Source organism: Notamacropus eugenii, chromosome 1 (assembly GCF_028372415.1).
Source record: "Notamacropus eugenii isolate mMacEug1 chromosome 1, mMacEug1.pri_v2, whole genome shotgun sequence".
NCBI classification, from domain to species: Eukaryota; Metazoa; Chordata; class Mammalia; order Diprotodontia; family Macropodidae; genus Notamacropus; species Notamacropus eugenii.
Window position 1 is genome coordinate 254510430 of NC_092872.1, and position 65949 is coordinate 254576378.

At 38.8% G+C, this 65949-nt stretch overlaps 2 pseudogenes; one reads left to right on the forward strand and one right to left on the reverse strand.

The window, feature by feature from the left end:
• Positions 1-13234: 13234 nt before the first annotated feature.
• On the reverse strand, positions 13235-37827 carry LOC140517388 (cytochrome P450 2C23-like; annotated as a pseudogene).
• A 6773-nt stretch (positions 37828-44600) lies between these two features.
• Positions 44601-45255, forward strand: LOC140516057 (charged multivesicular body protein 2b pseudogene; annotated as a pseudogene).
• The last annotated feature ends 20694 nt before the right edge of the window (positions 45256-65949 follow it).

A 65949-nucleotide genomic window follows, 5' to 3' on the forward strand; every position in this document is an offset into this window, starting at 1 on the left:
CAGCAAAGAGAAATCATAAGGGACTTACTAAAGTTGAATTGTTTACATTCCTACATGGAAAGACAATATTTGTAACACTTGAAGCTTTTTTCAGTATCTGGGTAGTTGGTGGGGTTACACACACACACATACACACAGAGAGACAGAGAGTACAGGGTGAGTTGAATAGGATGGGATCATATCTTTAAAAAATGAAATTAAGGGGTGAGAGAGAAATATGTTGGGAAGAGAAAGGGAGAAATGGAATGGGGCAAATTATCTCTCATAAAAGAGGCAAGCAAAAGACTTTTCAGTGGAAGGAAAAAGGGGGGAGGTGAGAGAAAAAAATATGAAGCTTACTCTCATCACATTCGACTAAAGGAAGGAATAAAATGCACACTCATATTGGTATGAAAACCTATCTTACAATACAGGAAAGTGAGGGAGAAGGGGATAAGCAGGGTGGGGGAGATGATGGAAGGGAGGGCAGTGGGAGGAGGGAGCAATTAGAAGTCAACACTCTTGGGGATAGATAGGGTCAAAAGAGAGAACAGAAGCAATGGGGGGCAGGATAGGATAAAGGGAAATATAGTTAGTCTTGCACAGCACGACTATTATGGAAGTCATTTGCAAAACTACACAGATATGGCTTATATTGAATTGCTTGCCTTCCCAATGGAGATAGGTGGGGAGGGAGGGAGGAAGAAAAGTTGGGACTCAAAGTTTTAGGAACAACTTTTGAGTATTGATCTTGCATACATCTAGGAAATAAGAAATACAGGTAATGGGGTATAGAAAGTTATCTTGTCCTACAGGACAAAAGAGAAAATGGGGATAAGGGAAGGGAGGGATGTTAGAAGGGAGGGCAGTGGTGATAGGGGTAATTAGAATGCTAATGGGGGTGGGGAGGGGAGAAATGGGGAGAAAATTTGGAATTCAAAATTTTGTGAAAATGAATGTTGAAAACTTAAATTAATTAATTAATTTTAAAAAAGATATTTAAAAAAAAAAAAGAAATCCCTCTCTTCCTTTATGAGACAGCTTACACATTACGTTCTGCATGAATGTTTTTCTGATTCCCTCAGTTCTAGTGCCCTTGATCTCACACTTCCTTATATTCATTTTCTATTTATTGTGTATATGCACACACACACTCACAAACACATACATGCACACACACACACACACACACACACACACACACACACACACACTCACCATTCAATAAATTTCAGTGCCTGCGTATGACCTGTAGGATCAAATACGGAATATTTTGTTTAGCATTCAAAGTCCATCACACCATTGCCCCCTGCTGTTCTAATCTTCCTACACCTTCAATGACACTGGACTACTGGAAGTTTCACAAACATGACACTCTGCCTCTTAGCTCCAGGCATTTCCTCTGGCTGTCCTCTATTGCTGGAATGTTCTCCTTCCTCACCTCCATCAATTAGGTTTTTTGTTTGTTTGTTTCCTTTAGGTCTGAGATAAAATCCTTTCTTATACAGGAAACTATTCCAAACTTCTTTTCATTCTAGTGCCTTCCCTCTGATCATTCCTTTGTATTTATTCTATATATAGAGCATGGGGGTGGGGGGAAAGAAAAGGGGGAGTGTGAATGTGTGTGCGTGTGAGTTTGTGTATGTATATGTATGTGAGTGTGAGTGTGTGTGTGTGTGTGTGTGTGTGAAAGCTCTTCCAGGAAAGGGAAAGACTGTTTTTATCACCGTTTGTATCTTCAGTACTTAGCACAGAGCCTGGCACATAGTATGTGCTTAAGAAATATTTTTTGACTGATTTACCAAGTGTATAGAGAAGAGGGAAATATGAAAAAACTGGAAATGTAGGAAAGGGTTAGGTATCAACGGACATTAAAAGTCAGAGTATTTTATTTATTTTATCCTGGGGGTAATAGGAAATGACTGGGGTTTCCTTATACACATAGTCAGACTCGTGAATTAGGAAATCTATTTGGCAGTTGAATTTGGCAACATGGAATGAAGTAGGGAGAAATGTAAGTCAGAGAGACCTATCAGAAGGCTACTGCATAATTTCAGACGTAAGCTGATTAGGCCTAAACCAGAGTGGTATCATTGTTAGTGAAGAGGAGGGTATGTATATAATAGATGTTATGAAGGTAGAAACAATATGACTCAGCAAGAGATTGACTATTGGGGATAAGTAGGAGAGAGAAGTAGAGGATGACACTGAGATGGCAAGCCTGGGTAACTAGAAGAATAGTGGTGCCCTTCACATTAATAGGGGAGGTCAGAAAAAAGGGAGGTTTGGGGAGAAAGATACTTTTGCTATGGACATGATGAGCTTGAGATGTCTATGGGACAACAAGGTTGAAATACGTCCCACAGGGAGTTGGTATTGTGAAATTGTCCACAAACAAGTCCACAGACACCCTGAAGTCTATCCTTAGACCTTGGGTCTCAGGTTAAGAACCTCTAGTACAGAGAGAGAATAGAGGAGGGTTTAAAACAGAGTTTGAGGGGCACCCATGGTTGATAGAGATGACCTGGATGGAGATCGGCAAAGGAAACTAAGGAGTACTCAGGCAGGTAAGAGAAGGCAGGAGGCAACATAATATAGTGGACACATCCAGACTGGGAGTCAGGGGGACCAGTATTTATGGCCTGTCTATGTCAACTTACCTCTTAGCACCCCAAGAAACGTGATCTAAAACTATAAGATACAGACCATATGTCAATGTTTAGGAACATTTTGATAGCTTTTTTATTGCTCTCCACATTTTTAAAAGAGCTAACATTTCATTCTCATCTTTTATCCTGTGACTTTAAATATTTAGATCATGGGTCCTTTGAAACTTGTAGTGTCTGATGCAATGTTCTAGTTATTTACACCGGGGAGGAGAGGCATGTCGCTATTCAGTGTTCTCTGCAATTATGTTCCTGAACATAATAGGGGCTTTTTTAAAAGGGGGGTGAATTGAATTGAACATTAAGCAAGCTAGATTTTGAAAAAAGGTATATCTTCAGTTTCCAAACAATCACTAATCATGTCCTGGCCATCATGTGGAGATGGTCACAGCTGTAGAGATTGCTTCTTAAGAGGGAGTGAGATAGGTTTAGTGAAGACTTCTCAGATTGTAATTCTTCCCCCAGGGGTGAGGTAAGACTGAGAGGCTCAAGGTTACAATATTTTTAGAGTGGAATAATTCCATATAAGGATATAAAACTGTGTAGTACATTAGGGTCTCAATGATTGGATAAAGTTTACCTAATTCTTCAATGTCTTCATTTCAAAAGGGATTGGTTAGATTTCGTGTCTAGAATGTAAGATCATATTCTCAGCTAATGAGAATAATGGTCAGTGGGGGGGAGGGACTTGCATTAGAGTCTATATAAATCACTGTCTTTTCTTTGTCTTCAGCTTTCCTACTCCAGATGAACTGGTGTAGGACTGTCCAGATTCTCAAGAATCTAGTAAATCAACTTTCTGTCATCACTTTGAGAGGCCTCTGAGTAATTGGTTTATGTAGGGACCTGAGCCATCCCACACAATTTGGGGGCACTCGTACTGGGATCTGGGGCTTTTCAGAAAGACAGCTGGCAACTCAATTCAAAGACTGGGCGCCTGTGGGGAGATTCCCCCATGGTCTTTGAAATGGGGTCTCTGGGCCTCCCTTTCTGCAAAGTAACAACCCGAAGCAGAGGAACTCAGTGAGGACAGAAAGAATAGAGATAAGGACTCCAAAGACTCTGAAGATGTGAAGTGTGTGAAAATGCCAACCGATTGGTGTTGAAGGTTGCAGTCAGGCAACTTCTACGTGTATGACCCAGCGGTAAGCGCAGGGAGGCAGGGGGACCTGGGGGTAAATTCACTGAGTCTTAGATAGACTCAGGGAGAAGGTGACAACTCCCAACCAAATTGGTGGACTGCAAGACCCCAGGGTGAAGGGCCCCCCAAAAAACGTTTGCCAGGTGACTGCGGGTGGGTGGGTGAGCCCTACTGAGAGCTAGCAAAATTTGTTGTCATAAACTCAGAGGTGTTGGTGACAACCCTCATCCAAAAGAATGGGGAAGGGGCAGTCCAAACCCCACCGAGCTTCGGAATGGAGTCAGGAAATACCAGTAAATAGTCCTTTGGGAAATCAATTACAAAATTGGCATGAATTACCAAATTATAGAGGAAAGGACAAGAAGAAGATGATTAAGTATTGTTGTTTCAAATGGGGTGAAAAGACATTGGGGGAGGAGGCACAATCTGGCCCAAATATGGTTCCTCCAAGGATTGGGTTTGCCAAAAATTTAAACCTATATGTACTATTCTATTCTGTTAAATGTTTTGTCTGTATATGTTGTGTTGGTATTTCTGTGTGAATGAAAGTCTGTGTGTCTCTGTTTTTGTCTGATAAGGTTGTAAATTTAGCCAGCCAGCCAGCAGGAGCAGAAAGGCTGAGCTGAACTGTCCTTGAAATTCCTGTTACTCCCCTTCTTCAACCCTTCCATATTAGTTTCAGAGGGGTGGAGGGACAAGGAGGGAGACAAAGGGAGAGAAAAATTATTTTACTGTTCAGTTTATATGGTTGGTAACAGCAAGTAAAAGAATGTAAGAGAAGTGTCAGGTTAGGAGTAGAAAGAAATGTTATGTGCAGTTTCAAAGTGGCTTGAGGAAAAGGCAAGAGAATTTAAGCAGATAGAGATGATGAGAGGAGCAGGGGTACTGTGTAATCAGAAGGCTTGGAAGAAGTACAAAAAGGAGGGAGGGAATTTATCTTTTTCCCTCAGACCAAAGAGGCATGCTAGCAACCATTTAACCATTTCCTGCCTCACCCAAAAGAAGAAATTTTAGTGTATTGGGAAATAAGAGAAAGCTAATTGAATTCATTCAGGTCGTTTTTGGAATTGTGAATAGGTGAAATGTGTCATTCTTAATTTAATGTTTAAGATAGGTTAGAATTTATTAAAGTTTGGTGTAAGTAAGCAGAAGATTAGAAAATAAAAGAAAATCTCAAGTAAGCAACTTAAAGCTGAGAGTTTCGAATTTAGGTTTAATTAGATCAATATATTTGATGCCAGACAATGTATTTAAAGTAAAAATAAATAAATAAGTTTAAGTTTTTCTTTATCTTTGCAGAGTGGGAGGGCCAGAAGGGGGTGGCCTTGGGAATCCTGACACAAATAAGAGGAGGGCAGAGATACCTAGGGGCATTTCTGCCAAAAATGTTAGATCCAGTAACAAAAGGATAGGTATTTGTTAGATGCAACATTAATCTAATGTAATTGTTACATGGTTTTAAATTTGTAATTTATTACATATAGATTGGGGTTTTAAAAGGATGTGATAGAAATTTGATAATTTGAAACTTACATTTAGTTATTAAAAAAAGCTGAATAGGTTAATGGCTTCTTTTAAATTTTAAGTAAACTTAAAAAAGTTTAAATTTTTAGGTAATCCATCTAAATATTGTATTAGAAATTGCATTGTTAAGTTAATTAATGAGTTGGTTAAAAAGAGCTGTTATGAATTTTTTTTTGTGAGAGTTTCCTTGTTGTAGCATTCTTATTAAGAAAATGAGAACACTTTAAAAATGTACATGTATATATATGGATGTGATTTTCAAGCCTGTTCCATCTGAGGATGTATTATGTTAAAAGTTTGTTTCTGCTGTTGAAAAGGAAATTTTAGCTAAAATTGTTTTTGCCATGAATCAAGCATTTACTCTAAAGTTATGTTTGTAAAAGAAAGTTTATGGGCAAATGTGAAAAGGCTTTGAGTTTAGGTCTTTTCTTGTGATTTCTGTCAATTAGTTTCAAGGGGATTATGATAAATTGCAAACTGTTTGTAAGAGAGGAAATATTTGTTGTATTAAGAAATACTTTGTAAAATCTTTTGTACGGTTTTTTGGAAGGCCTACCTATCCAATTTGTATTTGTAAGTTACAAAAGTGGGAAGAATTTAGTTTCTCTAATAGGATATGAAAATGCAATTGATGTCATCTGAAATTTATTGTTCGGGTTCATAGCTAAAACAATTTGTTATCACTTATGAAAATTATGTTTGCCATTTGTAATTCTAATGCTAAAACCTAAAGCTGGTACACTGTGTGTATATGTGGGAGAAAAGAAGCAGTCCTCAGGCTAGTAACAAGTGCAGCCCCAGCAGCTGAGGAGATTGTATATAGAACTTGCTTGGTGAGAATTTGAAAATGTATAAGAAATGATCTTCAGTGATTGGCTTTTTAGGGCAAATTTAAGGTCTAAGATGTAAATAAAATCTCTGAGAACATTCTTTCTAAATCTAATGGGAATAAATAGATATTGTATCATTGTTCCATAGAATAAGATTGGGATTTAAAGTTAACTATAATTGTATTTTATTTACAGGGGGATTCAGGCAAAGGAATCCCTTACAAAAAAAAGGAGGGGGTGGCCCCAGGTGGTCTGGGAGCTCCAGGAATGGTCTTGATGGGAGTGGCCAGTAAACTGGAGATTTGGACTGATAGAATTAAGAGTGGGAAGTAGAATAGACTTGGGCATAGTGATAGAGTGGACCTTAGGAGAGCCAGTTCACATGGAAAAAAAAAAAAAAACAAGGAGTTTTCAAGGTGAGGTTTTCCAGGGCCTTTAGACAAATGAGACTAAAACTCTTTTGGGGTAATGGACAAAGGTCCCAACTTGGAATGAGATCTTTACATGTTACAAAATGATGTAAAAGCAATTAGTATTAAAAACAATTAACTGAATTAATTACTGAGACTAAATCAGAGACATCTTCAGTTTGGGAAAAAGAATTTCAGTCTAATTTTCTTGGAGGTAGGTAGCCTCTGGTAATATTTGGCATTGAAAGTTAAATGATTGTTTTGATTTGAATTCATTACATGAACATAAAAATTCAAGTTAGTGTTTGAACTTATCACATGTGTAGCTCATTCTTTTAGAATGAGCAGGGTTAGAAAGGGATAAGGTAGTTTGGGAAACATATAAATCTACTAGAGCAATGACTTATGATTGTTATTCAATCAGGAACTAGAACATGTGTAGAAAGGCATGTAGGCTACTTAAGACCTGCTTCAAAAGATGTTCCTTAGCCAATGTGAAATTAGTCATGTCTGAAACTGAATATCGAAGCTTGCTATTTTAAGATTTTTGTGGGACTATTAACTGACTGTTCTTCTGAGTCTAACTCCAGGTGTGGATAGCAAGAGAGGTGGTCTGAGCCACTGATCCATGATGCCAGTAAGCCTGTGAGATGCTGGTATGAACTGCAAAAAGGTGATCTCATGGAAGGTCGGGAGAGCGGCTGTTCAGCCTGGGCTGAGGTAGGATTATCCTGACTCAATTTCCCCACTGACACATGGTAGACTTTAAGCTTGGTTGAATGCCAGTTGACAATCTACTCCTGCCTGGAACTGACATGAAGTAAGGGAGATGTTGTTTCCCTGCAATGTCCCTACTCTTAGTGGCAAATTCCTAAAATCAGAAGTTTTGTAAGTAATAATACCAGATCTGTTGAATAATAGATTGTTGGTAGGGGAACATCTGAGGTTAAGTCTAAAATTAAGCTAATAGGTTTAGGACTTTAGACCAACAACAATAAGTTAGGGTCCTTTAATTCTTAGTAATAGTGTGAAGATAATCAGGTCAAGGGCTTGTGAGGCTAGCATGCATAGTTATTATTTTATCTTAGTTGGTTAATGTTAAATGAAAAATGGTTTGTGGACTATATTGTAAATGTTTTAAAAGAAGCATCACATGATCAGAAGTTGGAATTGTTTTATGATGTGATATGCACTGTGTTAAAAATGATTATTTATTGTATTTATGTAAGTACTGGAGCCTGGTATTTACTTCTTAGTAAAATCTCATCTTCCTAATGAGGGAATGAATAACGAATTACTGTGAAATATAGAAGCTGCATTTTAATGTGAATTTTCTTTTCTTTTCTTTTTTTTTAAAAAAAGACAATTTGTCAAAGTTTCAATTTTGATTTTTGTAAGAGTGATAGGAATGGTAATCTAAGATGGTATTAAGTTCAGTTTTGTAGGAGAGTGGACATCTGGATCTCTACAAGAAGATGAAGAGAAGAAGATGCTGAGATGCTGTGCTGAAAACTGTTTGAAGGAGCATCCAGATCAGAAAACTGCATAAGATGATACTTCTCCCCAGACTGCAGTATGAGATGGAACCTCTAAATGGACAATTCATTAATTTACCTTTCCCTTTGAATCTCTGTATGAAGGGAAGGATTCATAAGGGAAAGAATGTGAAGGGGTCATGCCTATGACTATTTGTGGAATTGCATATATATGAATAGTACTAAGAATAACACAGAATATTAAGAATGGGTATGGAAGTGGGAGAATGGAACACATAGGATGATGTTTGATACTTTATGGAGTGTAATCAATAGAACTGGGGAGAATTATCAACATTGTATATGGAAGAGGAAGCAACAACTATGGAGGTGTAAGTCAGAGATCATGAAAGGAGGACCATTAGGCTCGGAAGATGTGAAGTACTTTCCGGCTGTGGATTATAGGTTAAGACTGTTTCTAGAGGAAAATCCTGCTTTGAGAGGACATTATTGGATATGTGGACAGACAGCTTATACTCACCTTCCATTAAACTGGAGGGGCATTTGTTATATTGGATTGGTGAGACCTAAGTTCTTTTTCTTGCCTGAATCAGGGAAACGGCATCTGGGGGTTCCTCTATATGATGGTCTAGCCAAAAGGAAGAGGAACATTGACACCTCACTCACTCAAACTAGAAATGCAAATGGGTGGGGTGTCACTTGGCCTCCTGAGAGGATAATCAGAGAGTATGGGCCTGCAACTTGGGCTCAAGATGAGAGTTGAGGTTACAGAACCCATATGTATGTATATATATATATATATATATATATATATATATATGTATGTATATATATGTATATTAAATAGACTAATCAGACTCCAAGCAGTAGTTGAAATTATTACCAATCAAACAGCAGAAGATTTGGACTTATTGGCCAATCAAGCCATACAAACTAGAGAAGCAGTACTGCAACATAGGTTGATCTTAGATTATTTACTTGCAGAAGAAGGGGGAGTTTGTGGAAAGCTCAATTTATCCACATGTTGCTTGAAAACTTGATGATAATGGAAGAATAGTGAAAGAGATCACCAAAAATATCAGGAAGGTTGCTCATGTTCCTGTACAAACTTGGAACTCCCTTTTCAATACGTCTTGGTGGTCCTGTTTTGAAGGGAGCTGATGGAAGAGATTACTGTGGTTTGGCATCATAGCAATTAATGGTATCATATTACTTCCTATTTGTTTACCTTGTTTGATTTCACTTATTACTAAAATAGTTAGAAATTCTCTACTAAAACTTGCTACAGTAGAAGAGACGACCAAAGGAGCCCTTTGGTTGATGATACTAAAGAAGGAAGGATGAGCACCTGTGGAGACAAAAGACAGGAATGATCCTAATTGGGATGAGGAGATTAATAGACAGTGTGAGATCATGTTACAGCACTGTGGTTGAAATATCTGTGAGAAGTCTTCAGGTTAATAAATAAGAGGAGGGATTGAGTGGAATAGGTTTAGTGAAGACTCCTCAGATTGTAATTCTTCTCCCAGGGGTGAGGTAAGACTGAGAGGCTCAAGGTTACAATATTTTTAGAGTGGAATAATTCCATATAAGGATATAAAACTGTGTAGTACATTAGGGTCTCAATGATTGGATAAAGTTTACCTAATTCTTCAATGTCTTCATTTCAAAAGGCATTGGTTAGATTTCGTGTCTAGAATGTAAGATCATATTCTCAGCTAATGAGAATAATGGTCAGTGGCGGGGGGAGAGGGACTTGCGTTAGAGTCTATATAAATCACTGCCTTTTCTTTGTCTTCAGCTTTCCTACTCCAGGTGAACTGCTGTAGGATTGTCCAGATTCTCGAGAATCTAGTAAATCAACTTTCTGTCATCACTTTGAGAGGCCTCTGAGTAATTGGTTTATATAGGGACCTGAGCCATCCCACACAGGAGTATTAGGAGAGATGACCTCAGAATGATTGACAAATGACAAGTCTTTGCTTTTAGAACCTACTGGCTGTAGTATCTTGAATGAGATAGTCACAAATAGAGCAAATGTGCTGTAGCTAAGCTGAGCCAGGAAGGGCTTTGTCCCAGGGATCCAACATTGAGAGGATGAGAACACTTGTATTCTCTCAGCTAGTGGAAACAATGGATCTTAGAGCCTAGTTCACAAGAATAAACAACTGACTGCCCATCCATCAGCTGGTGTCTTCCTTCTCACTCTCCTATGAAAAAAAAAATGACTACATCCTATTGAAGCTCCTTTCTAGGTTGGTCTTGATCTCTTACTTACCCAGTGGTTTCCTTTGCAGTTTCCCAGGGCCTTGGTCACCTCATTACAGTACAATGCCTTTGAAGTCACTTGACACTTCTGTCCCTGTTATCAGAATTGCTAATTGTGGGTCTGTTTCTATGAGTTACCTAGCACAGCAAAAGGATTCTTGGTCTACTGCTCCCATTCAATTTCCACTCTTACTCCCCATAAAGTCCATAGAGCAGTATCTCCTCTTTCAAGTGATCTTGGCCAATATGTGACCAGACAGGGAGGAGGAATAGAACTAGAAGGGAGGTACAAGAAGATCCAGGGAGGAGAAATATTGAACCAGAAGGAGAGTATGGTCAATAGCATCAAAGATTTCAGGGAAATCAAAAGATGAAGACTGAGAAAAGGCCACAGAATTTTTCAATTAAAAGACACTTTAATCTCACAGAGAGCAGTTTCCTTTGAGTAATGAAAATGGAAGCCAGATTATGGAATGGGAAGTTTAGTAGGGGGTGAGAAAATAGAGGCCAATGGATTGATCATTTTTCTAGGAAACTGACCATATAAGAGAGGAGAGAAGACAAAGGGCAATATAGCTGGGGTTGAACACAGCAGAGGAATTTCCAGGTAGTTTTCCTGCCCATGTGTGACCCAGCCCTCTTGTACCTTTAAGATGAAAAGCCAGATGAAAATGCAGGACTCAGATGTCCTGTGCCTCCGGGAGTCGCAGCAAACCCTCCTGCTCCACTGAGTCAGAACAGCTGTTGTTAACTCAACAGATATTCAAAAAGGCAGGTTGTATCAGTTTGAAGGGCCAAGAGTGCTGAGTAACACAGAGACAGGGAATCTCTGGGAATTAGATGGGGGATGTTTTAAGAAGGAGGGAGATGTGCACATGATTGCAAGCAGTAGGGAAGGAAGTAGTTGACATGGAGAGATAGAAAATTAGGAAAAAACAAGGCAGGATGGAAGGCACAAGCTGTCAGAGGAGAAAGGAGGAGCTGGGATTAAGGGTCCAAGTAGAGGCTAGTAGTTGCAACAAGAAATGATGCCTTCTTTGTGGGGTTCTTTGACTTCCCTCTACCATACTAGAAAAAAGAAAGAAAGTCTCTGTGTGTGTGTGTGTGTGTGTGAGTGAGTGTGTGTGTGTGTGTGTGTGTAATGCAGAGGTGATTTCAAACATAGACTTGTAGAAAATAATAAATTACCAAGAAATATTCCCAATTTTTTCAGTGAAATATTGAGTTCAGTTTTCTTGTGGCAGGGAGAAAGATATGAGAGACCCAAGTATAAAGAGAAATCAAAGAATGGGTGCTGAAGGGAGGCAGGTTGTAAGTCAGAGAAGAGTTCTGTGTCCAGTAGCCTATTATAAGAGGGAAGGCAAGTGTTAGGAGTAATTCCATTTTGGAATTTGGTAAGTGATTCATTTCTCTATACAGCAAGGGACCAAGAGATTTTGACATGGAGGTCAATTTAAGATGAAACTGGTTCATCATTGGGTCAAGATTCTGAAAGGAAGAAAGAGAGTCAAAAGATGGAGTTAGGACCTAGTAAAACAGGGAGGCATGGAAATGAAGGAAAAAGTAGATGCAGAAGGTGTGACTGACAGGAAGAGATGGCAATGTGTAATATGGGATAGAATGCTGGACTTGGAGTCTGAAAAATACAGATCTGAATTCTACTTTTAACATTTTAGAGCTGTGCGACCATAGGCAAGTCTAAGTGTAATGGCAAGTAAAATACGACCTTTTGTTGTTTTTGTTTTAGTATATTCAAGAAGTATAATGCCTCTATTTGAAGGTGACTGGGGAGGATCTTTCCCACCCATTGATGGACCTGCCCAGTGTGGGAAGCTTGATTAGGGGCATTGTTTTTTAGGAGGGTCCCAAGTACCTTTTTGTTTTTTCTATTGAGGCACTGGGTCAAAGGGTCACACTCTCTGGCTCTAAAAAGTGTATACATACTCTGAGGGTGAGGTTTTACTTCGGGGCTTAGTTTTTGTAAGAATGTTTGTTGGGCCAGACGAGAACTCTGGGAAGCCACTAAAGAGCCCCCTGATTTTGAGAACCCAGACGTCATGCTTCCTTCTCTGGTAACTGGTCAGACAGCTGTGCCTGTCTGTTTAATTATGGTCTGACAGAGGAAGCCATGTCTGTTGATTCCTTTGAGGTTCAGGGTGTTGACTCTCCTGAACTAGGAGAATGATATATGTGCTTGACTGAAGGATTGATACATGTGCTTGATTAAAGTGATTGTTAACCCCTTGAAAGTTGTTTTCCTTTTATGAATGCAGATCCAAAAGCCTGTGATAGCAGGACCCCTGTGTGTGTTGGGATGCTTACTATTACACTAAGAAGTTTAGGCAATTCTTCCAGATTTAGCTGGAAGTTATAAGTGAATTATAAGTGAGTTCTGACCAGGTCTGGGGCTTTACCAACAAATCACAGATCCTTGACCAATTGATGTATTATGTTGTGTTGTAGCATATAGGTGAACTTGGGTGATTAAAAACTAAACTCTAGAAGATCCTACAGAACTAGAAAGTTATGGCTCCATCAGTGGACAGAGGTGACCATCCTAGCCAATAACAGAGAAGTCCATCACTAGTGTGACTGTCACCAGGGGACAGTTCTCTTTTGAATATAACCTTTGAAAATGGCCAACTAAAACATGGATGGGTGGATCAACTATCTCTACTGATCAAAGTATCTCAGATGGAGAGACTATATAGTCCTATTCATTGTGGAGATGAAGAATCTGTGGTGAGAATAAATAGTGAAGTGACTTGTCCAAGGCCATACAGGTTATTAGAATTAGAGGCAGGAATGGTTCCAGGTCCTCTGCCCTCAAAGTCAGGGCTCCTTCTGTACCACCATGCTGCTTCTGAAGTCATGAATTCTCAATATATGGAAGTACAGGCACACATTTGCACATCAGAAGTTATTATTAATACAGCTGTGTTTATTGCACCCAAATTCACAAACCAGATCTGTACAATACAAACTAAAATCATCCTTGAGGACATTTGAAAAGAAAAGTACAAACCAATATGGGTTTTCTAGGGGTATTTTTTCAGAACTTCCTCCACACTCTAAAACTGGAGTTGAGGGTGTGAATTAGAGCATGGCTGGAGACATTGGTGAGAGGCTTTACATTAATGTCTATAAGGCAGCCCCTATTACATAATGACATACAAGGCGCTCTGCTAGCCTGTCTTCTCTCTGGAAATTGAGATCCATTTTAATGAATAGGTGGGAATTGCTCTTTTCCTCAAGGAATTCCAGTCAAAAATATGAGAGTATTAAGTCCAGAGGATGAAACCAGCTGATTGATTTACCAAATTAGATTTGTCTTCTTTCTTAGTGAGGAAGAAAGCTCAGTTGATAACGTGGTGAAATATTGGTGAACCCAACCTGATTATTCTTGATCATTTCATTCAGATCTCCAACTGGTTTGAGGGTGAAGTTCTGTAAAATGGTGGTAAAGAACAAAAACAACTCCATCCTTGCCAGACCTTCTCCAAGACACGACCGTTTTCCTAGAAAGAAACAAAATCGTGCTTAGAAATTTTCATGGAATATCAGTGTCAGCCAAAGTGAAACAGACTCATTGGACCAGGACAATAATGGGGAAGGAGGAAAAGAGAAGGATATAGATGGGAAGAAATGGTGAGAACTATTATTGTGACTTATATTCCAGTCATTAACGATTACTAGGGACAAGAAAGAATTCTTCCTTCATACCATTCTTCTCATGGTGAGCCCTTGTGCAGTGGATCTTGCAGTGGAGTTAGACTTCCATAAAATAAGGGGGCAGAGGAGCCAGCCAAAAGACTCAGCTCATCCTTGGAAATACTAGAAAAGACAGTGGACCACATGCCATAGCGGCATTGTGTCCTCAAAAGAACTTCCTAAAGGAGGCTCAGCCAGAGGAGGGTGGGAGGGGGAACAGGATTCTTCTTCTAGCATAAGAGGTAGAGATGGGAAGGTTTTCTTTTTACCAATGGAAAAAGGCATGAAGTAGTCACTCTTCTTGAATTTTCCATTCTGATCCAGGAAATGCTGAGGGTCAAAATTGGCCGGGGTTGGGAAATTCTTTGCTGTCATTCAAGACTGGGTGGAGCAATGGGTAGATGGTTGTTCCCTAGAGGGAAGAAATTCCCAGGGAGAGTCAGTTATCATCATAAATATCCTTTCTTATGCCAGTACCAAAAATTATCAGTGGCTCTTTATTGTCTCCAGAACAAAATACAACTTATTTATGTATGGTATGAACTGAGATGTCTAGCCATTGAGAATTTGCATAGGCCCCAATCTAGATTTCTAGGTTAATGTTCCCATTATTGTCCCCATCATGCCCTCCTTAGAGTTCCAGCTAAGCTAGTCCAACTGCTGTTCCTCATTCACAAGGCTCCCTCTCTGGTCTTCATGCCTTCATAATGGCCATGTCCCATGCCTAGAAGGCACTCCTTGCTCACTTTAGTCTTTTAGAATCCCCAGCTTTCTTCAAGTATTAATTTACTGGGTACCTTCTCCTACAGGAAGCTTGGCTAAGGCCCCCAGCTCTTTGTAGTCTCTCCCCCCTCTCAATTCCTTGGTCTATACTTCATGTCTATACCTGCTGCTTGGGTAACTCTGAGAAGGACATATGAATTGTCAGTGACCCAGGCAATGCTTAAAGTCTCTATAAGAAGATCAAGGCTTCCTCCTGAGAGAGTTTCTTCAGCAGGAAGCCACTCTGCCAATCAAATCACAGCTTGTATCAGATGGAAAGAAATAATACTTTGGGAGGACTTTTCTGGTTCCAAATTGTGCCCTCCCCTACAGAAGTCAAAGTCCTCAATGTTCAGATACCCTTCTGTTCTTGCATTGTGTCAACAGAACTTGGCCCAGAAATTTTCACATAGTTGGTTCTTCCTAAAGTCTTGATGATTTAAACTGAACAATGCACTCCATGAGGTACATTAAATGTGAAATTAGGTGGAACGCTCCCTTTTTTCTTTGAAGGAGAATAATTCTGCTGAGCCATTGGTAGGAAACTTCAATCTAATTCAATTTAATTCAATCAAAGTTTATTTAGTCCCCCATGGAAGGCAGTATTTTTGGGTCTAAAGACCTAGGTTCTAGTCTCAACTCCAACACATTTAAATGACCTTGGAAAGTCATTTTTACCTGAGACTCAGTGTCTCCATCTGCACAATGGGACAGATAATAGTATTAAGACAATCCTCTTCACTTTCTAGTCAGAGGAAATGACATAAACAAAATTTTCACATGAGCAACCTCTCTCCGTTATTTTTCCTGTACATTTTCTTTCCAGTGTTACAGTGGTGAATGAGAAGCAGGGAGAATCAAGATAAGTATACACTTTCCCCTCATTCTTCATTCAACCCCACAGCAAAGTTACCTGTATGTAACAAAAGACTGACTGAAGGGAATTTCAGGTGAAATCATAACAATGGGACTCAATTTTCTCATGTCTAAAATGAGATCACTGGACCAGATGATATTTAAGATCTCTTCCAAGATTAGATCCCATGAGCCCACACCTGCTGACCTTGGGAAGGACATATTTGTGGAAGTGGATGTCCTGGGTCACTGCATGGGGCACATTGAGAGGTACAAGGTTAATGAATCTTTGCACTTCATGCACCACAGCATCCAAATATGGCATATCTTGTCTGTCCTTTATGGAAGGAACTCAATTAGGTCCAATCACACGATCAATTTCCTCATGAATTTTTGCTGCAAGAACAAAAAATATGAATAACCACTGAACTTCCAGGTCTCCTGGGAATGCCCAACAGAGACTGTGTGCAGTATCTGTCTGATCATAGGATCTAAGACGATTCTCAGATGAGCTCAGTATCCTCCTTCTATTCAGGCCATATCTTAGAGTGCTGCTGGTTGTCTCTGTTCCTGCACCAAATAAATCTGATACAGCCACTGCTAGATTCTCTAAGTCAAATTCAGACTGGAGATTATCTTTTTCCTAAAGGAGAGGTACAAAATAAATGAAGTAATGAGAGACAGCAGGGAATGCCATTAGTAACCATGTGAAATACATAACGTTTGTCCTAGGAGCCCTCCCCTACCTTCGTTTCACTGTTCTAAGAGACAATAACCTTCCCAATGCCCTCACTCTTCCACTGCCCAACCATAGGCTTGCTCTTCCCAGGCAACCTTTTTCCCCTGAAACAATATGGCATAGTGGGTAGAACACTAGACTTTGAATCAGGAAGATGAGGATTTAAATTTAACCTCAGCTAAGAGGTATGTATGTGTCCATGAGAAAGTCACTTAATTCCCCTGGGCCCCAGTTTCCTCATAAGTAACAGGAGAGACTTGAATCCCTTTCAGGTCTCTACTTACTATCAATGATATGTATGGTATGGAGAGGATCTGAATTCACTTAAAACCTTAATGACCTGGGAAGTGACCCCTTAGACTGATATTTTCACCACAGAACAGTACAGGATCTTTGTAAATCAACAACAACAAGAAGGACATTCAGATTTTTAGAGGGGAAATGAGAGAAATGTTTTGTGGTGGAGAATAAAGAATTTTAAATTTTGTAGAGAAAATGAAATTCAACCAGACAACCTGTGACTGATCAGAAATTTCCTTTAGAAATTCTCCTTTAAGTGGTCATCTGGCCTCAGCTGGAAGACTTTGACAGATGGGGAATTTACTATTTAGTGAAAAATTTCATTCCCGTCTTAGACATTATCCCCCTCATGTGGAAATGAAATGCGTCTCTGTAATTTCAAACCATTGTTGAGTTCTGTCTCCTCAGAATGAAGAAGCAAAAATATTCTAACCCATTTGTTACAGCCCTTAAAGTTAAGTGAGTATTGAGGTCCCTTCCAGCTCACAAATTTTGTGAAATTTTATGAAATCTGAAAACATAGGACTTAGAGCTTGGAAGAACCTTGGAGATCACTTGGCCCTACACACTTATTTTCCAGAAAAAGAAATTGTGGTCAAGAGAGGTGAGGTATTTTTTTTCAAGATCATATAAGATAAAATGGAGAGGGATGGATGATAGAATGGCCCAAATGGGAGAAAGCCAATTACTATGTCACCTGGAGCAGAAATAAAGCTGATTAAACACACACACACACACACACACACACACACACACACACACACACACATGAGAGAATGGAAAGTGGTAGATGTTGGAATGGCTCAAATGGGAAAGGAGCTAATAGCATGTTACCTGGAACAGAAATGAAGCTGTCCATGATTTTACAAAGTGGGTAGGGAAGGGGTGTTGAGACAAAGTTTGGATAGAAGCTCATTTGCCACTTAAACCAACTGGCAGTGAAACTCATGAAGAGTGAAAATAAGCAAATAATCTAGACCAGGATATAAAACAATGAATATGGACAATACAATTAAGAACAGTTATTCAAATATCTTTGATAAATGAGAGAAGTCAGCAAATATTATATGACTTTCAGAAATAAAGAAAAAATATTCTAGAGGCAGCTAGGTGGCACAATGGATGTAGTGCTAGACTTGGAGTCAGGAAGACCTGAGTTCAAATCCAACTTCAAACCTTTTTTAATCAGTATATTAAATAACTCAACCGACAAATACATAAGAAATGTCTGTTGTGTGCCAAGCAAAGTGCTAGGAAGCAGGGATATAAAGGCAAAGGATAATAATAGGATAGTCTCTACCTTCTGGGAGTTTACATTCTACTGAAGAAACACATTTAAAGAGAAATCCACATGGATTTTGAACAAAATAAATATACAGAGAATTTTGGATGGACCCATTAACAACAGGAGGAATAAGGGAAAAATGCTTAGAAGAGGCAGCAGCTCAGTGTGGAAGGATATTAGAGCTGTTATGAGTTGAGGAAGGTGCGAGAGCATTCCAGGCATGGGAGCCAGACTGAATAAAGACAAAGAGGCAAAATATGGCATATCATGTACAGGCAACAGCAAACTAGCCATTTTGGTAAGAGAGAAGGATGCATAACCAGTCTAGAAGAGAGGCTGCAGCCAGACTGTGAAGGGCATTAAAAGCCAAACTAATGAATTGTGTTGTATCTTAGGGGCCCTGAAGCTTCCTGATCATAGGAATGACCCAGCAATTCTTATACTTTATGCATGTTTACTTTGAGGATTTATGAAGAGTGGATTGAGAGTCTTGATGTTTGGAGAGCTGTTAGGAGAGAACTGTCATTATCTAGGTGAGAGATAATGTTGTGGTGTGAATAGAGAAAAAAGGGTTAGAGATTATTGCCATCATGGGGTTCCAAGTGGGGAGGAGAACAAGACATTTACTTTCTACTTTCCTCCTACACCCTCCTCCCCCTTTGATAGGAGTTATTTGGACAGTTTAGATTCAATGAGAAAGAGAATTGCCTGGTCAGCACTCCGAAAATGATTGTTCCTTGTAGAGGAAATTTAATCTACTGGGTTAGACTGTGAAGGAATGTAGGAAATGAGCATTTATCAGGCATCTACTATATGCCAGGGCATGTGCTGAGCACCTTAAAAATATCTCATTTGGTCTTTACAATGACCCTAGGAAGTAGGTGCTATCATTATCTCCCTTTACAGTTGAAGAAATAGAGGCAGACAGTTGTTAAGTGACTGTAAAGTGTCTAATTCTAAATTTGAACACAAGTCTTTTTGATTTCAGGATCCATACCACCATCTAGCTTCTTCTATCAGTCTGAGTACAAGTATGTGGGACAGAAAATATTTAAGGATTAATGGGAATGTGGGACTGATGTCCTGATGCCAACTCTGAGGACATTTTCATCCTTGGGGGACAGGATGGAATACTGTGATTTTTTTTCTGAATTAGTTTGTGGGATTCTGAGAAGCTTTTGAATCTTTTTTATTTTTCTGTGAAGCAAAATAAAGCTGCCCTCTTCCTGCAATTAATTAATTTTTAGGGCTTTTATGGAAGTTAGTCATACCTAGTATTTAGATAATGCTTTAAGGTTTATTGTCTGTTGTTCAGTTATTTCAGTCATATTTGATTCTTCATGAACCCCTTTCATGTTTTCTTGACCAAGATACTGGGGAGATTAGCCTATCCTTCTTCAGTGGATCCGTTTTCAAGCAATTGAAAGTTAAGTGACTCGCCCATGATCACAGAGCTAGGAACTGTCTGAGGCTGGATTTGAACTCAGATCTTCCTGACACCAGGCCCAATGTTCAATCCAGTGAGCCATCTGTTGCCTGTGCTTTAAAGTTAACAACATACCTTACAAACCTTTCATTTTATCCTCACAATCACCCTGTGAGATAAACGAATGCTATTATCCTCATTTTATAGATGACAAAACAAGGCTCATAGTGGTGGTATGAATTTCCCAGGGTTACATAGCTAGGAAGTGTGTGAAGTTGGCTTTGAACTCAACTTTCCTGATTCCGAGTCCTGCTCTGCACCCCAGTTCTCCTGTTTAAAGCTTATTTTGTATGTAGTTTGATCATCACCCTCATTAGACTATAAACTCCTTGACAGGAGTTCTCTTTTGCCTCTTTTGAGTCTTTAGCACTTGGTAAAGTATCTGGCACATACAGGCACTTAATAAATGTTTGTTGATTGATTCTTGTTATCATTCTCCAATGCACTATCCTCCTCCAAACAGGAAAGCCCAAATCAGCAACTCATCACCCAGCAAAGCAGAGCTCTTCTTATCTCATTTCCAATACAGAGTTCAGAAAAGGGACAGGTTCAGAGCAAAATCCAGTTACTAGAAAGTAAATGGCACCCTCCTGGGACATGAATACCTTGAGACTCTCTGAGGTCCCTTCCTATGCTTTGAAGAGAGTGATCTGTAAGAATTCTTGGAATATCAGCCCTGCTCAATGAGCAAGGTGCCTCCCCCACACATCCTACCTGCTGCATTTTGGACAGGTAGCAGTCAATGTAGTCTTGAGGGTTGTTGGGGTCCAGTATCTTTTGATGCTCCTTTATTCTTTCCAAAATGAAACTTCTCATTTTCTGTACATTTTAATAATATCTGTTATGCTTACCAGGGAGGTACACTCTGAATGCTGGCAAACAGTTGTAGAGCTACAATGCCCAAACCCAAAGGAACACATGTGAGTTAACCATCATAGAAAACTTTATATGTCTACTTATAAACAATCATGTTACATTCAAAGGCATTGCATTTTTTGTAAGTTTTTTTTAAATTTTTTATTAACAAAAAGTATTTTTGGAGGTAGAGCCAAGAAGGTGGAATAAAAGCAGGGATTTCCTTGAACTTTCCCCCAAACTCTTCCAAATACCTGTAAAAATGACTCTAAATAAATTCTAAAGCCACAGAACCCACAAAATGACAGAGTGAAATGAATTTCCAGTCCAAGGCAATCTGGAAGGTCGACAGGAAAGGTTTATTGCACCAGTCTGAGAGAAGAGTGCACTCCAACAGGGACTGCACTGGCACAGACATGGCCAGAGCAGGACTCAAGGGACTGAATCACTGGCAGCTGTGGCAATTTCCAGACTTCTAGACCCCAAAATGTCAAAGACAACTTAGAAGTTCAGTAGGAAAAGTCTATTGGACCTGTGTGAGAGAGCATGGTCAGGCCTCAGCCCCAGGGCAATGACAGTGGAAGTAGTAGCTGTTTCTAGAATTCTAGGCCCACAGACAGTGCAATGATCAAGTGGCTAATCAGAGGGGGATTGCAGAGATCTCTTTGCTGGTGATGAGGCAGGATTCTTTAGCTTTACCCATGCTTTGATCTGGGTCACAGTCCTGGGAGGCAGTCCTGAGGTGAAGAAGGCAGCTGGCATGGTGGAGTTTGTGGTGGTAGTAGAGAAAGAATCCTCCTCAAAGTGTAGAGGCAGAAAAGAGTGCTTATGGTCACTCACAGACGAGAGGACAGGTCAGGAGAAGAGTAAACACCTCTCCTATGATCATACCATCTTTGGAGAGCTGAAAATTTGCAGGTCCCTAGAAGTATTTCTGAAAACAACTGCACAAAACCCTTGAAGCTTGGGACCATACACCCCCACACAAAGAGCTAAAAAGTCAAGTAATTGACTGACAAAATGAGCAAACAGCAGGGGAAAAAGCAGACTATAGAATCTTGCTTTGGTGACAAGGAAGATCAAAACATACAACCAGAAGAAGACAACAAAATCAAAGCTTCTACATCCAAAGCCTCCAAGAAAAACATGAATTGATTGCAGGCTATGGAAGAGCTCAAAAAGGATTTTGAAAATCAAGTAAGAGAAGTAGAGGAATTGGAAATAAAAAAATAAGAGTGATGTAGGAAAATCATGAAAAACAAGTCAACAGTTTCCTAAAGGAGACACAAAAAATGCTAAAGAAAATAATACCTTTAAAAATAGACTAACCCAAATGGCAAAAGAGGTCCAAAAAGCCAATGAGGAGAAGAATGCCTTAAAAAGCAGAATTGGCCAAACAGAAAAGGAAGTCCAAAAGCTCGATAAAGAAAATAATTCTTTAAAAATTACAATGGAGCAGATGAAAGCTAATACTTTATGAGAAATCAAGAAATTATAAAACAAAAACAAAACTATGAAAAAAATAGAAGACAATGGGAAATATCTCATTAGAAAAACCACTGACCTGGAAAATAGACCCAGAAGAGATAATATAAAAATTATTGGACTACCTGAAAGCCATGAATGTCCTTGTACTGCTTCTTTTGACCACTATGTGAATGCTTGCCCTACGTGAATCCTCCAAAAATTAGTCTTTTTGGCAAGCATACATATTGAATTTGAACAACATGGCCAGCCCATTGAAGTTGCACTCTTTGAAGCAGAGTTTGAATGCTTCACAGTTTAGTTTGAATGACCTTAATTTCTAGTACCTTGCCTTATCCTGCCAGGTGATCTTCAGAATCTTGCTGAGACAATTCAAATGGAAGCAATTCACCTTCCCAGCATGCTACTGGTAGATTGTGCAGATTTCATGGGCACACAACAATGAGGTCAGCACAACAGCTCTGTAGACCTTCAGTTTGGTAATCATTCTAATACCTCTTCTCTCCCATACTTTCCTTTGGAGCTTTCCAAACACTGAGCTAGCTCTGGCAATTCATGCCTCAACCTCATTATCAAAGTGTACATCCCTAGAAAGTATACTACCAAGGTAAGTGAACTTATCCACAGCATTCAAAACTTCTCCATTAGCTGTAACTAATGGTTCCATGCATGGATGATGTGGTGATGGCTGATGAATCACCTGTGTTTTCTTGGTGTTGTTAGGCTAAAATTAGCGCAAGCAGCAGAGAATTGATCCATACTTTATTGCATCTCTGCTTCAGAGGCTGTACTGAGTACACAATCATCTGCAAACAGAAAATCATGCATCAACACTCCCACCACTTTGGTCTTCACTTGCAGCCTTTTCAAGTTGAAGAATTTACCATCAGTGCAATAACTGACTTTGATGACCTGTTCATCCTCATTGAAAGTTTGTCAACATGGCTGAAAACATCACGTTAAAAAGTATGTGAGCAAGCACACAGCATTGTTTCACTCCATTGGTAACTGGTAAGGCATGAGAGTGTTGTCCATTATCTAGAACTCAGGAAACCATGCCGTCATGAAATTGATGTACAGTGCTGATGACCTTCTCCAGGCAATGAAGTTTTGACATAATTTTCCGTAAGCTCTCTCTCTCTCTCTCTTTCTCTTATGACTAACAGTATCAAAGGCCTTGGTCAGATCTATAAATGTTGTGTACAGACCTCTGTTCTGCTTTTGGCATTTCTCCTGGAGTTGTTGGGCAGCAAACATCATATCAACTGTTTCTCAGCCCTCTCTGAAGTCACATTGGCTCTTAGGTAGATGACCAGCTTCCAAGTGAAGGATCAGCCTATTAAGGAGGACTCTGGCAAGAATCTTGCCAGCAGTGACTAAGAGAGACATCTCCCTCTTTGGTTGTCACAAGACAATCTGTTTCCTTTATTTTTATAGAGATGGACAATAAAGGCATTCTTGAACTCCTAAGGGATAACCTTCTCTTGGGAAATTTCAGTCAGCTTTTGTAGGAACGATAGACCCTCCACCTTGTAAATCTTAGCTGGTATAGAATCAGTACCAGGTGCTTTGCCACATGAAAGGAGTCTAATGGCATTCAAAATCTCTTCTTCAGCTGCAGCTTCAGCTAGGGAGGGATTGACTTCAACCTGAAGTAAACAGTCAATGGCCTCAGCATTGATTGATGATGGTTCATTGAAACATTATGGAAGTGTTCAGCCCATCTCTCTATAATCATGCCCTTATCACTAATCAATATGACTCCATAAGAACTGAGTAGAGGAGATGCATCATAGGTCTTTGGCCCATAAATAGCCTTCATGGCATTACAAAAGTGCTTTAGATTTTTACTATCAGCATAAAACTGAATTTTATCTACCTTCACTGAGCCAAGAATCCTGAATCTCCCTAAGCATTGGCTTGTGTTTTACTTTTGATGGAACTAAATGCTACCTTCTTAGAGAAGGATGAACTATCCTGCTGGCAAATCCTGTGGAGTTCTCATTTTTCATTTAGCAGCTTCTGAATTTCCCCATCATTTTCATCAAAAGTCTTGGTGTTTAAGAGTGTTTTGACTCAGATGAGCAAATGTAGTGCTATACATCAAATCTCTGAAAGCTGCTCACTCCTTTTCTGATCTACTGTTGCCAACTGTGTGTTGGCTTAACTTTCCCTCCAAGTTAGCAACAAACTGTTTAACCTTCTTATCTCTGTAGCTCCCAAAAAAGGTACTTCCATTCTTTAGGTGGCACTTATGATAATCAGATAAAAAGGGAAGGGGTGGTAAGTGAAGAGCAATATAGTCTCTGGCTCCTACAAACCTGAAGACAGAAATTAAGGCCATGATTTCATGAAATTATCACCACTAACTCCTTGCCAAGAGTGAAGAGTTTTGGGCTAACCATGGCTCTGAAATTCACAATATTGACCAAAGCACTTAGAGATGTTAAAGATTCATGTTTCTTACTAAATTAGTTTCTGTCCTTTTTGTGAAGATTAGGTCGTCTGTTCTTCAGCAAATAACTATTATGTGTAAAGAGGATTGAATTTGGAGTCAGAAGAACTGGGTCAGCATACATGCCCTGTGACATATGTGGTAACCTCAAGTAAATCCTGTCACTTCTCTGTGCCTCAGGTTCCTCCTCTCTGCAGTAATATTCATAATACTAGTGATAATATTAACAATAGCTAGCATTTATTGGGCACTGTATATGGTGCCCAGGGTGCTTTACTTATATTAGCCCATTTTAGTCTCACATCAACTTTGGTAGGTAGGTCCTTTTATCATCAGCAGCAGCAGCAGCATCATCAGCATCAGCATCATCTCAGGAAACTTAGAATGAGATGAAGTAATTTTCCAAGGGACACACAACTACTAAGTATCTGAGGGAGGTTTCAGATTCATTCTTCCTTGCTCCAGGGCTAGCCTTCTATTCATTAAAGTCCTTTCTTTCCCTAAATTCTATGCTTTTGTGATCTCTCAATCAAGGAATAGTCAAAGGAATAGTCCTCTTGAGCACTCAGGAGAAGTGAGATATTGTGCACAAATCCCAAGAATTTCATAAGCCCTCTCAGATCTAGGCCTAAATTGGCAAAACTGAAAACTAACTTATCCAGTGCTGTGCTACCCACTGGATGACTAGAAGACCAAATATTGTTTCCTTATCCAAAAGAAGTTGATACTTGAGTTAAGGGAAAGATACTTACCTTGGAAAAACCAATAGTTTTAAAAAAGAAAACACAGAGACACCAAGGTATCCAATCAATTCAATTCACATTAAGTCAATAAAATCCATTAAAGATTTATTCATTACTCACTATGAACCAAGTCCTGTGCTAAGCTACAGTAATATAGACAACAATGAAGCAGTCCTCATCTTCAAAAATCTTATATTCTACAGGAAAACGGTTTAGCTAGAGTATGTACTCCAGACTGTAAGTGGAATAAAACATAAGCAAAAAGAAGAAGAAGAACGTTTGTTTTTGACTGCATGAGGATCCTTAGTTCTGGCTTCAGTGAATGAAGGCTGTGACCCTACATGTCCATCCATTGTAGAGGCTAGGCCATAGCACTCCCAGAATCAGTGTAGGCTATTGGCCTAAGTGACTTGCTCACTTAGCTTGGCCAGCTGTCCTCCCTATTCTCTTCAGAATGCCCTGGGCAGGCTCTTTGTTGATAACTATTTCACTTAGCCACATTTATGAACACTATCCTCCTTGGAATATCCCAGGTCACTATCAACATTTATCCCTATAACTTAAATATTTGTATGACCTAGAACTAGTTCAGAGGCCTACTGAGCAGAATATGTACCCAGATTTTATTTGAGACTCAAAGATATTATATGATGTTATGGTCCTTGAGTACATGATATGGGAGTATGTGTGTGTATGTGTGCATATGTGTGTGTATGCTCATGTGTGTTTGAAGACCTTCCTAAATGATGGGAGCCTATGTATATTGATCCTACTGCTGAAACTTAGCAAATAATCATAGAACAATAATACATCTCTGGCCTTACCAGTATCCATGATGAGTTAAGCAGATGAAAGTTAGTATTTAACAATCTCATCAGATATAGAAATTTCTCATCATTATACTTGAATCGATCATGGAAGAGGACAGAGCAGATCACATTGCATGGGGCACAGCCAAGGATGAAGGTTGGATCAGTGGGCTGGCCTAATGCAGAGAAAAATTATCAAAGAGGAAAAAAACAGCTTTAATTGAAATGTTTCTAATCACCTAGGAACTGGACATCTATTCTGTCCACACCTGGATAAGGCATGTGGTTCCTCAAAGGCTAGTGAATGTTGTTCTCCTGGACAATTTCCTTTACCCTTTATAAGGAAACTAGATAAGCTTATAGTACCTGAGCATGAGAAGAGAGAAAGGAGTTCTCCAGCCCAGCTGAGTGACTGTCTGGTCAGTGACCCAAGGCACAGAGTTTTAGAATGACTTCCAAAGCAAATAGTACTTGGGACTGGGGATGGGTGAGCAGTTAGACCCCACATGCCCAGGAAGAAAGAACTGAAAACTAACCCTTTGTTTTCCTGAGCTCCTCCACCAGGCACTGGGCTTCTTCTTGAACTCTCTCTTCAATGCTTCTCTTCCCCATCCCAAAATTCCTTAGGGTCATTAGGGAAAATCTGCGCAGTTGTTTCCACCTCTCTCCCCGACTGAAAACAACTCCTAGACAAAGGAGAATAGGATATTGTTCACTCTAACACTGGAGGTAGTGGAGGGCACAGTGTACATGGGGGCCATGGGGCTTTTGGCTTAATTCATTGATTTAGTTTAATTTTATTCAATTCAAACCAAAATGCAATGCAGCATAGTAGGTACCAGGAATTTACCTCATGAAGGTCTCATCCTAGGTGCTGAGAATGCAACAATAAAAATGAAAGCAGTGATGAGGCTCCAGGGTGAGTTGGGGGGTACATTTTATAGGATATACTCTGTCATACCCTTTTGTCTTTCAGTGATACTTTAAGATAAACTAAATTTACCTTTTCCTTTGGTTACATCTTCAAATATTGGAACAACTCCTCTGTCTATAAATGCATCTCCTTGATCAATTAGAGCTTCCTTCAGAATGTCATATCCATGTAGCATGACAATACGATGGGTTCCAAAATAAAGAGTATAGATGGGACCATATTTTTCAGCCAGCTGTGAAAAGAATGCCAAGAAACAGGAAGAGTTTCAGTGTGGAATTGTAGAAAGATGAAATTTACCCCCACAATTACCTCATAATGTGCTATATGCATATATACATATGTATACCTATGCATATGTAGGATCATATGTTAATGAATTCTGTCATAAGCTGTGGGACAACAAAAATGCATTCTCATTCCTTTTAGTTTGCTCCTTGGGAATTCCTGTCATTATATGGCACAGTGTTTTTTTCAGGCAGTCTCCCTGCATGCTCCATTACTGTCTGGTGTAAAGAGCTTATATAAAGGGCCTGGGATTGATTTTGGGTAGATGAACAATGGAAGATTTCTAAGAGGACATGGAAGAAAGCCACACAGGATGCAGAAGGTATTGACATCTCCTAACAAAAGCTAGATATTCTTGTTGCCTCTCCACTCATTTCTGAAATATTTACAGTATTTCTTCAGTCATTAACACTCAACTTCATCTGATCTCTCCAAAGTTACTAAAGGTCATTGAATAGCCAAGTATGATGGCCTTATCTCAAACCACATTCTTCTAGATCTCTTTATAGCATTTGACATTATTTACTACCTTCTACTCCCATATACTCTCTTCTCTCCAGGTTTCTCTTCTCTCTCTCTCTCTCTCTCCTCTCTCTCTCTCTCTCTCTCTCTCTCTCTCTCTCTCTCTCTCTCTCTCTCTCTCTCTCTCTCTCTCTCCTTCCTGTGTGCCTCCCTCTCTCTCTGTCTCTCTGTCTGTATGTCTCTCTGTATCTGTGTCTCTCTGTATCTCTCTCTGTCTCTCCCTCTCACTCCGTCTCTCTCTCTGTCTCTGGCTGTCTCTGTCTCTGTCTGTCTGTCTGTCTGTCTGTCTGTCTGTCTCTCTCTCTCTCTCTCTCTCTCTCTCTCTTTCTCTCCCTCCCTCCCTCCCTCCCTCCCTTCCTCCTTCTCTCTTTCTCTTTTTCCTGTCTGATTGTTCCTATTCAATATCCTTTGTTGGATCATAATCCATATTAAACCACAAATCCATGACTTTTCCCTATGGTATAGTCCTAGACAATATTCTCTTCTCTTTCTACATTCTTATTCTTGGTAACCTCATAAACACTATGGAGATAACTCCCAGATGCATATATCTTGACCTATGAATATCCATAGTATTTCTACACTAAATAAATACATAATAAAATTCATGGTTCATACCCTAAAAAGGCAACCTTTTCCAAAACTCTAGTTAAGTTCCCACTACAAAAGCACAGATCTAATCATTTCATTCACCTGGTCAAAAAATTTCAAAGGTTCCCTATTACTTCTGGGATCAAATATAAACTTATTTAGCATTTCAAATTCTTCACAACCTAGCTGGAAGCTACCTTTCCAATATCATAATTCTTCTTCATTTATTCTATGGTTTAGATAAATTGACCTTGTTTTTCTCACACAGCACTACCTGCCATCACCTTGTTTTGCAAAGGTTTTATAGTCCCCATGCCCAGGATGCATTTCTTCCTTGTCTCTGACTCTTAAAATTTCGAACTTTCACAAAGCTTGGCACAAATGTCACTTTCTACACAAGGGCTTTCTTAACCCCTCCCCCAGTAGCTAGTGCCTTTCTCTCCAAATATTACCTAATATATATATTTTCAACACATTTATTTCTGCTTCCTTTGCAAATTCTTTTCCAAATTGCCCCATTGGCCTACTTCCCAATCTGTATCCACACTAGAAGTTTGAATGCTCAAAGTAGTGATGACTCATAAAGTTCTCTGACTTCTGTGAGAAAAGTGAATATAAAATTAGTTTACCATTGCAGTAAGGCACATATGTAGGGATACATGTGGTGAGAACAACTCAGAATTTTGGAATTGTCTGGAGTCTGCCCTCACAGAGGTTCACAAATGGGTTGAGTTGGAGGATGGATCTACTGATAAGCTGAGCTGCTCTGAGAAAACTTTACTATAAGCCCCTGCAGATCAGGTGCAAGTCTGCTGAACTAGGTTGAGTTGCTTTCTTTTACTGGGCCACTTCAATACTGGGCTGACCCAGGGCAGTGGCAGTGAAGAGGGTCTTTCACAAAGGCCAAATTCTTATTTGGGAAGGTATGAAAGTTTCTTCAGTTCTCCCATGTCTGGAATCTGATGGTTTTTCTGTCTTTCAGCCAGCGTATGTAACTTGAGAGAGGTTTATAGAGCTTCTCTTTTATCAACCAACTCTGTCAAGCACCAGGTATCAGTACAGAGTAATAGTCATTCTTCCTCTAGAATCTGGGTTCTTTTCTTAGCAACACTCTTTCATTAAAGACCTCACTGTAGTGTAGGATCATTAGTGAGCAGTTTACTAAACCCTCATGTCTATGGTCTAAACAATATGGCAATGTGCATTTGTGAAATCATCACAAAACAATTCTTGCTTTCAGATTTTCCCAGGTATTAACTTCAAAGTTCTCCTTTTGGTGCAAATGAAATACTGAGACACAAAGCATTGAGACAGACTTTGCCCTTGGTAAGTGCCTTATCTCTGGAGTCTGCTAGCTTAGTGTTTTCTATATGCATATTTTATGTGTGTTTTTGTCTCTTTCAAACAGACAAATAGTCAAAGGGGCAAACACTACTTCATTTGTGTGTTTTCCATCAGCAGCATCTTGAATAGACCCTGATATGTAGTAAGTACTTCATCAATGCTTTGTTGATTAATTGATTGAAAAATCAAACTAAATATCCATCAAAGAAGCAAAAGCCTTGAAGGAAGATTTGGGGGGAAGAAGGAAATTTGAAATGGATCAAAATGTATGACCAAGAGTTGTGGTGGGAAATTTCAAACTACATCAATGAAACTGCTTTTATGGCTTGGATCACTGATAAGAAGGGGAAAGGAGAAAGAGGAGAGAATTTTTAATATATTATTTTATATACGATGATAATTCATGAGAAATTATTCACAAATATTAGCCTAGAAAATTGTGGTGGAGAAGATGGCAGACTAGAAAGATTCACTTACGCAGGGTCCTCCCCACAGCCCATAAAATACCTGTAGAGAGGGACTCTCAACAAATTTTGGAGCAGCAGAAATGGAGGACAACAGAGTGGAGGAGATTTCCATCCCATGGTGACCTGAAAGGCCCATGGAAATGTCGGTTGCACTGGACACAGAGCCAAGCACAGAGCCTATAGAAGGTTACTTTCTTGGTGAACAGATACCTCCTCCCATCCTTTCTGATGAGGAAGAACAATGCTTACCATCAGGGAAAGACATAAAAGTCAAGGCTTCTGTATTCCAAACATCCAAAATAAATATTCAATGGGCTCAGGCCATGGAAGAGCACAAAAAGGATTTTGAAAATCAAGTTAGGGAGGTGGAGGAAAAACTGGGAAGAAAAATGAGAGAGATGCAAGAAAAGCATGAAAGGCAGGTCAACACCTTGCTAAAGGAGACCCAAAAAAATGCTGAAGAAAATAACACCTTGAAAAATAGACTAACTCAATTGGCAAAAGAGGTTCAAAAAGCCAATGAGGAGAAGAATGCTTTCAAAAGCAAAATTAGCCAAATGGAAAAGGAGGTTCAAAAGCTCACTGAAGAAACGAGTTGTTTAAAAATTAGAATGGAACAGATGGAGGCTAATGACTTTATGTGAAACCAAGAAATCACAAGACAAAACCAAAAGAATGAAAAAAATGGAAGACAATGTGAAATATCTCATTGGAAAAACAACTGACCTGGAAAATAGATCCAGGAGAGACAATTTAAAAATTAGGGGACTACCTGAAAGCCATGATCAAAAAAGAGCCTAGACATCATCTTTCATGAAACTATCAAAGAAAACTGCCCTGATATTCTAGAACCAGGGGGCAAAATAAATATTGAAAGAATCCATTGATCACCTTCTGAAAGAGATACAAAAAAAGAAACTCCTAGGAACATTGTGGCCAAATTCCAGAGTTCCCTGGTCAAGGAGAAAATATTGCAAGCAACTAGAAAGAAACAATTCAAGTATTGTGGAAATACAATCAGGATAACACAAGATCTAGCAGCTTCTACGTTAAGGGATCGAAGGGCATGGAATATGATATTCCAGAAGTCAAAGGAACTAGGACTAAAACCAAGAATCACCTACCCAGCAAAACTGAGTATAATACTTCAAGGGAAAAATTGATCTTTCAATGAAATCAAGGACTTTCAAGCATTCTTGATGAAAAGACCAGAGCTGAAAAGAAAATTTGACCTTCAAACACAAGAATCAAGAGAGGCATGAAAGGGTAAACAGCAAAGAGAAATCATAAGGGACTTACTAAAGTTGAATTGTTTACATTCCTACATGGAAAGACAATATTTGTAACACTTGAAGCTTTTTTCAGTATCTGGGTAGTTGGTGGGATTACACACACACACATACACACAGAGAGACAGAGAGTACAGGGTGAGTTGAATAGGATGGGATCATATCTTTAAAAAATGAAATTAAGGGGTGAGAGAGAAATATGTTAGGAAGAGAAAGGGAGAAATGGAATGGGGCAAATTATCTCTCATAAAAGAGGCAAGCAAAAGACTTTTCAGTGGAGGGAAAAAGAGGGGAGGTAAGAGAAAAACACGAAGCTTACTCTCATCATGTTCGACAAAAGGAAGGAATAAAATGCACACTCATTTTGGTATGAAAACCTATCTTACAATACAGGAAAGTGAAGGAGAAGGGGCTAAGCCGGCGGGGGGGGAGGGGAGGGATGATGGAAGGGAGGGCAGAGGGAGGAGGGAGCATTTGAAGTCAACACTCTTGAGGAGGGACAGGATCCAAAGACAGAACAGAAGCAATGCGGGGCAGGATAGGATGGAGGGAAATATAGTTAGTCTTACACAACACGACTATTATGGAAGTCATTTGCAAAACTACACAGATATGGCCTATATTGAATTGCTTGCTTCCCAAAGGCAATGGGTGGGGAGGGAGGAATGAAGAGAAGTTGGAAGTCAAAGTTTTAGGAACAACTGTTTTGAGTATTGTTCTTGCAACTAGGAAATAAGAAATATAGGTAATGGGGTATAGAAAGTTATCTGGCCTTATAGGACAAAAGAGAAGATAGGGACAAGTGAAGGGAGGGATGAAGAGAGGGCAGATCAGTGATTGGAGCAATTAGAATGCTCGGCATTTTGGGGTGGGGGAAGGGAGAAATGGGGAGAAAATTTGGAACCCAAAATTTTGTGAAAATGAATGTTAAAAGTTAAATAAATAAATTTAAAAAAAAAAAAGAAAATTGTGGTGGAGTGAGCAGAGACAGAAATATGTGTCCCTTGTATAATGGCCCTCTTGGTATATCAGGCATTACCATTTCATGAGTGACTTGGGAGCAAAGACATGTTAAAAACAAGAATTTGAGGGGAGGGAGGGCAGTCAGAAGGCTGGAGTTAAAACAGAGATAGGTAGAAGGCAGATATTATGTAGCATGAGGGCTCTAGGGTCAGGAAAAAGAACAAAAGCACCCTAAATTTTTAGGTCTTGTGTCCACAGGACCTTCAGGTAGGAAATGGCCTCAATTTGACTCTAGGACCCCAGAAGAAAAAAACAAACTGAACAAATGGGGGAAGAATGTTACAACTGGCTGGGGTATTTTTTTGAAAGTCTGCTTTGAAGTCCAGATCATCTACATATGAGAGGAAGGGAGTAGCATGGATAAAGAAGAAATGACTCCAACATTCTTGATGCCCTCTCTAGCACCAGGGGATAAACTGGGGGGTGGAAGGGAGGGATGGGGCAGAGTGGATAAAGTTCAATGGTCTAAAGATCAATAAAAGACTTTCTAAGATGCATGATTACAAAGTTAGTCTGCAAGACTAGCATTCCATATTGGAGTAAATTTGGGTGGTTACAGAGGGAGATGATAGAAAGACAGGGTCTCCCATATGACTATGTGATGAATTAAGAATTAAGTGTAGCAGAAATAGAGATGAAAGGGCTCAGATAGTTATACCTTTTTAAAACCAATTCCCTTTAAATAGAAAAATGGGGCTAACATCTAAGCCTGAAAAAGTTAGAATGGTTGACCCTGCAGGAAAGATCCAGGAGAAGGGGTTAGGGGAGGTGATGATTATGGAATGGTGAGTCATCAAGGAGGAGATAGTGAAATGATGAATCAGCATTGCTTTTTCCCATGTGGAGGCATTAACAGTATTTAATTTACTGAAAATGAACTTAAAGACTCAAAATTTTATCCCTTTAAAGTAGGGAAAATTGGGGTAGAGGAATCCTTGTTGCAATTGTTAGTAAAAAGATGAGGGAGACAATGGAGGATTGGGTAGGCTGAACTATAAGCACATAGATCTAAAGAAAAAGGGACTTGTAAAGATTTTTTATTTTACAGATGAAGAAAGCAGGGTCCAGGGATGTAGAGGCATGGGCCCAAAGTCCCAAAAGTAGCAAAGTACAGAGACCTTCTGACACTAGGCTCAGTGCTCCATCCACTGTACCACACAGCCTTCCTCAGTATTTAATATGAGAAAGATTTTTTTAAAAAACTGTCAACACACAATGCTTCCACTTGATTTTACTGCAAAACCCTATAGGTTTAGTATAAAATCAGAAGACAGTTAAGAACCAGAAGATTTGAATATCTGGCAGTTTAATGATGAAAGACTTTCATGCAAGCCCTTAAGAAGTATTTCTTTGGAGTTAGGAGGCAGAAGATACACCCTTGGTTATAGTTTCCTTCCCCAACCTTCTTGGCTGGAAAAGGACCTTTTGAACTTCTAAGGTATAAAAAATATTGCCACTTCCCATAAGCATCATGGCAGCATTATTGGAATAACAGATGGCAGTGTCTACCTCATGAGTCAAGGATTTGACATGATAAAGAAAGTCAGCCTCAAGGCAATACAAGGAGCCCAGCAAACAAAAAAAAATGCACAACACTTAAGGAGAAAATCTTAAAGACCATTGGAAGGGCTTTCAAGGATGTGAGCTTCCCCTTTTCCAGATGTGTACTCTTGAGCTTATTTCCCCTGGAATATATATGTACTTGTAGGAAAATAGGCAACAGATTTCTGGGTGGAATGTTTCATCTTGACAATTCTTATTATACTACCCTTTCTCAAAAGCAAGTAAAGTCTGGCTGACTTGATATTAACTGATAATCTTTGGACAAGGCGCTTGTGAACTGTTAATATTACAAAAACTCACTCCAAATCCTCAGACCTACAGCTAGAATGTATGGGAATAAAAAGTAGCCAAACCCTGTAGACCCAGTCTGCTAGGGCAAGTGGGGATTGAAAGAGTAAGTGCAGAGCATGGGAGACAAATATGTGAAGAACTGATATGGAAATAGTGTATGAAACTGTGAATTTCTGTTATGAACAAATGGGTGGGTTTGATGGTTATTTTCAATTTAATATGACAGTAGCAAAACTGACCTGTTTGCCTATGTCCTTTTTGGGGATTTTCTCCGTTATCATAAAAAATTTTACTCAATTGGCATAGTATAATATTTTGAATTTCATCAATAAAATTTGTGGGATTTTTTTGCTTGTTGCATACATACCTATATAATGTCCTTCATTTTCTCTTTTGGCCTGCAAAGTCAAAAATATTTAGTATCTACTCCTTCATGTAAAACTTTTCCTGACTCTTGCTCTAGGTTGCCAAGACTTTGCTTTTGTTGCACACTTGAAAATGTCTCTTAATTCAACCCAAAATTCCAAGGAAAAACAGTGCTTATATGAAACTTTTACTGAAATAAAATCAGTTGAATGACAACAAATATCAAGCAGCTTTATACATCTCCTATGATGTCAAAAGCAAAAAAAAGAAGAAGAGAGATCTCCACTCTCACACAAATCTGTAATGGAGATTCAAACTATGGCTCCAGTAATGAGCATGGTTTCTGCCCTTTATTCAGGTGAAAAAGAAACTTCTATATTCCATATTCCACTAAATTGCACAGTTGAAGTGGTATCACTTTCATATCTCTGTCAAAGGACATGAGTTAATCTGGCGTTATCTGTTCTTCGTGGAAATAGAGTGGCTCTTTGTAATCATTTTGTCACTTCCATGATGTCCACCAGACATCTTTGTTGATCTGTTATCACAATTTCTCAAAAACTGACAAAGCTCACTGGTATTTATTTTACAGACTTTTTTTCTCTTTTTGAAATTTGTCTGTGGAAAGATTTCAGGCTAATGGCTCCATAAGGCATCAAGAAATAGTAAAACACAGTCAAAATTACAAAAAAAAAAATGTAAGGAGGAGGAAGTAGGAGCTTGGGCAATCAAAAAACGTCTGGAGACCTTTTTCTTCTTGATTTCCATGATACTGGTCTCTTCTGCTTCTCCCGTTACATGTCCACCTGTTTATTCTCAATCCATTGCTAGGTCATCATATATCTTCTGCCCACTACGGCTCTTTTCTGGGCCCTTTTTTTCTTGCCACTGCCTTGCAGATCTCATGAACTGCCATTGTACTCTAACTAGGTGATCCCAGCATGCATGACTTCAATAATCATTTCTAAATAGAAGATTCCTATAGCTATATGACTATACACTTTATCTCTTCTGAACTCCAGACTCATGTAGTCAACTGTTTTGGATCAATTTCTCAACTTGCATGTGCTGTTGGCATTGCACATGTAACAGGTCCACAATGCAAATGATTTGTTTTCCCCTACACTTGCCCCTTCCTCCAGACTTACCCATTTCTCTTGAGGGCATCCAAGAGATGGTACTTCCTTTCATCCTGACAGTCTCAGGTTTGTAGTTGACTTACTTACAACTCATTCTTACTTACAACACATATGCAATTGATTATAGTCAAGTCTGGTAAATTCTGTCTTCATGTGTCCCATATCTATTCTATCTTGCCTCCTTGCTTGTCCACTGGCTCACTTAAGATGCTCATTTGCTTTTCCTTAGATTATTCTAATAGGCTAGTGACATGGGCAGCCAAACTAGCTAACAGAGCAAGTGACTTTAAGGGAAAGAGAAGATGGAATGTGACAGACAAATCAAACCACCACCAAATTCCCTTAGAAACAGATCAAGATAGACCAGAACTACTACTCCAGAGCCTCTGTGATTGACCCTTTTATGCCAATGACTCCTGCCCCTAAACCATTTTTTCTGTTTCCAATCCAGGTCAAATAAAGGAGTGATCACTGTGGAGAAAGGACCCACCTTCTTCACCATTACCATTAACCATTAGTAATTAGTATTCTAATTACCAAACAACTGACCCTAGCAAGCAGATAAGCCTAAAATTCCTGGGATTGGCAGACCAGCCCTGCAGAACACTGTTCCTACTTCCATTCCAGCCTTCCCCAACATCAGCCCTGGAAGGAACCTCCTGGCAACTGCTTCTGTAACTGCTGAAGTCACAGCTACTGAAGACTAAAAAAGAAAAGTCCCATCACTCAAGTCCTGGACACTATCAAATGGTTCAATATCAGAAAAGATATGATTTTATCAATGGAATTGACATTAAATGTGCTGCATTATCATCAATTCTGTTAATTTGCCCTAAAGAGCCCAAGGCCTTTCTAACTGACATGGAGCTGAAATCTCATTCTGTATTATGTCCACAATACTGAGCACATAGTAGGTACTTAATATATGATATTTTTATCCATTTTTTCAATGGCCTCCAAGGTCAATCCCCTTCTTGTAGTATTTCTCCTTTGCAGTGAAGAAACAGCATGGCTAATAACTTGATATTCCTTTGGTACAGTTCTGACCATGTCACTCCTCTACTCAAAAGTCTTCAGGGGCTCCCTACTGCCTCCATAACATGGTACTTAAATGCCTCCACAGTTGACTTCAACCTAACTTTCCAGATTTATTTTGTGTTACCCCTTATCCCAAACTTTATATTCTTGCCAAACTCCCCTCCAGCTATAAAGTCTCCCAATGCTTGACCTATGCCCAGACCACCTCCTAAGCCAGGAATTCATTCCTCCCTCTCTTCCAATCAGAATCTGTTACTTCCTTTAAGGTCCAGCCCAAGTGTTCTCTCTTGAAACCTTTTTTAGGTCCCCCAATTACAAGTGGTTCATCTGTCCTCTAATTATCTTCTTCTTACTTACCTCTGAATTTGTTGTATCCTTCTAGTAGAACAAAAGCTCCTGCAGTACAGGAACTATTTCCTTTCAAAGTGAGATTGCTTTATTCACCATATGTTTCTCTCTGCATCTGGCACAGTGACCAGCACATAATAGGTCTTGAAGAAGTTTTCATTAACTGAATGATTTATTTTTGTCTTTGTATTCCCAAAACCTAGCATGATGCATTACACATAGTAAATATTTGGTCCTCTTGTTGAATTTCTTCTGCTGTGACCAAAGTTTTAACAAAACAACCAATGCATGCCTGACGCAATTGCTAATGGAGATATCACTCACAGAGCCCTTAATTCACACCATCCTTGACCTAGGACTCTAAAGCTCCATGAAGCCTGATTCAATTATTCATTTGAAGCCTTTATGTCTCCCCCTACAACCCAAGCAGCTAGAATCTAAAACCTAGATCCAACCCCTTTACCTTTGAAAATGATGCAGTGATGTTCTTCACATCCAATTGCAGGATGTTGCCAATAAAGGGAAGAGGAGTGGGACCTGGTGGGAGCTTTCCCCTTTTCAGTCCTTGAATCCATAGAGACAAGAAGGTCAGTAAAAGGACACAAGCCAGGAGGGCAGGCATGCTGAGTCCCCAAGGATCCATTGCCCTGAGAGATGGTCCTACACCTCTCAGAGGGACCAGATCAGTTAGCATACTTTTATAATCACTGGTAGATAACAAGGGGTGGGAATGCCAGGCCAGTAAATAAATAATCCTTGTAGGCAAGTAGGAATGTTTTTCTATTAACTTTTACTAGTTTGGCAACCGAGAGATTATTAAGGAAAAATCTATGGATTTGTTGCCTTAGAATCTGTTCCTGCCTCTAACCTGGCCCTAAATTGCACAGGGAAAATGGAAGTATGCAATTATTTTGTCCAGCTCATCTTGTAGTCATGGTCTGTCAACTATCAAATTTCTGTTGACCTATGGGTGTGTGTTGAGCTAAGGAGAGCAAATATCAAAATTCAGCCTGAGAGGAGGTAATTATAGAGCCCATATTCTAAGATCCTGAAGACTTGACCTCACATTTAAGTGGTTAGCTGCTATCTTCTTGTGTCCTAAGCTAAACTGGGCTTAGTTGACTTCTTAACCTTGTTTTTCTCTACCTTGAAGGATATTCTTCTTGAGAGAGAAAATGGCAACAAACTAGGTACTCATATGCCCTGCCTTCTTTCTGTCCTCTTTGAATAGCAGTCCATTTATCCAAGGGGCCCTCCCCACTATCCCTTTCTTTTACTTCTTGTTTGGACATTTGGTGTCCCTAACATCATTATATCCTTGAATGTCTTCTGAGTTTTGGTCTTTCTTACCTAGATCTTTCAGGTTGATGCCTTTTCTAGTACAAATCCTTGATGATACTCACCCACTGGCCATCCTTGGTATATGCCCTCATCTACTAATGACACCTCAAGCAGAGCCTGAACCCATCTGTCTCACAGATCTCCATGGATTACCTGCCCCGTTCTAGTTTGGAGAACAACCACAGATCTCAAATTGAGACTATGGCCATGAATACTTTTGTTCTTTCTAGTCTTCCCCCTTTGTTTGATATGGAACACATTTCTCTGTTCATACTGACCTATGCTTTCATGTCAGGTACAAGACTCTGAGCATCACATCAGAATGTATGCCTTAACCCATGTTTGACTTGCCCACAGATCTTTAAAGTTTCAAAGACAGCCCAATACGGAGTCAATAGTCAGCACATGGAGAGGACTTCCAGAAGAACTGTACGGACCTGGGTAGGGTCTCAGCTAGTCACCATTCACTTGTCACCCTCTCTTCTATTCACAGAAAGTCCATTGCCTGCAATGTTTGTCTAAAGGTACTATTCCACCAAAGCTTCTTACTCTATTGGAACAAATAAGATTCTGAGAGTTTCAGAAATAAGACAAAGAAGTAAGATTCTTGCCCATTCATTATGTGTGCTAGAGTCATTTCAGGCCATCTCAAGAAGACTAGTTGTTAAATTCTAAATGTGACCATTTACACCTTGGATATTAGACAAACACCACAAATCAGGACTTGATTTATCATTTTCTTTCTAGACTTAAAAAAGGGATGAAGAAAATGTTGACAGTGCAAATTCAACTAAAAAATGTGATAAGTATATTTTTTTCTGGGAAGCTGTTAAATATTTACTATTAAATATTAGCTGTTAAATATTTACTATTCCACCCCTGCATCCTGTCTCTGTGAAGAATTTTTAGGAGTACTTACACAAGAACTGCCTACCCTGCAAAGGTATGAATGGCTTACCTTTTTCATTGTTAGAGGGAGTTCCTTCATTGACAAAATAATAGAACCCTTGATGTATGTAATAATAGTAACAACAACAACATTTATAAGACACTGTTGCAGTGCCAATGCGATATTCATAGCACCTATGGCAGCCATGAATATCCCGGCACAATTCTGAATTGCAAAATACAACTGATGGCTCCACATGGAAGACAGAACCAAAACATTTATTCAGGCACCAGAAAGCCAAATCCATCATAGTATCAAAAATCTATACATAATAATAATGCAGAGGACAACATCATCCCCAAGTCGTCTCCCTGCTAGGCTTCCCACAAACATTAAACAAAACCACAAACAAGCTCTTTCACTCATACCAGCCAGCTGACTGCTTGCCTGCATCCTTCCTATATCTGACTAAACTCTGACCAATTTCCTCTCAGATCTGCTCTAGCTCCACCTCTTCCTGCTCCACCCTTCCTGTTCCACCCATTCAGTAAACTCCTCTCATCACAGACTCCATGTGACTTAAGCAGGTCATAATGAATGGGAAAGATCTTCCCTTAAGCAAAAATACATTAACTCATTATGCAAAAATACATCAGCAATACAATTGTCTATGTCCTAGGCACTGTGCTAAAAGCTTTATAAGTGTTATCTCATTTAATCCTCACAACAAACTGATGCTATTATTATCCCTATTTTAGAGATGTGGAAAGTGATCCAAATGGTGATTGAGTGACTTGAGAATCATAGCAGAAATACCATCCTGGATCTTTCCCCTGTGGAAGGGTAATTTGATCTTTCCCTCCCATTAATAGGTCTGAAGTAGCTTTTGTTAATTTCTATTGAGGCACGGGGTCAAAGGGGTCCTGCCCTCCAGCTCCGAAAATTGTACTCTGAGGTGAGGTTTTACTTTGGAGCTTACTCATTGGAGGTGTTTATTTGGCCAGGTGAGACTCTGGGCAGTGGCTAAGGAGCACTCCCCACCACACACACACTTTGAAAACCCAGATGTTGGTGCTTCTCTCTGGTGTAATGGAGTTAAAAATCTTCCCCACCCATAGGCCACAGGTGGGGCTATTGAGGAAGCCTTGATTGAAGGAGGCTTGTTTCCTATGAAGGCCCAAACATTGCGCTGATTGCTAATGAGGCACTGGGTCACAATGGGTCTCGTGTCCTCTGGCTCTGAAAAAAATATATGTACTCTGAAGGGAGGTTTTGCTTTGGGGCTTAGTTTTGGAAGGTTATATGCCAGATGAGACTCTGGGAAACCACTAAGCAGCATCCCAACTTTGAAAATTCAGATGTTAGTGCTTCCCTTTCTGGTAACTATGTAAGTATGTATGTAATGGTCAGACAATTGAAAGCCTGTCTGTTGGTTCCTGTGTGTTGAATGTGATTAAAGTGATAGATCACCCTTCAAAAGCTGCCTTTCCTTTTATAAATGCCAATCTAAGAACCTGTGATAGCAGCCCCCCACCCTGTGTATGTTGGGGTACTTACTGATAAATCTGGTAGCTAAGTATGTATTGCTTATGGTCAGACAGTTGGAAGCCCTGTCTTTTGGTTGATTTTATTTTTCTGTTCATATTTCCTCTGAAATTCAGTGTGCTGACTTTTTCCCCTGAATTAAGTGAATAATATATGTGCTTGATTAAAGTGAATGTTGACCCCTAACACCCTATACAGCAGGCCCTCCTGTGCATGATGAGGTCCTTGCTGATACATCCTGTTACCATTCTGACCTTGGTCCCTAGATCTGTTTCCCTCTTTGACTCCTGAGAATGTTGGACTAGAAGACCTAGTTCTCAAACACTGAACCCTTGTGACCTTGTGATTCCTCCCCTCCACCCTCCCCTGCCTTGACCAATCAAATCTTCCCTACAAAGTTTAAAAATTAAGAAATCTGAGCACAGAAATATGAAGGTATTTGCATAAACCCAATAACTGTCTGGCAGAACTAGGATCCTGTTTGAACTATGGACTCACCCAAATTGAGATGAACTTCTTTCTTTGTTTATAGAAGACATGAACCCTGGTCATCTTCCATGGACTCTTTTGAACTTGGTATGAACTTCTGAGCAGGTTTAAATTTTAAAAAAACTTATCCATGTATCTAATTCATCAGGATTGTTATCTAATTTCTGCTCATTGATTTCACAGAGATGGAAAATGCATGGTCCAAAGACAAGAGAGAGTGACCTTGATTCTGGAGGGAGCTCACTTGGCATTAACCTTCTGATCATTATTCTGAGGGAGACATATGTTCATGAACAGCTTTTAGCACTATCATGGAGCCAGAAATTTTCCATTTGGGTGGTGAGGTCTTCCAGTACTCCCATTTGGGAATAAAATTTCACTGGATGCATCAAACCCCCAAAACTGGCACAGCAATCTGGAAAAGATGGAATTCTACTTCATTCCAATTTCTATCCTGAGGTTCAGTTTGGAGGTAATAAGGATATTATTATGAGACCTTTACATAGCTTTTAAATTCATGCACAGACTTAAGTATAACATAAAATGTAATTGAGGTGCACCATCCCCTTTGACCAGCACAAGTTTCCTGTGAGGCCACCAATGCACATAGTAAGGTGGTTTGGTATCCTAGAAAGGGCCCTAGACTCAGTGTCAGAGATCTGGTTTCAAATGCAAGCTCTGCTGATGACTCCCTATGTGACCTCCATCAAGTCACTTGCCCTAATTTGGGCTTCAGTTTCTCATCTACCAAGTTGGCCTCAGTTGACTTCCAATTTCTCATCTAGCTCTAGATCTATGATCTAGATCTATCCTTTTAGCACTTTATGGTTTCCCAAGTTCTTTACAGACATTGTTTTCATTAATTCTCATGAAAGTCTTGTGAGGTCAGTAGTATAAGCATTATTCACTTCATCTTTCAAACGCAAAAACCCCAGCCCTGAGTAGTTCAGTGATTTACACAAATATGTGCAACCAGGAAGTGGCAGAGGAGGATTTGAATGCATGTCTTTTAACTCCATATAAACTTCTCTTACCACAAAACCCTCCTATAATCATTTCAATTATGTACTATGTCATTCTTAAAAACTGGATGTATGATTCCATTAGGGCATGAGTTCATGTTGGTCTGTGTCCTCTCCTAATGCACATTGGCAGTTTCTCTGAAACATTCTGCTAGAGAAAATGGCAGACTGGGTAGAAGCATAACTCAGGGAGCACCAATGCTGAGCATACACTGTTTTCACCATCCTGTTCTTATTTATAAAGAAAGGATGAGGGGACATAGAGGGAAAAGAATAAAAGAATAGGATGGAGGTAATTACACACAATTAACATTCATAAATATAAACGAACTCGTACATAAAACTGAGGACAGCAGAATAGATTAAAAAGCATAATACAACAATATGTTGTTTATAAGAAGCCCAGTCAAAACACAATGGATTCATGCAGTTAAAGAAACTGGAGCAAAATCTATTGTGCTTCAATGTAATGCCAATACAATACCCATAGCAGCCACTACAGATATGCATGTGCATTTCCAGGGTAAATTTGCAAAATATAAACTTTCTTCCTCAAAGATGAAACCAAGACATTTATTCAAACACCAGAAAGTGAACTCCATCATAGTAACAAAGAAATCTATATACATTATCAATGCAGGGAGCATGGTCATTGCCAAGCCTTCCCTCCATCAGGTCTCCCCACAAACAAGCTCCCTTAAACAAAATCACTCCCTCTCTCACTCTTACTAGCTACTCTGCTCTGCCTGCTCTCTCTGTATCAGCTTCACCTCACTCTCTCTTCCTGCTGCACCCTTCTTGCTCCACCCATTCAGCAAACTGCTCCCACCATTGACTACATGTAACTCAAGCTATGGGCTGAGCCAAAGCTCAAAGCAGATCACATGGACCTATTAAGGGACAGAGATCTTCACATTCCCTTACCATTACATTCAATTAAATAAAAAAGTAGAAGGAGCAATTGTGATCTTAGAAAATATATTGGGAGAATTTTGTGTTGCCAGGTGATGAACAGATGATTTGGGCTTTCCTGTTTGGAGAAAGAGAATGTATTTGAAAATAGTAATAGGAATCATACTAAAGACACACAAGTGCTAGGCTCATGTGGACCAGGTCTAATTTTGATGGATGATCCTAAAGCAATGGCTCTTAACCTGTGATCCATAAACTTGATTTTTTTTTCCTATTTTGAGAACTTTTTCAAAATAATTTATTTCCTGTGTCATTTGGTATAAAGACATCATTCTGAGAAAGTGTCCTTAGACATCATCAGACTGCCAGTGAGGTATGTGACACAAAACAGGTTAAGTAAACCTGCATTAAAGGAGTTCTTGAAGTGAAATTCCCTTTGGCTTATATGCCCTCACCAAGAATTTACTCTGGGAAGTATCTATATGTGTTCATATAACTCATCCATGAATCCATTGAAATATGAGCTCCTTGAGTACAGGGATATCTCATTTTTATTATGAGTATCTCCAACATCAAGGACAGAACCTGACACATAGACTGTTGATATAGGCTTATTAATTATCGACTACAAAAACAGATATAATTCCTGCCCTCATGGAGCTTACAAGTTGTAACAAACACAAATATCCATAATGCTGGGTAGGTTATGATGAGAACAAGGCTGACATACAAAAAAAGTGAAGAAAAATTTAGTCAGAAGAGAACTTATAGCTAGGAAGATCAGGGAAGAGATGATACCAAACTGAACCTTGAGGGGGAAAAGGCTTTTGACAAGCTTGAGATAAAGAGGAAGGGCATGCCAGACTTGGGGGACAGGTGGCGAACAGATGCTCAGAGGCAGGAGATTATAGATAGAGTTTGGAAAAGCAGCCCTAATCCTGTATGGCTAGAATATAATTGTATAAAACTGGTAATTCAAGAACTGCAATGGGCAACTCCAATGGGCTGGTCATGTTGTTTGAACGCCAAATGTCTGGTTGCCTAAAAGACTGTTTTATGAAAAATTCACACAAAGTAGGCACTTTCCTGGTGGTCAGAAGAGGCAATGCAAGAACACTCTAAGCTCTGAATTTATGCCATTCTTTGGTAGGTGCTGTGCTCTATGAGCAAACCAGAATTTCAGTAGCTCCAAAGGAACATGAGATGTGCAAATTTAGATATCTCCCTCCCAAATGTTCATAGGGACTATTCGTGCTCCACCTATGGTAAAGCCTTCTGAGTTTTTTACTTATATTTTAAAGAATGGCATAAATTCAGACTTGTGTGGTAGTTGTGTTTGTTTATTTTGTTTTGGTTTTTTGAAGATTAAACAAATATACTTATTCACTTTTATAGCTTCTCCAATGAAATCAGATGTAATAAAGAATGAAGAGTTATGAGGCACCCAGAGGCTACAGTGAGAGATCAAGCAGCATTAGAAAAACAGCTGAAATTAGAAATTAAGAAAATGGCCAAGATTGGTAACAAAGAAGTCTGCAGGGTTTTACCGAAACAACTTGTGCAACTGAGGAAACAGAAAACTAGAACCTTTGCTGTAAGTTCAAAAGTCACTTCTATGTCTACATAGAAGTGGCTTTTGAACTTACAGCTAAAGTAATGGACTCCCAGATGAAGATGGCTACAGTAATGTCAACTACTGCAAAAACAATGCAGGCAATTAACAAGAAGATGGATCCACAAAAGACATTACAAACAAGGTAGACTTTCCAGTAGGAAAACATGAAAATGGAAATGACTGAAGAAATGATCAGTGATGCACTGGATGACATTTTTGATGGATCTGATGATGAAGAAGAAAGCCAGAATATTGTGAACCAGGTACTTGATGGAATTGGAATTGAAGTCTCTGGAAAGAGGGCCAAAGCACCATCAGCTGCCCAAGGTTTACCATCTGCATCTACATCAAAAGCATCTACAGTCTCTGATGAAGAGATTGAATGACAACTTAAAGATTTGGGAGTAGATCAACTGAAGTTTATTTATGATGTGTACGAATGATTTACAGTCAGTATAAAACTGTAGATTCCTTTTACAAAACTTATTTATTTTGCAAAAAAAGACAGTCAACGAAGTTTCAGGCCACACTTTGTTTTAAATCTTTTTGCCAAAGAATGATTTACAAAAAGAGAAAACAGTTTGAAACTTGATTACCAAATACTTTGAAATGATTCTGTCTAAACCTCTTTCCTGCATGGTAGACTATCCAAAGATTCTGTTATAATGCCAGATCACATTTGCATCCTAGATCCTTTCTCCCCACGTAGAGAAATGGCACTAAGTACCAACACAAAAGAACTGCAGAAGATTCAAATGACAGGAGACCTGCCATTGCTACTTGTATTTTGAAACAAATTTTGAACCAGCCACAAGAACCACATTTACCAAATTATATTTAACATGGTTTCAAAGGAAAGTCCTCTTTCAATATGTAAAGTTTATAACTTTTAAAAATATTCTTGGCATCTGCCTTAAATACTTGCAGCACAAAAGTATTGTGCAGGTCTTTAAATTATTAGTGAGATATTTGAATTATTCATTTAAAACTTAAATTGAGACCTAGTATGAGAATTCTCCAGGTTTCTTAACTGGGACCTGTCACTTTATTTGACCAGTGAACAGAACTGGTAGTCAGAAGATCTGAGATCCAGACCTAATTCAAACCAGCAGTGTGGTCTTGGAAAAATCACCTACCCTCTGAGGACCTCAGTTTATTCAAGCTGCAAAATGAAAGGGTTCTACAAGATGCTCTGCAAAATATCTCTTCCAATTCTACAATTCTAAAAAATTAGCAGCAAAGGGCACCGATTTTTAATTACAATAATAAAGTAACAATTTGTTGATCCTTGAAAAAACTTTTGGGAGCAGTGGAGCCAAGATGGCAGAATAAGAGCAAGTATTCACCTAAGCTCTAAGACAAACTCCTTCAGATACTTCTAAAAAGAGAATCAGAACAAATTTTAGAATGGAAGAATACAGTAGAAGACAGGGTGTGGAAAATTTCCAACCCGGGACAGCCTGGAAGGTTGATGAGAAAGATCTGTTGCATGAGGATGGAGGAGTGCACAGCACACAGGCAGTACCAGCACAGACCCTGCAATAGCAAAGCCAAGCAGGAAGCCCTGGGCATTCTGAAGCAGCAGCAACATTGCAGATTCTCAAACATATCAGCCCAGGATGGGTTTCCAGTGGAAGTGAGAGTGAGAGAACCTCAGAATCCCAGGTAACTGCAGCAGCCACTCCTGAAACTATCATCCCACAGATTAAATGTCAGTAAGTCACCAACTTGAACTTCTGGGAGTGAAGATGGCAGAGTGATCAGTAAATGCTGTCCCCTTCCCCTTGTTGACCTTGAAAAAACAGAATATTTCCCCAGGAAAAATCCTAGAACAGAGGGATCAGCCGAAGGGGTAAACAGTCACCTAGCCCATGAGGTTAGGAAAATCATAAAGTGGCATTCCTCTTGCTGTGGCTGAAGGGGACCAATGCAGACCAGAGCTGTAGAGACAGCCTGACCTCAGCAAACTGAGAGGAGATCCTGAGTCCCTGGAGTTGGGGGGGAGGGGGAGCCTGCAAATGCCAACACCAGGACCCCAGGAGTGCCTCAGAGCAGCCAGGGGAATCAGGAAGACACTAGTACAACTGGAGTTCACCAACCACTGAGTTTGCCTATGCTCTAGCTCAGGAGACTAGATGTCCTGTGGCAAAACCACCTCTCCCCTACACTTAACACAGTTAACTCCAGGGAAACTCCAGGGAAACTCAGAAAGACTTCACCTAGCCTCTGCTTTGGCACACCAGTCAGCTCAGCACCTCTGCAGCATTTTAGCTTCTAGCTGAAAGAACCAGAGGCCACAATACACAAAACCTCAAGTTCTAAGAACAAGAACTGTGGGACAGAGTCCCCTGTGCCCCAGAAGCAGAGATCCACTTTAAAGGTAAGGAAAAGGGTGATCATGATGAGCAAGAAGCAAACCAGAAAAGACAACTGAATCTTTCTATGGGGACAAGTACCAAAATACAAATACCAAAGAGGTCAGCATTGAGACTGTACTCCCATCTGAAACTTCAGAAGTTAATAGAAACTGCTCTCAAGCTCAAGAAGGATTTTAAAAGCCAGACTAGAGAAATAAAAGAAAAACCAGCCAATGATTTTAAAAATATGAACAAAGAAATCATGGAAGAATTTAAAAGGAAAATTGGACAAATGGAAAATGAAGGAAAAACCTAACTGGGAAAACTGGACAAATGGAAAAAGAAGTACAAAAACTAAATGGAGAAAATAACTCCTTAAAAGGAATAATTATACAGATGGAAAAGGAGATGCAAAAGTTAACTGAGGAATACAATCTATTAAAAATTAGAATTGGTCAAGTAGAAGCTAATGACTCTATGAAACATCAAGAATCAGTCAAACAGAATCTAAAGAATGAAAAAATAGAGGAAAATATAAAATATCTCACTGAAACACAACTGACCTGAAAAACAGATCCAGGAGAGAAAAATCTAAGAATTATTGGTCTACTGGAAAACCATGATGAAAAAAAGACCCTGGACAATATCTTCCAAGAAATCACCAGGGAAAACTGCCCAGAAGTCCTAGATTCAGAGGGCAAAACAGTCATCAAAAGAATCCACTGTTCACCTCCTGAAAGGGATCCCAAATTGAAAACACCAAGGAATATCGTTGTCAAATTCCAGAACTATCAAGACAAGGAGAAAATACTGCAGGGAACCAAAAAGAAGCAATTCAGATATCGAGGAGCTACAGTCAGGATTACACAGGATCTTGCAACTAATACATTAAAAGATCGAAGGGATTGGAATATGATATTCCATAAGGCAAAGGAGCTGGGACTACAACCAAGGATCAGCAAAACTGAGCATAATATTTCAGGCAAAGAGATGGACATTCAGTGAAATAAGGGATTTCCAGACCTTCCTGATGAAAAGGCCGGAGCTCAATAGAAAATTCAGTCTCCAAACACAAGTCTCAAGAAAGGCATAAAAAGGTAAAAAAGAAAAAAAAACCCTGTTATTCAATATGGGCAAACTGTTTACATCCCTATAAGGGAAGATGATACTTGTTAATGTTGAGAACTATATATTTATTATGATTTTTAAAGGGATGTACATAGATAGAGGGAGCAGGTATGAATTAAAGGATGTGATGATAAAAATGAGATTTAAGGATGCAAAGGGATTGTAACAGAAGATGTGAAAAGGAGCAGGCAAAAAAAGGTAAATTACATCACAGGAAGAGGCACAAAAATATATTTCAGTAGAGGGAAAGAGGGGAGGGAAATGAGCATGGTTTGAGATTTACTCTCATCTGATTTGGTTCAAGGAGGGAACAACAAACTCAGTTAAGTACAGAAATCTAACTAGCTCTATAGTCAGTAGGAGGGGTAAAGGGAAAGAAAAGGGAGGGGAGGCTAAAAGGGAGGGAAGAAGTAAGGGAAAAGAGGATCAAAAGGGAGGGAGGCTGAAAGAAGGGAGGAAAGACTGAGGGAGACGGTGGTCAAATATTAAAACTCTGTTGGAGAGGTGAAGGGAGAGGGAGAACTAAAACTACAAATGGAACGAAAGGGGATGAAGGGAAAGACACAGATAGTAATCCAAATTGTGAATGTGAATGGGATGAACTCTCCCATAAAACAGAAATGGATAGCAGAATGGATTAAAAACCATAATCCAACAATATGTTGTTTACAAGAAACACATTTGAAATGGGGATACACATAGGGTAAAGGTAAAAGGCTGGAGCAGAACATATTGTGCTTCAGCTGATGTAAAAAAAGCAGGGTAGCAATCGTAATCTCAGACAAAGCAAAAGCAGAAAAAGATCTAATCAAAAGAGATAAGGAAGGAAACTATATCCTGCTAAAAGGCACCATAGACAACAAAGCAATATCATGCTAAACATACAGGCTCCAAGTGGTATAGCATCCAAATTCTTTGAGGAGAAGTTAAGGGAGTTACAGGAAGAAATAGATAGCAAAACGACACTAGTGGGGGGCTTCAACCTCCCCTTCTCTGAACATGATAAATATAACCTCAAAATAAACAAGAAAGAAGTTAAGGAGGTGGATAGGGTAGATATGATAGACCTCTGGAGAAAACTGAATGGAGATAGAAAGAAATATAAGTTTCTCTCAGTGGTACATGGCACATATACAAAAATTGACCACGTCTAAGCCATAAAAGCTTCACAATCCACAGCAGAAAGGCAGAGATAGTCAATGCATCCTTCTCAAATCATAATAAAAATTATATGTAATAAAAGGCCATGGAAAGATAAAACTCAAAATTAACTAGAAGCTAAATAATCAAATCCTAAAGAATGAGTGGGTTAAACAAGAAATGATTGAAACAATCAACAACTTCATTCAAGAGAGTGACAATAATGAGAAAATCTACCAAAACTTATAGGATACTGCAAAAGCAGTTCTTAGGGGAAGTTTTATATCACTGAACACCTACATGAATAAAATAAGAAAGAGGAGATCAATGAATTGGGCATGCAGCTGAAAAAATTAGAAAAAGAACAAATTGAAAATCCCCAAGTAAATACTAAATTAGAAATACTGAAATCCAAAGGAGAGATTAATAAAATTGTAATTAAGAAAATTATTGAACGAATAAATAAAACTACGAGTTGGTTTTATGAAAAAAAACAATAAAATTGATAAACATTTGATCAATTTGATTTAAAAGAAGAAAACCAAATTACCAATATCAAAAATGAAAAAGGCGAACTCACCTCCAACGAGGAGGAAATTAAAACAATAATTAGAAATTACTTTGCCCAATTGTATGACTAAAAATTTGACAATCTAAAATGAGATGGATGAATATTTAAAAAAATAGAAATTGCCTAGATTAACAGAAGGGGAAGTTGAAACTTAAATAACCTTATTTCAGAAAAAGAAATTGACAAGCCATCAATGAACTTGCTAGGAAAAAATCTCCAGGACCAGATGGATTTACAAGTGAATTCTATCAAACATTAAAAGAACAGTTAATTCCAAAACTATATGGACTATTTGGGAAAACTGGTGAAGGAGTCCTATCAAACTCTTTTTATGAAACAAATATGGTTCTGATACCTAAATCGGGAAGAGACAAAACAGAGAAAGAAAATTATAGACCAATTTCTCTAATGAATATAGATGCAAAAATTTTAAATAAGATATTAGCAAAAAGAATATAGCAGCTTATCATGAGAATTATACATTATGATCAGATAGGATTTATACCAGGAATACAGGGCTGGTTCAATTAGAAATTATTAGGAATTATTTAGCAATTATTAGGTAAACTACCAGCATCATTGATCATATCAACAACAAAACTAACAATAGCCACATGGTTACCTCAATAGATGGAAGAAAATGACAAAATACAACACTCATTCCTATTGAAAACACTAGAAAGCATAGGAATAAATGGAAGCTTCCATAAAATAAGAAGCAATATCTACATAAAACCATCAGCAAGCATTATATGTGATGGGGATAAGCTAGATGCATTTCCAATAATATCAGGGGTGAAACAAGGATGTCCATTATCATCACTGTTTTTCAGTATGGTACTAGAAATGTTAACTTTAGCAATAAGAAAAAGATATTGAAGCAATTAGAATAGGCAAGGAAGAAACTAAGTTATCACTCTTTGCAGATGATGTGATGACATACTCAGAGAATCCCAGAGAATCAAGTAAAAAAACTACTTGAAGTAATAAACAACTTTGGCAAAGCTGCAGGTTACAAAATAAGCCCTTATAAATCATCTGCATTTCTATATATTACTAACAAAGTACAACAGCAAGAGATGAAAAGAGAAATTTCATTTAAAGCTATGGTAGACACTATAAAATATCTGGGTGTCTACCTGCCAAAACAAACCCAGGGACTATATGAACACAATTACAAAACACTTTTCTCACAAATAAAGTCAGATCTAAGTAAGTGGAAAAAAATATCACTTGCTCGTGGCTACACCAAGTTAACATAATAAAAATGACAATTCTACCTAAATTAATTTACTTATTCAGTGCCATACCAATCAAACTACCAGATAATTACTTCTAGAGCTAAAAAAAAAATATTAAAATTCATCTGGAAGAACAAAAGGTCCAGAATATCAAGGGAACTAATGAAAAGAACTCCTAGGGAAGGTGACCTAGCCCTACCAGATCTCAAATTATATTATAAAGCAGCAATCATCAAAACTACTTGGTTAGAAATAGAGGGATAGACCAATGGAATAGGTTAGGTGCTCAAGACACAGTAGTCAATGAATATAGCAATCTACTGTTTGATAAACCCAAGGACCCCAACTTCTGGGATAAGAACTCACTGTTTGATAAAAATTTCTGGGAAAACTGGGTAACAGTGTGGCAGAAATTGGGTATAGACCAGGGCCTGACACTGAACACAAGAATAAAGTTCAAATGGATACATGATCTAGGTATAAACAGTGATACTATAAACAAATTAGGGAAGCAAGGAATAGTGTATTTATCAGATTTATGGGAAATGAGGAAATTTTTAGCCAAACAAGAGACAGAGAACATTATGAAGTGCAAAATGGATAATTTTGATTACATTAAATTGAAAAGTTTTTGCACAAACAAACCCAATTCAACCAAGATAAGGAGGGAAGCAGAAAATTGGGAAAGAATTTTTGCAACTAGTGTCTGTGATAAAGTCTCATTTCTAAAATATATAGAGAACTGAGTCAAATGTACAAGAATACAAGTCATTCCCCAATTGATAAATGGTCAAAGGATATGAACATGCAGTTTTCAGAAGAAGAAATTAAAGCTATCTATATTCATATAAAAAAAATGTTCTAAATCACTTAGAGAGATTAGAGAGAGCCAAATCAAAACAACTCTAAGGTACCACATCACACCTATCAGATTGGCTAACATGACAAAACAGGAAGATAATAAATTGTGTTGGAGAAAATGTGGGAGAGTTGGAACACTAATTCATTTTTGGTAGAGCTGTGACCTGATCCAACCATTCTGAAGAACAATTTGGAACTATGCCCAAAGGGCTACAAAAATGTGCATACCCTTTGACTCAGCAACATCACTTCCAGGACTCTATCCCCAAGAGATCGTAAAAAGGGGAAAGGGTCCCATATGTACAAAAATATTTATAGCAGCTCTCTTTGTGGTGGCCAAAAACTGGAAATCAAGGGGATGCCCATCAACTGGAGAATGGCTGAACAGGTTGCACTATACGAAGGTAATGGAATGCTATTGTGCTATAAAAAATGATGAACAGGAAGACTTCAGAGAGGCCTGGAAGGACTTATATGAACTGATGCTGAGAACTTTTTACATAGCAACAACCACATTGTGCAAGGAATTTTTCTGGTAGACTTAGCCCTTCACAGCAATGCAAGGACCTAAAAAATTTCCAATGGACTTTTGAGGCAAAACACTTTCCACATTCAGAGAAAGAAGTATGGAATTGCATTGTAGAATGAAGCAGACTGTTTTCTCTTGTGTTATGTTTTGTTTTGGTTTTTTTCATGGTTTCTCCCTCTCGTTTTAATTCTTTTATGCAACATGACTAAGGTGAAAATGTATTTAATATGAATGTATGTATAGAACCTAAATAAGATTATAAGCCATCTCGGGGGGGAGGAGGGAAATGGGGGGAGGAATCTAAGATATATGGAATTGATTGTAGAAAACTGAAAACAATTAATTTTTAAAAATTTAAAAAAGAACTATTGTGCATTTCTCTATATGAACCCCACTTTTCCCTCCACATTTTTGTGAGCTAAATTCATTCTTAGACTGAAGTTACTTTCCAGATGCCATTGTGTCCCATGATAAGCACTACTACTAAGAGGATAATGTTAAACATTGCAATTTTAAAGCAAAACTACCTGGAGTATCTGTAAATAAACATCAGAAAAAATGCTGCCATAAAAGTGTACTAATATACTATACTGTATTTTTAAAGTAGAAATGCTGTAGTATTTTATGTGTATATACTGGAAAAATTGAACAGGAATAGGTTCTAAGTCCTTGTGTTCATTTAGTATCATTCTTTAAAATAACTTCATGGTAGAAAATGTATTTAATATTTTTCCCTAAGAATATGTCCCTATAGATTAGAAGGGAGCAGAGTAAAGTCATCTGGAAAACTGAAGATGTTTTCTAGTATGATGATTAATTAAACCTGAACAAAATCACAAAAATGGGGGAACAAATACCCCATAAGGATTGATAGGCAGGAAGAGGAAATTGGACTCTATTTCTAGATAATCAAAAAAGTGCACTCTGACTTAGGATCTGATAATGGATTAAAAGTCTATCTATAGATTACTAGATTGCAAAAAAGAAAGAAAGAAAATAAACCTGAAACTCTTTGGTGCTCCTGAGTGTAAATAATAATTGCTGTGTTTGCTTCTTTTTTATTTTGGGGGACTCTTCCTTTTTATAAATTATTTTGTTTTTAAAAATCCAATAAAGGTTTTATTCCTAGAAAAAAAAAACTAGTCATTCAAACAAAATGTAAGATTAGTAAAATACAATTTTAAACAAAGTATAGAATGAAATAACACCACCAAAGAAACCACATAAAAAATCACAAAAATTATAAGAGGCAATGTGGCATAGTAAAGAGAAAGCTGGTCTTGTTGTCTGGAGGATCTGAGCTTCAGATTCTGTCTCTGATATATACAGGATGTGTGACCCCAGGCAAAGTGAAAGCCTTTTGGTGCTCCTCAGGTAACTCCCTAAGTCTATAAATTGCAAAGGAGAGTAGGGATTATATTCTTAAAGGAAATTTCCTCCCCTTGGATCTCCCTATACCAATGAACTCACAGGTTCAGTCTCTATGTCAAAAGTGATTAGTCATGATGAGGATGGCAGTGCAGCAACCCTTGGACTTTGTGGAGGGCTCCTGAGACAGCCAGAAAAATCATGCGAAGGTAGTAGGCCCATGACCCAGTTCTCCAGTGTGTGGTCCCACTCCTAGGCTCAGTCCCTTGTCCTGGCACCACTCAATGCTGTAAGTCCTGTTTGAGGGTTCTAGAGCAATATGAGGACTTTCTCTTCCAACCCACCCTGCTCCTGTGGTGCAAGATGGAGACTGCAGGAGGAGGCAAATTAAACTCAATGGACAAACCCCAACTGTTTATCTTGACAGAACTGAGAGAGGAAACATACCTCTGCTGAAATGAGTTTCTGTCACAGAAGGGGACTTTTCCATCCTCATATATCTCATAACCACAATTTATCTACCTTGGTTTCATCTTCAAACCACTTGATCCAGGACAATTGGCTAATTGGGCCTGCTTGCCCAGGGTCTAAGTGTGTTATTACCCATTATGATGTGAAGATCTAGGGAGCCCTGATAAGGTTTTTACCTTACTTTATATCTGCAATGCTTTGCAGAATTCCTGGCATATAGTTAGTTCTTAATAAATGCTTGTTTGCTGAGAATAAGAAGGCTTTTGAATTAGCAGCCCAAAATATTGTCCAAAAGACTCACTCCCAACATAGTGCCTCCTGTGCATTCATCTTCCAGATTATGTTCGATTCCCTGAAATACATAACAACAAATAAACCCACACAAATCTTGTGCATTTTTATATATTATTAACAAAGCCCAACAGCAAGCAATAGAAAGAGAAATCCCATTTAAAGCTAGGGTAGACACTATAAAATATTTGGGAGTCTACCAGCCAAAACAAATCCAGGGACTACATGAACACAATTACAAAATACTTTTCTCACAAATAAAGTCAGATCTAAGTAAATGGGAAAACATCAGTTGCTCGTAGGTAGGCAAAGCCAATACAATAAAAATGACAATTTTACCTAAATTAATTTACTTATTCAGTGCCATACCAATCAAACTATCAGATAATTATTTTTGAGAGCTGGAGAAAATAATGTCAAAATTCATCTGGAAGAACAAAAGGTCCAGAATAGCAAGGGAACTAATGAAAAGAAATGCAAGGGAAAGTGGTCTAGCTCTACCAGATCTCAAATTGTATTATAAAGCACAATTATCAAAACCACTTGGTACTGGCTAAGAAACAGAAGGGGAGACCAGTGGAATAGGCTAGGTACTCAAGACACAGTAGTCAATGAGTATAGCAATCTACTGTTTGATAAACCCAAGGACCCCAGTTTCTGGGATAAGAACTCATTGTTTGATAAAAATTGCTGGGAAAACTGGATAAAAGTGTGGCAGAAACTAGGCATAGACCAATGCCTGATACTGTAAACAAGAATAAAGTCCAAATGGGTACATGATCTAGGCATAAAGATTGATACTATAAACAAATTAGTGCAACAAGGAATAGTGTATTTATCAGATTTATGGAGAAGGGAAGAATTTTTGACTAAAGAGAGAAAGCATTATGAAGTCCAAAATGGATAATTTTGATTACATTAAACTGAAAAATTTTTGCACAACCAAACCCAATGCAATCAAGATTAGGAGGAAAGTAGAAAACTGGAAAAGAATTTTTGAAACTAGTGTCTGTGATAAAGGTCTCATTTCTAAAATATATAGAGAACTGAGTCAAATGTACAAGAGTACAAGTCATTCTTCAATTGATAAATGGTCAAAGGGTTTAAACAGGCAGTTTTCAGAGGAAGAAATTAAATATATCTATAGTCATATGAAAAAATGCTCTAAATCACTATTGATTAGAGAGATGCAGATCAAAACAACTCTGACATACCACATTACACCTATCAGATTGGCTAACATGACAGAGCAGGAAGATGATAAATGTTGGAGAAGATGGAGGAGAGTTGGAACACTAATTCATTGTTGATGGAGCTGTGAACTGATCCAACCATTCTGGAACTATACCCAAAGGGCTACAAAAAGATGCATACCCTTTGACCTAGCAATACCACTTCTATGACTGTATCACCAAGAGATCATAAAAATGGGAAAGGGTTCCACACGTACAAAAATATTTATAGCCACACTCTTTGTGGTGACCAAAAACTGGAAATCAAGCGGATGCCCATCAATTGGGGAATGGCTGAATAAATTATGGTATATGAATGTAATGGAATATTATTGCACTATAAGAAATAATGAACAGGAAGATTTCAGAGAGGCCTGGAAAGACTTTATGACCTGATGCTGAGTGAAAGGAGCAGAACCAGGAAAACTTTGTATCCAGCAACAACCATAGTGTGTGAGAACTTTTTTCTGGTAGACTTAGTACTTCATTGCAATGCAAGGACTTAAAAAATTCCCAGTGGTCTCTTAAGGCAAAATGCCTTCCACATCCAGAGAAAGAATTATGGAATTTGATCACAGAATGTAGCAGATCATTTTCTTTTATATTACATTTGGGTTTGTTATATGATTTCTCCCATTCATTTTAATTCCTCTATACAACATGACTATGGTGAAAATGTATTTAATAGGAATATTTGTGTAGAACCTATATAAAATTGTATGCCATCTCAGGAAGGCAGAGGGGAGGTGGGGAGGGAGGGGAAGGGAGGGAAAGAAAAATCTAGGTTGTATGGTAGTGATTGTGGAACACTGAAAATAAATTTAAAAAATCAAAAAAATGCAAAAAAAAAAAGAAATATATAACAACAGAAATAACCTTTAGGGTAGAAGCACACTCACCAACAATATTTAAACCTCTTATGAAAGAGAGTCAGAAGGAATTTTCCTGTTTGTGGGTCCTCCAATTATTTATTTACTTTGAAGTTGCATCAAGACTGGAGTCAGCACACAATTTCTTGGAGAAGGTATTATTTGACTGTGTTCCAAATTTTATAAGCTGATGTTTGGTTTAGATAAAATAATATTGCACCATCTCTAGGACTTGTTTTTCCAAATCCTGTAAGTACTGCTAGGTCAATTCTCCAAAAGGTGGCTGACTACTTCTCTTCTCATGATTCCAAGGACAAACCTAAGGGGTTGAGGTCTGATGACATTGCTGCTTATGAGCCCCCACTGGTATGCTTGTCAAAAACCATCAGTCAGTAGCCTCATTTAGTTTTTAGATAGGGTATTTACTAATCAGGTTCCAAAAATATCTTCCCAGAATGGGAGTACACCCTTCTGCCTCACACTTCCTTTCCTCATCTCCAAAGTGAGGATAATAATACCTGACTTACTTAGCTCCACAGTTTATTGTCAGTATCAAGAGCAATAAGTTTGTAAGGTGCTTTGTACAGTTTAATGGGCTATATAAATATTTGCTAGTAACATTGTGATTATTAACTTATACATAACAAATTTCTAGTGCAATAGGTTTCATGGGGTATTGTACAATATTACTGTGAAAGGAAATTCTGTATCTTTCATTCTAGGTACAAGTTTGCCAGAAACAATTTGTATCAATAGAGAATTGTTCTAATCCAAGTACGTTGCTGTTTAGAGAGATGAAAACATCAGAGATAGCCATAAATGGTGGAGCAGCAAGAAGCCATACAGCCAAATTGCCTCACACAACTACTCTAATATTTACAACTAGATTGAGAAGTGGAGAAGAAATCCAAGAAGAAATTACAAGTCATTTTTTTTCTAGCCAAATGTCATAAATTCAGTGCTCTGGCAAGTGGCCAGGGCAAGAACTGTAGATTAGGCTGATAAAGATTTGTATGTGTAGAGACTTAAAAATATCACTTAAAGGGCTTTAAATTGAAAGGGAAGAGAGGAAAAGAAAGCTACCTGTGTAGTTTTTATGTATATCTTTATACAGAGAGTAGCTATACTGAGATTGAGAGGAGGCCAAATCTATGGAAGGATCAAACAATAAAATTCATCCCTAAAAACTTGTTCACAAACTTTGGGAACCAAGCAAGGAGAACTGTAGATTCTCTTACAAGGAGAGACATTTGACTTTTTATATCAGTGATACATGATAGGAAGAGGTCCATGAGTGGAATAAGCATATACAATATTCAAAAGGAAAAGGATAAGGGAGGCATAAGAGGTTAGGGGTGGAAGAGCAGCAGCATATAAAGAAATTCCAGAAAAGGAAAAAGCAAAGCGAAACCATTAGAGTGAAGATTAACAGGGGGTAAAATAAAAACAATATTGTCATTAGAGTTACCTGGATGGAAAGAGGAAACAGCCAAGGAGTTTGGGAAGGGAAAGTATGAGATAGCAAGTGATTGGTAACTCCTGACCATCTGCTAAAATGTTCTCCCTCCCTCTCTCTTTCTCTCCCTCTCAACCGTCAGGTGACACAGTGTTTTGATTGCCAGGCCTGGAGCTAGGAATACCTGTGCTCAGCCAATGCCTAGCTATATGACTCTGAGCAATTGATTTAGCTTCTGTTTGTCTCACTTTTCTCATCTGTAGAATAGGTATAATAGCACCTATAAATAGCACCTATTTCCTAGGGTTATTGTGGTGACACTCAAATGAAATAATAATTGCAATGCACTTGGCACAGTGCCTGGTATATAATAAGCACTATAACAATGTTAATTATTTTTATCTCTGTCTGCTCTGTCTCTCTGTCTTTCCATCTCTCTTTGTTCTAGCTCTCTGCTCTGTCTCTCTACCTCCCTATCTCGTCTCTATCTCCTTGATACTGTCTCTCCTCTCTCTGTCTCTGACGTTCTGTCTCTATCTGTCTATTTGTCTATTTGTTCTGTCTCTATCTATCTATATCTCTATCTGTCTTGACTTACCTGAATGAAAATTTCATGTGTCAAAGACTGAAATGTCAGTTGTGGGTCTCATTCTCACCAAAGAGAAACTGACTACTCAAGTGGAAATGAAAGAGTCATTGGAGATTTGATCATGGCATCTTAGAATTTGTGACAGAGGAAAAAAGAGTTGGTTATACGCTATTAAACAGCTGAGATGGGGAAGAACAGATTCCATGGAATTTGAAGAAAGGATAAGTAACATTCTGTAAATTCAAATTCTTCAGGAGCATTCAGTCCAAGAGCGATGGAAGTTCTCAGAATGGAATTATGTAGAAAAAAGAAAAGCAGAGACAATGAGGAAGATAAAAGGGAATCTCACACACACACGCACACACACACACACACACACATACACACACACACATGCTCACACACATGCACACACACACCATGCCAAGACTCCAAAGTCTGCAGAACTGCTTTGATTGCTACTTCATGATCTGACTGGTGAGCCAGAGACTTTCCATATTCTGCGAATTCTTTTGATCCTAGGGGATATTGTGAACATTCTTTCCCATCCCCCATTCTGCCAGAGCTTCCCCCAAACTGAAGAGGGGAAGGGAAAGGTGAAAGCAAAGAAGAAGGAAAAATAGGTATTAAAATTAACTCCTTAAGAGAGTTTTTTCTGCATTTCATTAACATGAAATCAGCAGTCATCTTCAGATTGCCTAAGCAATGGATACAGACACTGAATTCTCCCAAGGAGCAGGGGCCAGAATAGGGATAATTGTAACAATTTCTATATTCCAAATATTGTGATTTTTATTCCTTGGATTAGGAATCTGGAAATGGTAGCTTGAGAAGGGATTAATGACACTCTGGGCACCAAATATGAAAGTGAAAAGTGCTAAACTCAATGATCTGCCTTTAGGCATTCCCTAGTGGTCAAGGAGGTAATAGAGCCTATTGGGAGGTTAGCAGCACCATGCATATAAAAGCTATCACTTATTTATATATTATATATTTATAATATTTATATATTAAGTGGTTAGTGTATATACTGGTTTAATAGATTTACTTAAATTTTGTTTTGTTTGTACATTTATTTGCAAAGTGTTTTACTAACATTATCATATTATATCCTTATAAAAGCCCTGGAAGGTGGGTGCAATTATTATCCCATTTTACAAATGAAGGAACTAAAACAGACAGAAGTTAAGTTACTTGTCCTGAATCATAGAGCTACTAAGTGTCTGAGGCTGAATTAGAACTCAGGTCTTCCTTACTGCAGGTCCAGTGTTCTATCCATTGCACCACCTATCAGCTTTTTATGGGAACTACATACTATGTGAAGAAGATAAGAGACTTGTTTTCCAGTTGGCCCCATAAAGCAGAACTAGCAATGGTGAAATTACAAAGAGTCAAAGACATGGTAAAAGGAAAATTTTCCTGACACTTACTATCCGAAAGTAAAATGAGCTGTGTTGGGGGGCCCTATCATTGGACATCTTCAAGGAAAAGTTGGAGGACCACTTTAGGATCTTTGGGGGGTATTTTTTAGAAGATATTGTTTTCTTCTTGTTCCAAGTGGTCTATACAGTCCTCTACTGCTCTGAGAATCTGTGAGCCTTGGTCTGAGCATTTCCCTAAAGTTGAAGCTATATTTTTCATAGGTATTCCCTTAGGATAATACATAAATGTATCATCCAAATAAGGGATGCATATGTGTGCACATATTTGTGAATTTCTTTTAAATTTTAAATTAATTATATGATTTAATCATATTTAAAGCACTTTGCAATATTTATAGAGCTATGTAAATGTGATGTTATTATTATCATAGTAAGTCAGAGTATGTTTGTGCTCACATGACAGCTAGATGGCATAACAGAATGCTGCATTGGGAGTCAGGAAGACCTGAACTGAAATCTTTTCTCAGATATTTTAACTATGGAACCCTGGGCAAGTGAACTAACCTCTACCTATCTCAGTTTCTTCATCTGTAAAAATGGGGATAATATCACCCACCTCATAGGTTTGTTCTGAATATCAAAAGAATATTATACATAAAAAGCACTTTGCAAACCTTAAAGAGTGGTAGAAACACTAGCTATTATTATGTATGTGGGTGTGTGATTTTTATTTAAACATCAAAATCCTAGTGTCAGAAGCTTGGAATAGTGTGGGACTAATACATCTATGCCCAAGATATGGTCAGAGATTGGTCATTTTCTCAAAGCATCCATATAGGTCATAATTCATCTGGAACTTAATAGAAAATAATTAGAGGGTGTCTTAAGCACAAAGAAGTTATAGACCTATGTGCACATGGCTTTTAAGTGTTAAGGATAGGTTTTGAAGCCATGTTTTCTTCACTACAAGTCTATTGCTCTACTCGACCATACAGCCATCTTTCTCTGCACACCCCCCCCCCCCCATTCTATATGCTCAGGGCAGCCTCTAAGCACTCCACTCCTTGCTATTTTCCAAAGCTACTACAGGAACTTTGGCCTCACTTTCTTTTCTTCAAAATGCTGACCATTAGAGAGTTGGGTAATTAAGCAGTCCAAGTTTACATTGACTTCTAGATTTCTATCCCTTATCTCCTTGCTCTATTGCTACTCATCCCTTTCCAAATCTTAGTCCTGGACTATTTTGCCATCTGCCTTCTGCACTTTACGCATGTACTGCTACCACAGATGCAGGAGGTCCAATCGGAATGCTAATGCATTGTTGGTGAAGTTGTGAACTGATACAATCATTCTGAAGAGCAATTTGGAATTTTGCCCAAAGGGTAATCAAACTGCGCAAACCTTTTGATCCAGTAACATTACTACTAGATCATATCCCAAAGAGATCAAAAAGAAGGAAAAGAGACCTACATGTACACAAATATTTATAGCAGCTCTTTCTGTGGTAACCAAGAATTGGAAATTGAGGGATGCCCATCAGTTGAGGACTGGCTGAACAAGTTGTGATATATGAATGTAATGGAATACTATTATGCTATAAGAAATGATGAGCAGGCAGATTTCAGAAAAACTTGGAAAGATATGCATGAATTGATGCTGAGAGAAGTGAATAGAACCAAGAAAGCATTATGCATAACAACAGCAGCATTGTACAATGATTAACTATGATAGATTTAGCTCTTCTCAGCAATATAGTGATCAAAGACAATTCCAAGAGATTCATGATGGAAAATGCTAAATGCATCCAGAGATAAAACTACAGAGTCTGAATGCAGATCAAAGCATACTACTTTCACCTTTTGGGGGTTTTTGTTTTTCATAGTTTTTCCCTTTTGTTCCAATTCTTTTCACAACATGACTAATGTGAAAATATGTTTAGCATGACTGTATATGTATAACATATCAGATTGCTCTCTTGGGCAGGGGGGAGGGGAAGGAGGGAAGGAGAAAAAATCGGAACTCAAACTTTTACAAAAATGAATGTTGAAAACTACATATGTAATTGGGAAAATAAAATACTATTAAAGAAAAAAAGAAAAATATGCAATACTTTCAGCCCATCCTTTACTCTCACCTAATCTACTCTCTGTCCTACTCCCCACAATGGCTGTCCCAAACCTCTGCTCTCCTCAAGCAGTGTACACTTCCCCCTCCAGTTCAGCAGACAGCCTCACCAAATGCTTTACAAAAAAAAAAAAAATTGAGACAATCTATCACAAGATCTCTCTGCTCCTCAATTCTACACCCAAATTACTTCCCCATTAGCCCTCTCTTTGTTCCAGAATCAAAGGAAAAGGTGTCCTTTCTTGCACATACCAGCACCTCTACTTGTGTCCTTGATCCCATCCTATCCCTCTCTTCTGGAAGATCATCCCTTTCATCATCCACTCTAATTATCCATTTGTTCTGATCCATTAGCTCCCTCCCTACTGCTCACAGACATGACCAAAAGTCCCTCAGCCTTCAAAACTCTTTATTTTATCCTACCTGCCTCTCAAACTACTCTCTAATATCACTCCTCTCTTATGCCGCAAAACTAGAAAAATCAATCTATATTCATTGCTTCCACTTTTTCTCTTCCTACTGCCTTTCAGCCTCTTGCAATTTGGTTTCTAACTTCACCTCACCTGAAATTGCTCTTTTAATAGTGACCTCTTCCTTGCTAAATCCAATAGCCTTTTCTCCATCTTTATCTTTTTTTACCTCTCTCCAACATTTGACATTGCTGACTACCTTTCCTCTTCCTAGATGTCTGCTCTTCCTTGGGTTTTCATGGCACTGCTATCTCCTAGTGAGAAAGAACCCAGTTTCAAGTCTGAGGTCTACCACTCAAAAGCTCTATGACTTTGATCAGTTCCCAGGGCCTCTCTAGGCTTAAGTCTTCTTATTTGCAAAATGACCTCTTCCATTTCTAGCAGTCCACAATAACTGTCTTCTTTTGGAGGTTGGCATGAGGTGGTAGCAACAGCTTTGTTCTGCTAGGAAGCAGAGAGGGGAACAATGAGAGGCAATGAAAGGGAGCAAGAAGGAAATAGATTCTTGTCCTTTCTTCTCTGAAAATTTGGATATTTTTGGCCTGAGCTTCTCCTAGAAGGATGGAACTAGCATTCATAAACACACTAGCCCCAAGTAAGCTAACATTTAAATAGTGCTTGAAGGTTCAAAAAGTGCTTAATAGATAATGTTATTTCATCTGATTTACTTCATTTGATCCTTACAACACCTTCATAAGGTGGATGCTATTGTTATACTCGTTTTACAAATGAGGAAACTGAGGCTGAAAGAGGGTACCTGGCGTGACACAATTCACACAGGAAGTGTCTAAAGCAAGATTTCAACAAAAGGTTCTGGACTCCAGGTCCTGACATTCTATCCTACACCGCCTAGCCCCCTAAGGCTACACATAGGTGTACTCATGTTTGTGAATTTCTGGAAGTTTTCAAGCACAGTGTATCTGGAATACTTGTCAAAGATACTTCAGGAAAGATTCACACTTAGGGATAGGTTGAAGGGGATGAGCTACATGGCCTTTTCCATTTCTGAAAATATGTGAATCTCTGAAATCCAGAAACCCAAGTTGCCTTGTCCCAGACTGCTTCTGAAAATGCTGATTTGGCCTGCAGAGAGCAGCACAACCTCTCCAGTCAGTTATCTCACCAAAAGGCTTGCAGGTAATTTGTTCTAAAAAAATAAAGCCAAAAATCACCAATGCTTGATTACAGTGATTGCTGACCCCTCAAAAGTTGCTTTCCTTTTAGAAAAGCAGATGAAAGAACCTATGATAGCAGGCCCTCCTCACTTGTTTTTACACCATGATCAGAGCTCTGACTTCAGAATCCCAGTCTCTGATGCTAGGATCCCACAACCTTTGGCTGTCAGGATCCCACAATCTCTAATTATAAGAATCCCATGACCTTTGACTCCAAGGGTACAACCACCTCTGATAAGAGTCCAGCAGTCTCTGACTACAAGAGTCTTATAACTGATCACCAAGATCTTATGACCTCTGACAGTCAAAGATTTTAGGAGGTTCACAGCCAACCACACAGAGATTGTTTAAATCTCCTTTTATGATGCTATCATATTTTTCTTCCTTTTGGTCATTTTCTGATTCTCTCCACATAATCTCTCCACTGGCTGAAACAATCTAATCAGTTCCAAACACCTTGGCTTTGATTGCATCACTCTTGTATTTATCTTCAAAAGAGCTTCTGCCTGAATCATAGACCTTTCTCTGGAAGCATGATTTGGAAGCTCAGAAAAGGTGGTGTCAGAAGGCAGGAGGAAGACATAGTCTGTTCCCTTTCTGCTCAGGTCTATGATGAAAAAAACCTTGGCTTGCCCTTCCAAAAGTGGGGGCAGACCTTTAAGAATCCCAAGTGCTGTCTGCAAGAGATAACACAGAAACCTCATTAAGACGCAGGGAGCATGATATGGTCCTACTAGTCCTGAGACTGTTCTGCTGCTACCACAGGAAGACAGGCTTTCTCCCCTGTGAATGAGGCAGGCAGGAGCATGGAATTCAACTCAATAGGAATTTATTAAACACTTTACTGTATACAAGGCCCCCATGTATGGGAGAAGCCAAGGAGCATGGTGTTCAGAGAGTTAACAAAGCACCATCAGAAGACCTCTATTCTGAGGCAAAAAAATCTCAATTTGAGTCCAGGCTCTGACACTAACTCTGTGACCCTGAGCAAGTTACTTAACTCCTCTGAGAACTGAGAGAAATGATTATTACTAACCAACGATTTAGGGAGATCCAAAGTCTCCCCTCCCCCCCCTTATTACAGTTTTCATTTCAAAGTTGAGTCTCTTGAAGGACATCACTGATAATGAGACTGAATTAACTCTCCTGAATCTTGCTCAGACCCCACCCAAACTTCTACTCAGCCATGGGTGGGGATAAGTAAATGACAGAATGGTTGGTTGATTGCTGTCCTTTGTTCTGGAAGAGCACCAAAATGACATCACTATGCTAGAGTCAAGTTTCAGTGTGTCCAAATGTGACAGATAAGACCAATACAAGCTTGGAATACTCTACCACAGGTCGGGCACAAATAGTCCATGTGAACATTTGGGGTGGATTCTCTAAATCTGCACATCTTGCATTTCTTTCGAGCTATTTCAGTTCTGCTTTGCTCATAAAACACAGCACTTTCTCTGATGTGGACATACCATGCTAAGCAGTCATTAGAATAGGTCCATCCCCTCATTGTAATACTCATTCTCTCATTAATTATTAACCAGTCAATTGATTGCCACACTAGGGAACACCCTTCTTCCAAAGGCATAAAAACCATGAGCCCACTACCATGATTGTCTTTGGCATTTGAGAGTGCCACTGACATTTTTTATTAAAATGCTACATTAGTAATAAAATGATTGCCAAGAAATTATATCTCAAACTTTTAAATATCACAGAACCTTAGGGAAGAGGAAGAGAGACACACAAAGAGAAAGGAGAGCCAGGACACCCATGTATAGGAGGCAGGGCATGGATATCAATCCTACAAAGCACAAGAGATGGGTCTAAGTAGGCTAGCAGTTGGCAGGACATTTAAAAAATGTCCTGGGTTGTACTTGCTTAGC